Source organism: Falco rusticolus, chromosome W (genome assembly GCF_015220075.1).
Source record: "Falco rusticolus isolate bFalRus1 chromosome W, bFalRus1.pri, whole genome shotgun sequence".
Taxonomy (NCBI): Eukaryota; Metazoa; Chordata; class Aves; order Falconiformes; family Falconidae; genus Falco; species Falco rusticolus.
Window position 1 is genome coordinate 16,865,213 of NC_051209.1, and position 72,089 is coordinate 16,937,301.

The following is a 72,089-nucleotide window of genomic DNA, read 5'->3' on the forward strand; positions in this document are numbered from 1 at the left end:
TTAGATATTATTTAATGATGTAGGATCGAGACTTTCAAAAGTATTTTAAGTGATGTTTGTCAAAAAAGAATTTTAATTTAAGACTGGAGTCAAATAACTATGAGCTTCTGTCTAGCTGGCTCAGATAACTGTGAATACACTGTAGTATAGTCTAGCACAGAGTAACAACTACAGCACAAGATGGTCAGAGATCCCAAATTATTCCCAGGTTGGTGGATATTCACCTCTATTTGTTCACTTCTATTATTTCACTCTAACTCTCTGTTCGAGTAAAGCCACAATGAGGATAAGTCAAATATGTGCCCCCCCACCCCCCGTCTTCCTTCAATCACTTTTTCAATATTATATTAAAATGTAACCTATACAATTAAGAGTCACTTATTCCATCAACACTCAAACAGCTCCAAAATTCAAATACTGAGACTCAGTGAAAGGAGTTTAATCTTTTGATCCCCAGGGAAGTTCCCATTTGAAGAGTCATCTCAAGTCTTTCCTGTCAAGAATAATATCGCATTCATATTTTCCATATTCTTAGAGTACTTATTTCAGTCCAAATTTCCAGTCCAAATTTCAGAAGACAAGACTGCCCCAAACTACAGCTGAAATCCATAAGTGTGTAATATCCGAGGATGCATTATTTTCTACAGTTTTCCTGCCCATACAATGCTGAAGGAAAGATATGCCATTTAAAGACATGTACTTGGAAACTAGTCAATAATAATAATAACTAAACAGGCTACTGCCATTTCAGAAGTGACCATAACAATTCAATTTCAGCTTTTACTTTCTGCATTCTTATTCTTTGGTCTCATTGGTTCCATTTTCCTTCTTTCAGCTGTGAAGACTTGAAAGGTTCAAACCAACAATTATGGAAGCCACAAATACATTTAAAAGGATTAAATAATATCCTGATAAAAACACATGCACATGCAGACAGAGGAAAGGTTTAACATAAATAATAGTAAACTTAGTTGTTGTAACTACAAATAAGCACTTTATTCCAAGTAGAATAATAACAGTTGAGTGCCCTTTAATACCTTAAGTGAATGGAAATAATTTTTCATATCTGAATTGTGCATTTCAATAATTTTTTACATATTCTAGGCTTTTACTTTTCAAAATGAAACATTCCGTTATAAGAAGATAATTAAGTGCAAAGCTTGCTTGTGGAAGTACATAACAGAAGGAGTATGATGGAATTATTGTGTTTCTTTTTAAATAGATACTTGAGAAGTTTCTCCAAATTTAGAGGCAACTATTTTTCCATAGATGGAATGAAATGTGGAACAAAAAATTGTAAGGATGCTCAAAAAAATCTGTAGAAATTATTCATGTATGTTAAATCCTATCGGAGTAACCCATAAGGGTTCAATAAGTCAAGATCATTATTTAGAGCCTGAATTTTATATGCAAATGGGGTAATTGTGCATGTATCTGACAGTATCATCTCTTTGAGCAACAAGTAATTTAGATGGACTAAGGGTATAATACTCAGATTAATGTTCCTGGTAAAGATATAAATAGAGATATGCCTTTAGAAGACTGACTGTCCCCAGGGATGAGAGAAGGGCTACAGAACACATCAGGTTTCCACATCTAGGTCACAGATAAGCCCATTTAGATATCATGTCAAAGCTATTAGCATTCAAGCACTGTTCAATCATTTATTTGTTTATAACTCATCTGTGACTTTAGATTTATGCTGAAAATGTAATTCATAAAATTAATAGAGATTAGAACCAGAAGTCCAATGTCCAAGCTTCCCAAAGGAAGGCTCACATCTGCACAGATTCATCTTTGTGACTCCTCAATCCTCACATAGCCTTGCAGCTATTTTTTTAAGTGCTCTGTGACTTACTTGCCCATCTGTAAGTTAGCTCTCATAGTACTGAGGGGTAGGATGAGTTTCCTTTTTTTGTGAAGAGAAATGAAAGTGCAAGGCTACATGAAAGAAAAGTTTCTCTTTAAAAGCAGCAAAAAAGCATAGATGCAGAAAGAAGGAGCATGCAAAGGTCTTCATTGTGCTGCTTTGTAATCTGAGCTTTAGTATGTACTTTGGTTTCTCAAAACATAAATTTTGCTGACTTTCCTCCTTCTGCGAAGCCAACATGCATGCATGTCACTACCAAGCCTTCCCCCTTCTCTGAATTTCTGGGCAACTTTGGACAACTCTCATAATCTTTCTCTGCCTCAGTATTCATATACACACAAAGGAATAATGGTACCACTTTATAAAACTCTTTATTAAAGAGCTTGAGCTCTCTGTATAAATGGTCCTTTAGTACAGAAGCATTAAGTATTATTAATGAACAGAGATTGTTTTCAATCATTTAAAAAAGAAAACAAAACCAAAACCAACAGCAACGAAAAAAATTATCCACTTTCTATTGGAAGACCTTACTGCACTGTGACAACTTTTCTTGATGTTGTTGTTGAAATTGGAGGGCTAATTCAATCATATTGCCATCTTCCATAAACCACAGGCTCTACATCTCCCTGTGGACACAGACTTAAAGAAATAGAACAAAGCAGCAAAGTTTAAAAAGAATTTAGTATAGATTTTTTTCTTGTCTAAACATAAAAGGTTCTCTGTAACCAGCTCCTTAAAAAAGAAAATAAAAAAGGAAAAGCTGTTGCTATTATTTTTGGCAGTCTGTTAGCACACTAGCACACAGCACCATGCTGGCAGCACTGTCTTTCAGTCACACGCGCTTCTCTCCCCTTTCCAAACTCTGCCTGGGGAACTTATTTTTATTTGGGAGCAAGATCCTGTTTTGCCTGGATTACCTGCTGAAAGCTAAATAACAAATGTCTGGGGCAACAGAGGTATTATTTATTTCATATGAAAAAGACAGATATACCTAACAAATACTTCTCATAACTATTCTGAAATTCATTATGAAGACAATGAAAAGAAATAGTGCACTTTCTGTTCAGCTAAAAATTAGCTTAGAATAGGAGCTAGTACTTACCAAAAAGACTACAAATGAGGTTGACCACTTAAAATTAAGTTAATAAAGATTAAGGATAAATATCTAAAATAAGCATTATTTTATACTACTTGGGACACATAAAAATTGTTATCTAATTTTTCTCTTAGTACTTCTTGACTGGATATTATACCAGTATCCATGACAAAAAAATCTCATTCATAATTCTGGATATTTGTAACAGATGCCTTACCTCTCACTGCTGAAATCAAACCTTTATCCTTTTTTTACAGGTGACGTTAAACTGAAATCAATTTTCGGGGAATTTACCTTTCATAATCATAGCAATGGGGATGATTTTCCTTAATTTTCACTGTCTGAATGCTGAATTCTGGTCAGGGATCATTGTCTACCTTGTCTCTGTAGTTAGTGGAGAGAGGTGGAAATGGGTCACCTCTCTGAGGTACCGTATCAGGATGAATCACCCTCTGGAGGTATCTAACTCCCTTCATTGATTGCAGAAAGCCTTGACATGTAGTTTAGACAGGAGACTAAAATTTTAGGCCACCAGTGTTATGGGAGATGATTCCAACATTAAGCTCTAAGTGAAATATTAAGAATCAGGTTTTAGTGCCTAGATTTTTAAAGCTATTTCAGCCTAAGCATCATAAGACCCAATTAATTTAAATAGCTAAGATCCATTTTCAGAAGTAGCTTAAACACTTATATAGCTATTAACATGCATAAAGAGGCAAATAGACATCAAATGAGTATTCCAACTGTTCACATATGCCTAATTCCCATCAAAATCAATGCATAGATGGTTTTGAAAATCTCACTGGGCACATATCTATCTAAATACCTGAATACTCTGAAGAATCTAATCCTTGGTCTTTCACCAAGGAGAGAGAAACTAAAGTGAGGCTTACTAACACCTTTTCATGTGGGTAAAAATTTGTATCTTACTTGCACAGCTCAAACCCTTTTATCTTTACAGTGCAACAGAAAGGTAATTTGCTGCATCTTTGTCCCTGAAATAATCTATCTGTGTATGCAAACAGAAGTGAATCTGTTGTTTTTCTGTCTGCTCTCAGTATTGCATCCCATTGCAAACTGGCATCCATTCTGCTAAACAATGTTACTTCTATTATTTTATTTTCCTTTTACAGCACTAATTTCCAAGTGTTTCTCTCTTTCTCCTCCAGTACATACCTATTCTCCAGATGCTTTTCAATCTACACTACAGCTTTGACTTGTGGATTGTTCTTTTAACATCATGCCTCATACATGCCTCATATATCCTTTCACATTACTCTTCTCACTTCACTGGCTTTGCAACACCTCCCAATTTAGTTGTATCCATTAATTTAATAACTGTGCTATTGACTCTCATTTACAGATCATTAGTGAAGATAAAGCTGGACCCAGTACTAGTCCTTAAGGCACGTCATTAGACTCTTTCCCACAACTCAATACACCACTATTTATCATCACCTTTAATTTAAAGTCCTGTAGCGACTTCTTTGTGTGAATCCATAGGCATCTGAATTCAAATGAATCACAATGCTCAGATTTTGTGAAACATATCCATTGTGCAAAGTCCAGCTGCAGGATACCACAAAACCAACAGAATTGGTTGTGATTGACAAGCACTACACTGCTGGTAAGCATCCTCCAGCCTATGGGTGTGCAGACTTACAGCCAGAAGCAATGAGGTTTGATCCATGCTAATATATATGATTTGATAGGTAGGAACCTGCCAAGTCTATGAAGATCAAGTTTTACATATAACATGACACGTCAGTTAATGCTTTACACACAATTCCTCTGTTGATAGACTGGCTACTCCCTCCCACTTTTTATTCATAAAGGCTTCATTTTCCTGGTTCTTATTCCCCTTCTCTGATAAAAGAACAGAAGGAAATACTGAGATGCTGATCAGAAATGTCAAATTCCAATCATTTTTCTACCCAGAACTGCAATATTTTTAATGTTACCACATTATCACCAGTGTAGCCTTTCAGTGCTGCTTCCTCTATAGGTTTCAGAGTGCAAACAAAATGCTCTATGCTCTTTTTATTGCTCATCACCCCAGGAAAGTCCTTTCTCCTTTGTACAAAATTTCCTTACAAGAAAAACGACGGGGGACTAAAATGTTACCCCACTCAACACACCTAATAATAATGAAAAAAGTAAATGCGGATTGAAAGCTCACCCCTCTTTGTCATACGTAAACCTGGGAAAGACCCATCTGTTTTATGGATTCAGCTGAGAATGTGAAAGCATACCATAAGACTGATGAAAATAGGGTTTTTTTCCCTTTATACTCACTTGTCTTGCTTATTTTATTGTGCTGGTTTTGGATGGATAGAGTTAATTTTCTCCATAATAGCTGTATGGGACTATGTTTTGGATTAGTGCTGAAAACAGCGTTGATAATACAGGGGTGTTATAGTCATTGCTGGGCAGTGCACCCCACCAGCGAGCAGGCAGGGGGAACACAGTAAGCTGGGAGGGGACACAGCTGGGACAGCTTACCCCAAATGACCCCAGGGATATCCCTTACCACCGAATGTCACGCTCTGCATATAAAGCTAGGGGAAGAAGGAGGAAGGGGGGAACATTCAGAGTGACAGCATTTGTCTTCCCAAATAACCATTACGTGTGAGGGAGCCTGGCTTTCCTGGAGGTGGCTGAGCACCTGCCTGCCCATGGGGAGCGGTGAATGATTCCTTGTTTTGCTTTGCTTGTGTGCGCAGTTTTTTGCTTTACCTATTAAACTGGTTTTATCTCAGCCCATGAGCTTTTTCACTTTTACTTTTCTCTCTCCCCCACCCCAAAGCAGAAGGGAGTGAGTGAGCAGCTGTGTGGGGCTAAGTTGACAGCTAAGACACAAGACATCCTTTTGTCTGACTTACATTACCAGAGAATCTGAACTTATTAAAAAACAACAACAACAACAACAAAAAAAAACAAACAAAAAAACCCCAACAAAACCCCCAAACAAAAACAATGAAAAAAAAACCCCAACAAAAAAGAGAAAACCAGAATACTTACACTATAATTATACTCTCAGCAGGGTTTTTTTGAGATATAATTAAGATTACTCCCATTTTACAGTTGGAATATTGAAGAACTAAGAGATTACATAACTTGGAAAATGTTGAAGAAGTTAATGGTATCAGTTAAACAAAGAAACTGGATTTTTTGAGTTTCAGCATAGTTTCTCAAGAGCTGGGTCAGTTGTCCTGTTATAGTTGATGGATGATTACTAAAGCTGTTGAATGTGGCTTTGAAGCTTAATTCCCTCAAGATTCTGGTGAGAACTGAGTTTTCATATCTCAGTAGATAACTTGGTAATCCTTCCCCCTGCATTCTTGGGTGGAACTTGAGACTTGTTTCAGTATCACCTGTAGCATAGTACCAGATAAATTATTTTTTTCATTTTATACTGTAGTCAGGTGATTCAGTTTTCTTTTGATACTGTGAAAATGATAATGGTCACATTTATCCTTCTTCCTTTCTGATATAAGAGGGGGGAAATTGTAGTAAAATTCATCCACCACTCAGTGGATGAGAAAATGTTATAGTATTCTACTGAATGATTTCCTTACTAGATTCTTGCTACCCAAAGGCATTAGTACAAGATATCCTGACTGAATTAGCATTAATTTCCTATACTTCCCACAGAGTATTACAATGCCAAGCAGAGGGGAAGAAGTAAGAATAAATTAGGCAGGCATGTCCTGAGTGTTTTCAAACTGAAAAGCAAGACAGTCCACTCAAAGGAAGCCAGCTGGTCCATCAGTGCCATTCTTTACCCACAGAAGAAATTAAACTGTGAAATTCTATCAGTTTATGTGTTTAGATCTTTAGCAAAACTTACAGTGTTTTATTTTGTTTTGGTTTTTTTCCACGTGGAAGACCATAGTACTGACAAATCTAACAGTGTCTCTGTTCTTACCAGCAACAAGGATTCTTCTTTAAAAAACAGACCCTTTTTTTCCTTTGCATGATATTCTTTATGAGTAGTAATTAAATTATTGTATAAATAAGCAGAAAAATAATGTAAAAACAATTGGTCTGTAGTTAAAAATCTGTACCAGTATTTTGATTTGCCCAACTTACCCCCTAGTTTTTAAATAATCATTTAAAAAATACAGCTTACATTGAAATGGCAACACAAACCTCAGAGATTTTGGCTGGTGACTTATATTGCCATTCCTCATCACAGCTGTGGTTCTGTGAATGGTTTGCAGCTCCCACAATGTAAAAAAGTAACATATCCATTTAATTAACAAAGTGAGGAGAAACAAAATGCTGTTACTTGAGTTCCATTTGTGATGAAAAGGGAAGATGAACCTCCAGGATCATTCCCAGGCTACCCTGATGACAAATTCTAAGAAGAGCTCCTACGGCTTCCTTTCACTCCTGAAATCCAGCTCACAACAGTTTGCCCCTCTTCCTGCTGAAGAACTACTTTGTCCTGACAGATGCCAACCACATGGGAGGTTTCAATTAAAATTCAGGTATCAGTGTCAATGAATGACAAATGAGAGAATCCAACCCATGTTTGAATTCTTTTAATGGTACAGTTTCACTCCACCTCCCATTTTCTTTAACATAATCACTGATACAGTCTTTTCAGCTTTTACTCATTTTAATTGTGCATGATTTATTTCCTTGTTACATCAGTTCCATCTATCAGAGAAAAATGAGAGCTATGAAAAGGAATCTGAAGGCTGCCAAATACTGACTTATTTATTAATTTTTTCTGTGTATATGATTAATTTCTTCCTAGAACACTGGAGTGACAGCTACATGCACTCTGACTTATATTATAAATATTGAAATGATGGCAGTATTTAAAACAATATATACATTTATTATAAACCTCCCTTTCTTCATAAAGTTTATATACTGAGCAGTGAAATGGTTAGACCTATAGACCCATTTTACTTGACAAACCTTAATCATTATGTTCTTTTACAAAGATACTGGTATTTAAATAATATTATTTTAGAATAAAGGTTTCACTTTTCCTAAGCATTAAGACTTTTTTTTTTTTTAAAGTCAAAGAAAAGAAGAAAAACATTTAACTTTGACATTTCGTTTATAGCCATTTTAATTATCTGGATGGTTTCCTTTAAATGCTAGATGTAGGCAGTGAAGATTTGTACTTACAGAAGGAGAAATTGCTTCCAGGAGTTCCTAATTTTCATGTATTGTGAATTTTAATACCTGATGTGGGTCAAGTTTTCACAGGCTTAGAAAAGGGAATGCATTGACCTTAAACTATTGTACAGTTGTAACAGTATATTTAGTCTCTATTGGTTATTTGCAGGCAGGAGATCTACTTTGTTTATGCTTCTTTTTCCCTCTGCTTTCTTTCCACAGCAGCAGAAAGAAAAATAAAAACCAAACCAGAGAACAAACTATTCCTTTTCTTTTTCTTTCCCCCACCTCCTAACTTTTAAAAAAGACAAATACAAAGAACTATGAATCCACCAGTCCACGGGGTCAGGAAGTTTTCACCCACTCCTGTCAGTTTGGACTGCTATTTTTGAGATAATGAATCCCTGAACTCCCCTCTTGCAGTATCTCCCATTAATGAACCTGATTTTTTATAGAGCCTTCTTTTCTCCCATCTCACATCCCCGCCCCCCCCCCCCCCCCCCCCCCCCCCCCCCCCCCGCCAATGTCTTTCTGCTTCTTACATTGTAAGGGATGTAGGCTCCTACTGACCTGTGGGGAGGATTTGGAAATAATTTGATTTACTCTTAATCTGGTGTTATTTTTATTTCTTTCTCACCCTTGCACACCATTTCCTACCTTTCTGTTTGGTTGACAAGTATAAACAGCAGGAGCAACTCTAGGAAATATAACCAGAACACTGCAATATCTGAAATCTCATCACTCCAAAACACGGAAACACGATTCTTCTGTAAGTTATAACGATGTCCTTCCTTGAGGCTCAGACAGAAAAAAAAAACAATGTTCTGAGTGTGATCCTGGTTTGAATTACAACACTGACAATATGGTACTTTTCCCTTGAAGAAGGAGCTATAGCCACTCTGGCAAACTGTTGTACCTAAAGTTAATTATCACACGTAACTACAGACAAGTAAGGGTTTATTCTTATCTTTTTATACCACTAAGTCAAAGGGAATGGGACCTAATGCATTTATTTTTGGAAAAGGCTGGGTAGAAAAGGTTGGTTTTGTAACGGAAGCATAAGAGCTGGGGGCTGGTGGGTAGCTGCTCTGTCTGAAATGCAAGTTTCCATTTCAGAACTCTGAAATGGAGACTCCACATGGGAGTCTGCTGAGACAGAGAAATTTGTCCTTCCTATGATTTGCCTAACTGAATTTTTATATTTTCAGCCCTTCAGAGCAGTAAGCCCTGTAACAAATCTGGCATGGTGGGACATTGATCTCATCTGCTGCTCAGAAACTCATGAAATATAAATAATAATACATTTCAGTCTGTCTGGTGAAGATCCACAAGTACAAGTTAGCTTTCCAGGCCACAAGTTGCCAGAAATTTATGACGTTTTTGGTGCTTGTGATCCTAGTTCAACAAATTAAGTTTAGCATTTTTTTGGACAGCTTATGATTTTCCTTTCAATTTTAAGTTTTCTGCAGCATACTCTGCTTCACTTTTGGCGTATGACTAATCCTTTTGACTGCAGTGACTATACTCACATTTTTAATGTTATAAACAAGAGCTGAAGTTCTTTTACAAATCAGAAACACGCATCCCCGAACTGAACAAGCATCGGTCCTTCACACACCAGCCAATTTGCAGTTTTAAAGATTTAGTAAAATATGGTTTCGAGATTGATGAAAAAACCCACAAAGATTAAATTTGGAAACAAATTTGTTCTGCCATATTATTTTTTCCAAGTACATTAAAGGTTGATGACTGGTTTTTTGCTTGTTATTTCTTTATTGTTCTCATCATGTAAATTCTATACAATACAGATTAAAAAAAATTGGGGATGGGGGCAAGTTTTACAGTTAAAAGACTTTGAGCTTCACTGCTTTATACTAACTCTGAATCACATATGGTGCATGGAGCAAATAATAGGTGAGAGTTGAACACAAAGATGAGCAATGAACTAAATGGAGCTAAGTACTTAATGAGTTTGTGAGTTAGCAATCTAATGAGCTGAGTTTCTCTGCTGCAAGCAGGTAACGTGGTTTCCAGGTTGTGACTTACCTTTCACTACATATTTCTAACTGTAGCTATACTTTTCCCAAAATGTGCTACTTCAGAATAACTTCTTGTCACCCATGTGAAAACTAGTATGAGAATCCTTCCCATATCCATCCACCGTAACAGAGACCATGGGGAAATATTTGGGTAGAGAAGAGGTTAGCCAAGAAGTGAAGTAAAATTTGTTTAACCTGGACTATTTTTCTTATCCTGCAATTCTCATGACATGGTAGGAATACAATAAGTAGAGCTAGAACTTAAACAGCACCCTTACAAAACTGCAATGAGGCATAAGAAAACATCAGTAGACCCACCTGTGAAGTAAATTATTTCCCATGCTGTGCAGTTTCATAACAGTCTTTTACTTTCCTCATCCCCATAAAACCTCATACTATGAAACAGAATATAACCATGCCATTTAAAATTTTTTTAAAGCAAAATGTCCATTTGGTTATTTTCATGACACTGTTTAACATGTCTGCAATTAGGTCTGACAAAAAAAAAAAAGTTAAAAAGAAAAAATTAATGGACAAATAGCTTCCTAATTTTTTTAATTATCCACAGTCTTTTCCAGTGTCAGGTCATATGCATTTCACATGTTCTTTATCCTCATATTCATGAAGCTGTCCTTTCAGGTAAGCTAGGTTCCTTCATATTTTATTTTATGTTGGTTTGTTTTATTTATTTTGTTATTTATTTCTATATGCTTTGAGAGAGGTTTTCAACATTACAAGAATGAGTGAAAAATACTACATGAACAAGTTTGTTCCTGTTTTTTCCCCAGCTGACCTGATGTCCCTTCCCTTAATATCTCCTTAGCTATTTCTGATCAGGTGTGCCAAAGGGCTAGGAGATCCAAGGGGCTCATGTGGAAAGTATGTATATAAAAAAACCAAAACCAACATATTAAAGATAACCACTGTGTGAGCTCAATTTTTATCACAAGGGTGATGAATTCCTTAGCAGAGGGGAACAAAATCTGTGGATTTCTCATCTTATAAGAAATAAAAAAAATTAGATGTGACATGCAGAGCTGTAAGAAAAAATACATTATTCATTTCCTCTGCTAATAGAAGAATTGATCTTGATAGTCCAGTAAAAGTTGGGCCTCTGGTCAGAGCTTGTCCCCACTGTAGTCAACAGAGAAAGTCTATTATCTCAAAAGGCATCTCAAAACTTCTGAAGATAAATCTCTAAACCTGGTGAGATTATTAGCACTCTGGAGCTATCCATCTTTTCCATTTGAAGGATGTCTAGGCTCCTAGAAAGAGCCAAAGTGATGTTTAAAAAGTGAAGGCTTAACTTTCAGACAGCTGAAGCTGGATGAAATGTTAAAGCACAACACGGCTCCAGCTCAGGAAGCTGAGCAGCCTGCCTGACACGGGAGGTGCATCTGGGGTGCAAGTGTCTCTGTGTCATGTAATAGTCCACAAAGGGACCTGAGCATGAAAGGAGCAGTGGAGATCAGCAGAGCTCTAGAAAACATGACTTATGAGGAAAAAGTAAAAGAACGGGAGATATTTGTGCTCAAGCAGGGAGGGGTCTGTGGGACACTGCCTCATGCAGGATAATCAACTCATTTCTGTGTTCAGAGTGGAAACTGCAAGTTGTGAAGGACTTGAGATAATAGGAAAAACCTTTGAAGAGTTGGGATTTAAAGAACTAAAGAGATGGTCAGAGGATGCCACAAAGTTGAATGAGACCAGAGGATCCTGGAGATGTAATTGATCCCATTTTGCAGCAGGGAAATTTGCTAGATAATTTCTCAGGATAATTTATTGCCTTGCTTTCCATGATTCTGGTAGGACAGCATCAGCACACATACTTCAAGTGTGAACACTGGCAAACTGCAATTGATTTCAAAGGCAGAATCAGACCCTTGGTTTCCTAGCTTCTTAAACATGATACAATGGAACCCAAATACTTTTTAAACTGCCATGTTTTTTATCATAATTTTAAGTGGAACAACACAGGTCTTGTTAGCAAAAAAAAAAAGCAAAAAGAAAAAAGAGAAAAAAATATGATATGTTATCCAGGATATGAGAGATTCACTGAGATGTCCCTGTCCTTAATGAGAAATCACAAGGAAGATTACTGCCACTGCTTGCCTATACGCTCTGACATATCAGTTGGTCTGGGAGTTTAGGCTCCTGCGATACTGAATGAAGATTATAAGCCAGATGGGCTACAAATTCTGTCAAGCCTTCTTGGCAGCTGCTCTCATTACAAAAGCCAGCCAGCCTTTTCCAAAAATAAGAATGTGAAGCAAATTTGGCTTATAGACCCTTATAATGCAATTGCACGCAGAGATGAGGACTTGAGCGGGCAGGCAGAAATATTATTGATGGCTGCTGAAAACAGGGAATAAGATGTTATTAAGCCAAGTCAGAGAGAGATATCGATAGCTAATATAAAGCCTTTATTGGTTTACAGGCTCCAGGAAAGAGAGTTCAGAGCTTCGACCCTTTGCTTTGCTTTTAATTTCACTGGAGATAAAGGGTTTATGAATAAAACATATCTTCACGCATGACTGATATGAGTCACTACTTTCTGTGTTCCTCATTCTCTCAGAGCAAGCAACATGCACTAACTACACAAACTTTGAAAGCTCTATTTTACAGAGGTGGGGATGGATACAAACTGACAGAGAGTGGTTTGGAAGGAAAGAAAGAAAAGGAAAATAAGACAAAAAGCAAGAAAGTGAATGATGCATCAGAAAAAAAGAGAAATAGCATGGAAAAGAGAGGAATACAAAGGAACTTATGGGAGACATAACAAGATGAAAAGGGATCAAAGAAAATGGCTGGAAGAGTTCACATTGCCTTCCTCCTCTGACAAGGTGCAATGGCAGTTTTTCTGCTCCTGATTTCCATCTTGTACTCTCCGTCTGGATTTAGAGAAAACAAAAGATTCCCTGTGAGAAATATGCAGGATTCCTAAAGCCATGTAGTATATACCTTGGCTCTACATCTATTTACCTCAGTGTATCCATAAGCATACATACAATTATGAACAATGATGGTTAAAGGGGTTTTTATCCTTTCATAGACTTCTCAGACATTGTCCTGAAAAATCTACAAAATGTCCCTGGAGCAAAGAATATTTCAGAATGCTAGCAAGGACTGGGAGAGAAGATATGTGCAAGAGAACTAATAAAAATAATTTATGATAACTTTTTCAATTCATTAACAGCCCAGGTCAGCGGGTATGTCTCAACTGGCCTGGGGTGTGCAGCAGAACAAGATCCTGTACTCTAAAGTAGACTAGCATAAGATTTGGTTGTAAATACTGTCAGTGTTGTTAGATTTGTTCATACAGGGTTTGGGGTTTGGTTTTTTTTATTTATTTTTTTATTTGGAAACAAATACACAAGGTAAGGGCCTAGTTTCTCCTGATAAAGCTTTAGACCATGACTGGATTTATACCTTGGACTCAAAAATTCAAAATGCTCCAAGATCCCCCAATTTAGATACAATGTAGCTTCAGTTCCTGTGTCTCATTTAGTCTCATCCAGGACAGGCCTACTTAGATGTATGAAAAAAAAAATTAAGCTCTTTTTCTCACAATTTAAACTGTCCAGACACCTGTGTGGTTTCCATAGAGTCATACTAACATAGCAATATATTTGAGCTAGTGAATCCTCCTCTAAATGTGATGGGTGAAGAAGGGTAAGGCATTGACCTATTGTTCAGAACAAACAGAAGCCCCCCCCCCCAAAAAAAAAATAATTGTTGAGATTAGATTTGTATAAAATACTGACAGTGGATATAAATAAAGAGCTTATCAGAAGAGAAGCAGAACTTCTGAAATACAGATTTTTTGGCCATAGAAAATCTCTATGAAATAATTATTTAATTAATTAATGCTAATCTGCATACTCTCCAGCGCAGTGTCAGCCATGAATTTCACCCCTGTGAAGCTAATGATGTTCTTTTGGGTGTGGGAAAATATTTCAGAGAGAGCGCAGCTCGAATTGAAGGACTCCACCAGGAACTTGAGAGGAGTAGAGATGATGGAAATGTCTAACTGTTTGACAAATGGCACAGAGAATAACTACATGCTTGTATTAATGATCTTAAGAGATATTCCAATGATCTAGCAATGGAAGAAATAGCTTGGAACACTTATAGGAGAGAATTTATGTAGGGGTTTGGCCCTTTTTTGAGTGGATGGGTGCAAAATAAGACCTCCATAATTCCCTTCAAACCTGAAGTATTGAATATTTTTTTGACTCTGATCTTCTAGCACTGTTGTGACAGTTATGTCCCACGTTGCAGAGAAGTAAGAAAGAACCACTTCAGACTTTAGGTTGCTCATTTGCAAAGTGCACAGGGTAAAAGCAACTATGTCATTAAGCCTCTGCTTCACAAATGAAAATAATAGCTGCAGTGTATGCCAAATTGACTAAACTAATCAACCACCCTTTTGATGGGGCTATTATGCAATCACTAGACTTTCTTCCAGAACATTTATGAAATCATAGACGATGCCATCCAGTTTTGTAAGTATTAGTTCAGAAAATAGACTTTAATTCCACCATCCCTCTCCCTCCCTTTCTAGTGTGTTTTAATTAATAATAAGCCTCAATGCTGTTTTGCTTTTCACAGCTTTAAAGTCAGAACTGACTCTGCTCTTCCGTCTTCAGTTCACTTCATCAATTTTATGGAAAGACAACTCAGGTATTAAGATAATCACCTGGATTTCAGGTCTACTTCCTTGTTCTTTAGCATTTCCATTTATGTGAAATAGGGATGATAACACCTTACCTTTTTCATTTTTGAGGCATTTTATTGTATGCATCCTTCAGAGCAAGCTATGACTAGTTATCCAAATAGAATAACTGATCCTGTGAGTTGCATCTATTTTTGTTCTACTATGAAACAACAGGTGGTGAGACAATGGGACAGGCTGCCCAGAGAAGTTGTGAATGCCCCATCATTGGAATTGTTCAAGTTAAGGTTGGAAGTGTCTGAGCGATCCAATCTAGTGAAAGATGTCCCTGCCCATGGCAGGGGAGTTGGACTACACAATCCTTAAAGCTCCCTTCCAATCATTCTACGAATGTATGGTTCTATAACAGTAACATTGCAATGCAAACAATAGTAATAATGAACATCACAGAAGGTCCCAGTGAATGTTAGACAGCTTTAGTCGAAACGAGAGAGAATTTACCTGTTTTAACCTTACGCTGTGTATAACGCACCCTCTCTGTTCTGGCTGTTATGAAATAATTGTTAAAATACGTTAAAAGGCTACTTGCATGTATTTCTATGGAAAATGCTGTCTTTTTTTTATAGTCTATAATAGAGATTTTGTACACATTATCATTTACCTGTGGCCATTCATCACACATTTCCAAGTGTATTATTAGAAACAGCCTACATGGAAAAGTACTGGTTTGACCACTACAATATATAGAGCAGAATTTGCTTGAAAAATGAAAATTAGTCATATGAGTGAACCATACCGCTCCAAGATCTAACACTAACTCTGAACATAAGGTGATCCAGATATGAGGCTTTACAGCACTATTGCAAAGTAACCCAGTAGCACAACTGGTAAGACAAGAATTTAGACTAAGAACAAATTGTGGCATCTGCCCTTTAGTATAAACAAGCAACAAAGGCAGCTAGCAAGACTTGGCCAATAGCATGACTTGGGTTGTGTTCTGTGCTTGTATTCAATTATTTTAAATGAAATGCAAATGCATTAGGGGGGGAAAAATATTAAGAAATGAGTACCTTCCAGTCCCACAGAAACCCATCTGCTGCAAAGCTTCCCAGCATGTGGCACTGTATGCCCTCAATGCCGATAGCTCTTCTTTTTCCAGCAGCAGTGACTAAATGTTTCACTACCACAGCTGTTTTTTGGCTCAGCTGCTGCTCGCTGGTTGTACTTCAATTTCTCTTTTCATTTTAGATTTCAGTGGCCCCTTTTCCCATTATACTGAGTAATATATGAGTCTGAATGATGTGTGTAATGGGAAACTGATGTTATGTATGTACTTTATTGACACAACTGACAAGAAAAGCCTTAGCCTACACCTCTAAGTAGTGAAATTTATTGTTCACTATCCCCTACTCACCCACATATAATAGTAAATGAGAGAAAAAGAAGTATTGTAATATTACTCTTTCCCCAAATACTTACAAACAAACAAAAAAATAATTAAACCTGAAAGAAGTGTTTCCTGTCTCTTACACTGCATGACTAGAGAATAATGCCTAAAATTTTTCCCATATTCAGAGAGGTGAATGAAGCCTCACTTTTTTCATTACTTGACCTAAGTCTTGAAATGATTATCTGTTCTGAGATGAATGTCAGCTGTTTCACTGGAGTTTTTCTCTCCTCCACAGATACCATACTTACCCATAGAATATAGTTTTAAAACTGAATGAAATTCCATTAAATCCAATAAATGGAATTAAATGCAGTGGCAAAGTCACTGACAGTATTGTCAGATGATCATTAACATGGTTTTAACAAGTCAGTCAAGCTGTAATAATCAACAATACGGTTCATCCTAGTTCTTTATATCTCCCTAAGATACCTTTCTATACAAGATCATTAATGATAAATTTATTATATTTTAAAAAAATATCTTCTATAGGAGAATATTGATGACATGAAAAAAACCTAGTGACACAGCCTGGACTCCCTGCATTCTAGACACCCCCACAATGAGTAACTATAATGGTCCAAGTAAGCCATTTTACTTTTCATTTGTAGCAGGCTAGAAACATGTATAGGTTCCATTAGTGCAGCTCAGCTGATGAGTAGTGACTTTTGAGTTATGGTAAATTATTTGTACATTATTTTTTCTTCCCTTATAACCCACTGGGATGAGAAAACTTGCTTTAACAAACATAAGGCAACATCAGGCTGTGGATTTGTATCTTGTGAGTTGTATTCTGTGTCCTGCAATGGTTCATTAACCACTTCCCAAGTGCAGTGTCCAGGATGGCAGCAGTCATTGTTGGCATGTGGTTACAGTACGTCTTCAACGATTTTGCATAGTGAAACAAGTTTTCGGTAGGGTTAAATCAGATCATCAGTTGCTGTGGCAGGTAAGATATAAACTACATTAATGCAGCGACTTCTTACAAAAATAATCTACACAGCTCTGAGGTTGCAAATTAAGATCATCTCCAAGGTGTGATATGTGTGTATGCATATACATAAGAAAATCAGAATACATTTTGCATTTTTCCTTTCCAAGCCATTTTTATTATTTCATATTTCCTTTGGGAATTCAGAAAACTGCTGGATTACGTCTCTTCTGCTTTACCTTCCTTCTCACCTATGTGCTTTTCCACCTTTATATATGATTATTAGATTCATTGGGTTTACAACCACAGAGGACCTTGTGGATAAGTAATCTGACCTGCATGAGTCACAGCATAGGCTTTCACCGTTCCTATACCTAATCCTAAAACCTGTCATTGAACTAGAACACATATTGGTGAAAGGCACTTATTTTTGATAAAGATTTCAAGATTTCAGCAGTGAAGAATCCATTCATTATAAGGGGTGAGTAGAGACACTATGCAAAGATGTCTGGGGATTTGCATTTTAAATAGGAGTAAAATCTCTTTTTTACAGCTGAAAGATTGAATTTGATCTCCTGCTTTGGCATAATAACATTCAAACTGAATTTTCTATGTTCTTTGATTAGTAAAAGAGTCCGTAGCTTCTGCATAGAAAAAAGAAAGAATGTTTCCTTTGTGAAATTATTCTGCTTTCCTCAGGTTTCTTTGGGCTTCTTTTAAAATACAGCTAGTTAGAAGACCGGAATATTTCCCATGTTTCCCCATTTCAAGATGCTCTTTTCAAGTTATTCTACTTTTCCAGAATGAAACTAGGAAAAGGTGGTGCTTTTCCTTCCTCCTCAGTTCCTTCACACTTACAAACTTTCTCACATGTCTGGAAAGCCATTAGAAAAGATAAGAACAAATGTTAAGTATTGAAACTGTTGCTTTATGAAGTTTTTTATCCTCCAAATGCTTTAAGACTGAGTACTAAAAAGCATAAAACCACTTAAAAATAAAATTTTAATGAGAAAATAAGTTGCCAATTTTGGATTAAAAAAACTTACAGAAATATAATACCCGTATTATTTACAATATATGTTGCTCAAAATTCAACTGGACAATCCTTCCAACAGAAAGTAAGTTTGGGGAACTGAAATACTGGAGTTCTTTCCTTAATTTATATAAATCAATAGGGAATGTCAACAGAGAAATGTAAATATCCACAGTGATGCAGTCTCTCCTTGACCAGTCTTTACTGGCCTGTTTTCCCAGGACTTCACAGTATTAGTAACCACTCTTGTGACATGAAAAGATCATTGCCATAACACAGGAAACAGGCCCTAATAAATCTCATGGATTCAAAATCCCACCATTTAATAATTTCAAGCCAAAAAAAGACAGAAACTTTCCTTATCATAGAGGGCTTACATTGTCCTGAAGAACCACAGGCATTTGCTCCATCCTGGCGATGAAAAAAGGCATCTTAAAGCCCCTCAGGCATGTCATGCTCAAATCCATTCAAAGGAAAACACAACTCTGCCATTCTGATCTCTAAGATAGATACCTTTATTTAAAAATCACATACCCTAACTCATTCGTTGAGCTTAACAATAAGTGTTCTGAGTTTAGCAAAACAATTGTACAAACTGTTACGTGCCTTCCACTGGCATTTGTGTGTTCCCGCAGCATGGCACAGAACATCTATCAGGAGGAACAATCAGAAGGGAAGGGAGGATCTGGGGCAGGGATTTGGAAAGGACAGTTGGGAAATGTTTTGCTGTAGCTTGGCCCCACAGCTACAGATGGAAAGGACGATGCACCGTACGTGATGCAGGCAGGTTAACGTCAGGGTTTAGGAAAAGAACAGGAAAGAACTGGAACTACAACTGCTGAGACACTGTGGTGACTCACACAACTTTAGTTAGGGTGAAAATGAAATAGTTTGTGACCATGTATTTCCATATGCAGACATAAAGCACGTATAATCATGTTGCTTACATAACCTTGATTCTGACATTTCTAATTTTTGAGCTAATTTTTGAGCAAATTTTCCATTTCACAATTATTTTTTTTTTTCGTACAGATAGAGATGCATAAACATGCAACTTTGGGATAAAGAATCATTCATAGCATATAAGGACTTAAAGATACATAGAAAGATATTGAGCATACAGTGGTTTCCATATAAATAGTTTTAAGGGAATATATGATTATAATGAAGCTAAAGTAGATATAGGTGAAATAAAACACACCACAAGGACACTCTAGTGATCACAAATCAGTTCCGCTAGAAACTAAATAAGGTAAAAAGAAGGTTTTTTTCTTATAATTTTCATTTTATTCTTGACACTCGTAGTTTTCCAATTTCAGCTTCTCTCACTATAAGTTTTTCACTCTGCCTACTTATAAGAATTCTTTTAGATATTGTTATTCTTACTATTAAAGGAGAAGCACTTCTTAGTATTGAATTATTTGATGTTATTTCATTTTATTTCTCTCAGGTGCCACAAAGAATAAAATATATAGGTATGAAATGAGGTTGAAAACACTGGGTATGGTATAGGGAAGAATTTAACCTTGTGACAATGTAACATGACCCATTTCACTTACATGTAAATGTTTCCTAAAAATCTTGCTGCACTTTCTTAATTTAGAAATTACAAATTACTGAACATAAAGCTTTCATATGTATTTTAATTAATATGTCCTTGCAAATTGAGAAAGCATCTCTGCCTGAAAACTCCATGGTCCACTGCAGTCTGACCCAAGTAAACCAACATTTTCTAGACTGAAAACTAGTGGTTTGTTTGGTTTTAAACCCCTTAGCAAGGGAATATCTTAAATTGCATCATCTAAATAATTTTCTATGAAATTTGAACCAAAATAACTACAAAGCAAACTAACACATACACATAAAATTTGTGATTTCCATAAAATAAAATATTGAACGTTTGGGATCAACTGAAATGTTTTACCAAAATCAAAATATATCGTTCTGACTTCATTTTTCTATTATTTTTATGCCATTTTTATATGAAATCATTCTGATATGGAAATTTAAATTCTGAAACTTTTAACAATTAAAAAAACCCTGGAAATATTTTATTTACCTTCTTTTGTTTTCTCTTCTAATAATTTTTCTGGAAAAAAATAGACTTTTTGTTTCACTTTTTTTTACTATTTCACAAAACTGTTCTGCCAGGTTTTGCACTCCAGAAGGTATCAGAGCAGCTCAAAGTCATGATAAATCTGGATGTCTCGTGAGAAGCAGAACAGGGAGTATATGTGGGACTAAGAGCTATAGCTCCTGCAGGGTGCAATGCTAGATCAAGAAACAGGAAAAATCAAGTTGGCCCACACCAAGAAACATGCCTGCTCATGTCCTGAATGGGTGTACTCTTCACTGGGTAAAAGCTGGCTGGCTGGTCGAGCCCAAAGAGTGGTGGGGAATGGAGTTACATCCAGCTGGTGGCTGGTCACAAGTGGTGTTCCCCAGGGCTCGGTGCTGGGGCCAGTCCTGTTTAATGTCTTTGTTGACAATCTGGAGAAGGGGGTCGAGGGCACCCTCAGTCAGTTTGCTGGCAACCCCAAGCTGATGGGGAGTGTTGGCCTCCTTGAGGGCAGGAGGCTCTGCAGAGGGATCTGGGCATCCTGGACCGATGGGCTGAGGACAGTTGTATGATGTTCAACCAGGCTCAGTGCCGGGTCCTGCCTGTGGGTCACACCAGCCCCCCACAATGCTATGGGCTGGAGGCAGAGCAGCTGGGAACTGCCTGGGAGGAAAGGATGTCCAAGTGTTGGTCGACAGCTGACTGAAGATGAGCCAGCAGTGTGCCCAAGTGGACAACAAGGCCAACAGCATCATGGCTTATATCAGAAATAGCATGGCCAGCAGGACAGGGGAAGTGATCATCCCCTTGTACTCAGCACTGGTGAGTCTGTGCCTTGAATCTTGTGTTCAGGTTTGGGCCCCTCACTTCAGGAGGGACATAGAGGTGCTGTAGCGTGTCTAGAGAACGACAACAAAGCTGCTGAAAGGGCTGGAGCACAAGTCTTATGAGAAGTGGCTGAGGGAACAGGGGTTCTTTAGTCTGAAGAGGAGGAGGCTCAGGGAGGACCTTACTGCTCTGACAACTTCCTGGAAAGAGGCTGTAGGCAGATGGGGGTCAGTCTCTTCTGCCAAGTAGCAAGTGACAGCTCAAGAGGAAACAGCTTCAAGTTGTGCCAGGGAAGGTTTAGATTGGATGTTAGGAAAATTTTCTTCACTGGAAGGGTTGTCAAGCATTGGAACAGGCTGCCCAGGGAGGTGGTTGAGTAGCTGTCCTTGGAGATACATAAAAGACATGCAGATGTGGCACTTATGGACATGGTTTAGTGGTGGACTTGGCAATGTGAGTTTAATGGTTGGACTTGATCTTAAAGGTCTTTTCCAACCTAAATGATTCTGTGATACTATATATTTCTTCAAAAGATAAAGTGTTTCACTTCTGACCAGTTAATGCAGAAACACATGGGAACTATTCTTTGTTTTCCTTCTCTTTTCATCACAACTTTGGTTTCTTTGTCAGGGTAATGGGGACAGATATTTCACAAGTCTCAGTCTCTTACCCACATCATTTAATGATGTGACTATCTTGTTTCTTTTCAGATGTCTTTTAAAAAATTATACTGGGCTTCATCTTGAGCCTTTAGCTGCTATAATCTTATGTATATATATCCTTTACTAAACAGAGAGCTTAGAGTTTAACACATTGCATTCCTCTTAATCTTTGCAATCAAGTCTCAGATGATGTCTTGCTGTTATGTGTCTGTCTTCAGGAGGATCACTCTGTGTTTGTTTGCTTATTTTTGGTTGGTGGTTTTGTTTTGGATTTTTTGACATTGATCTTTTTTGTCATCACAAGCCTTTCAATTCAACGCTTTGTCACTCAGGACAATCTTATGCCCTTGCAAGCAGTCCACATCATTCACAGTGCAATAATGGCCATCATCTTTCAAAACACTCATAGGATCAGCCTACAAGGGGGTGTGGGATTTCTTGTGGCTCATTTTTCTCAGGTGAAGTGAACCTAGTAGCTGTCTCTTTGTGGTAAGTGGTGTAGCTATTTTCCTTATTTTCACGTAGATGTTGAACCTATAACACACCCATGAATTTCTTTGAATTCAGAGCTAGGTCTGCTACTTCCATACTATTTTGTGTCCTGGTGAACCAACTGAAGACTTTGTCCTGCTGCTCATTCTCTTCAAAGGACTTCTTGTCACAATGACTTTTAAATGGGAGCCTCACGCAGGAGGAGGAGGAGGTGAAAAGATGTGACATGAACTTGTGTGTGCTGTTCTGTGTTTTTGCCCAAGGAAAAAAAAATATTTCAGAGATGACTAAGCCCTTTTCTGACATTACAATTGTGCAGTGAGACCTCTGTGGCAAGATTCTGTGACACTAGTGACTACATCTATTCTCATAATGAAAAGCACCTGGGATCCTTCTCGGGCAGAGAAAGTAGCGGAAAGACCCTGACCTGTATTGGCTTAACTTGCTTATCCTCTGAAACAATGTAATTGCATGTGAACTACTCATTAGAAATCATCTCTGGATTAAGCTAACACCTTGTCCATGTCTGTGAATTGATTCAAAGAGTTCTAGATGGCTTAGGTCAAAACTGTCACAGTCAGGTCTAAGTATATAACACTGTAGCTGATCAGGTTCCTTGCCCGGATATATTCCCTGGCACTAAACAAGTTCAAATTATTTGTACCAATATTGCTACAGGATCCTTGATAAAATATAGATTTACTATTACAGTGTGATATACAAATGCTTCATGCTGCCATATGTCTTTCACCCTAGGTACTTCTGAAGTCATTTACCAAGCAAGAATAAAACACTGTTCCTGAGGTATAATTCCCTTTAAGTCCTGGAAAATTCTGTAGATACATTAGGAGGAGAATTTAATCTATTGGAGCCGAGGATAAAGACATTTCTCCGATGCAGTCATATCTGAGGTAAGACATGGGCAGCTCCTGAAAGAAAAAAAGGAATGTGCAGCCAGTATTCTGGCCAAACTCTTTTTCCATGGCCTGATTCTGTTTCTGTCTCATTGTATTAATGTCATCTCAGCTCCAGATAGTGTCAGTGTCCATTACATACCCTTCAGTGAGTCACAGAAAGCACCTACAGCATTTTGTGCACTCAACCTGGAGGCGATCTGCTAACACTCAAGCGCTCATTGAATGGAAAACGATGCAACAGTTGGCTAGCTGGAAACATTATACTATGCAATAAACAACATGCTTTCCTGTTGTCTCCTCTCTGACCTATCACAGGCAGCCATCCCTCCATGGAGCTCATTTGTGGGAGACTAGAGGGTTAAAAGTCAGGTAAGGTAACAGAGAATAAAAACTGCTGAGGATGAACATAACCAGCTGAATAGGTCTTCCTCAAGTTTGAAAGCACCTGATGTCCCAGAGATTGTGACTCTGCTCAGAGAGAGAACATAACTGACTATTTTAAACTCTTCTTTTTCAAATTACCAACATATTTGGAACGTTTCTTTTAACATTTTGAGGTTTTATTCATAGATTGAGAAGTATATTGCTTTGTTTTTTCTTAAAAAGGAAAATAAAGACAAAAATAAATTTTCCTAAATTTTCTCCAGATTATTCTTTTATTCTTTTACAAGCCTTCTCCCCTATAAAAATCTTTCCTATCCCATTTTGGAGTGCTCCAATTACAAAAACAGAACTAAAACAAAGCCAACCAACCAACCAACCATTTTTTAATGCAAATATGGTATTTTACATAAACTTTTTTTTAAAAATAGAATACAGTCTTTCAATATCAAGAGAAGATTCCTGTTACTCAGTGATAATCATGTCAGTCATTGTCTTACTATTTCCTTATGATTCCATGTTTGGTGTGAAAAAGATTGAGCTTTGCCACTGTCCCGGTTTCAGCAGGGATAGAGTTAATTTTCTTCCTAGCAGCTGGTGCAGAGCTGTGTTTTGGATTTAGTATGAGAATAATGTTGATAACACGCAGATGTTTTTAGTTGCTGCTAAATAGTGTTTATACTGTCAAGGACTTTTCAGCTTCTCATGTCCTGCCAGCAAGAAGGCTGAAGGAGCACGGGAAGTTGGGAGGGGACAGCTGACCGAAAGTAGCCAAAGAGATATTCCATACCATATGACATCATGCTGAGTATATAAACTGGGGAGAGTCAGGGTGGGAATTGCTGCTTAGGGACAGGCTGGGCATCAGTCTGTGTGTGGTGAGCAATTGTATTGTGCATCTCTTGGTTCTTTGTTTTGCTTTTTTCTTTTCCTTGAGTTTTATTTCTCTCTCTTTTTGTTATTGCCCTTTAAATTTTGATGATGATGATTATGATTATTAGTGGTATATTTTACTTTCTTTCAAATATTAAACTGTTCTTACTTTCCTCCATGTCTTTCACCTTTTTTCCAATTCTCCTCCCCATCCCGCTGCAGGAAGCAGGGGTAGGGAGTGAGCAAGTGGCTGTGTGGTACTTAGTTGCCAGCTGGGGTTAAACCATTACAATCACTTTTTGTAAGAAAATTAAGCCAACAATGCTGTCTTCTGGTATGCTCTACTTTTGCAGATATTAATAATTGTCTTGATGTAGCAAGTTCAGCTTTCAAGTACAGTTATGAGTCCTACCATTATTACAAAAAAAAAGGTCACAGCTATTGCAGCAAGTGGCTGAAAAATGAGAGAGCACATAAGGGCTAGCCAGGAGACCTAAGAAAATAAAAAGTAATTTTTGCTTGTATAGTCCAGTAACTCCTTATTTCCTCATCTAGACATATTCCCTTCAGAGGTGCAGCTATGAGTTGCCCTTGCTCAGGTGTCATGGAACAGTGAAACCCTATGTTCTGAGCTTTGGCACATTCCTCTCTCTGTTTCCTCTCTCTTTTGCATTCAACAGAAATATGGTTCAAGGCTGAATGCAGGTGTTGTCTCACAAAAGTGAAGTCAGTTCAGGGTTGCTCTCTGTCTGGAATATTCTGGAGACAGATCTTGAAACAGATGCCTGGCTGAATATTTGAACAGTGGCCTTGCAACCCCACAGAGTGGAGTGAAGTTTTGACCTTGGAAAGTAAACTACAAGTTTGCATGCACAAAATTTTGTGACTTCAATATGGAATCATCTATGTTATATGCACAGTGGAAGTGTGGGATTCCTACAACCAGGAGTTCACAAGATGAGTGGTATTGGCAAAAAGCCATTTTCCACAAAGCAAAAATGCTGATAAAGTCCTATGTCTCTATTAAAGAGCTGACAAACTGCTGGCTAATAAGGCATTCGGGGGGGCACAGGGTTGAAGCTTCAGCCTTTAAGCCTCTCAGAATCACGGAGGGTGGCACTGTGACAGCTGCAACTACCCAGTCCAGGCTCTCACCTCATGTCATTTTAATGCACCTAGATAACCAAACAGAAAGACTAAACTGGAAGTCCTTTCCAGCTGAAATCTATTCCGTCCCTTCCCTTCCCATCCCTTCCCTTCCCATGCTAATTTTTCCGAAAACTGAGAGAATTGGTGGGGTCTGAAGGGTTTTCAAACCCTGGATGAACTGTATCTTTCCTTGGAGGTGGCTTTAAAGACAAAGGGTGCTATACTCCCAGCTTGAGTGCATGGGCTGTGTACCAAAAAGTCAGGTGGAATTTATCCAGGCCTTCATACAAGGTTAATATACAAGTTTCCCTTCTATATTAAGTCCTATACAGGTTGTTGATGTAATCTTTAATTACTAGCCCAGTACTTCTCCATGTTATTTAAGCATAGGCTCTATGCAATGAATGTGAAGTTCTTGGCTGCTCTGTAGTTTAGTATGAGATGTATTGAAACCATCCACAGTTGGCATGTGCTGACCAAGACCACTTAAAGTCATGAGACTAAAGACCCTGCAAAACTATGGATGAACAATCAATGAATAATTAACAGTACTGCAGATCATGAGACAGACAAGACAGATCCATATATTTCATCATAACAAAAACCAGCAGGCACACACACTGCCATACAATGGGCATGGGCCTTAAAATAATGCTGCATTTGCTACAATATATTGCTGCAGAACTCTGCCAACAGTAAGATTTGTACTACCACAGCAACATATTTTAACTAGTAGACAAGTTCAATAAACAATATTCTGTGTGTGACAGAGTTTTGAGACTAAAAACCTAGATGGTGCTAAAATGTTGGATCATTATAATTTTTCATACATTTAATTGGATTGAGGTTCTGCTCAACTGAAATTCCCACATTTTTAGTTGAGTAAGTGCTGGCACAAGGCTGTGTACCTCAAATGGTATGTAGATGACTAAAACAGATAGGGGAAACCTTCCTGGGATTTACTTGTTACTTGGGTGCTGTATAGCAGTTGAAAAGAAGCTAAGTTTTGTCATATGTAATTTCTTATTGGAAAGAAAATAGAATGTGTAAAACCTGTAGTATAAACCCTTTTCACCCTTAAAAATGGAAAACTAATTTGCATTTTATGAATATTCATCATGAACTAAAATGCTACCCAGTTGTAAGTAGTGGAAAACAGTGACTAAACTAGCAGAGCTATTTTAAAGGGAAACAAAGTAAGTGAACAAACTAGCTGCTCAGGTACACCTGCCTGATTAATAAAGAAACTGTAAGTGATATTTTCTTTCCACATTCATGGCTCACAGTAGTAAACCCAGTCCTGCTTTTTTTTTTAGGCATTGATGAGAAAATTGACCCTAGCTACCTTCCATTTTTATTATATTCTAACAGTTCTCTATCCAAACCACAGGCAGTTCACCTTTGGGACAGTTCAGTTTCTGTACCCTAAGGGGTGCCCAAATGAAGTGATGGCAGTAGCGATCTATACTTTGCTCCCATGCCTATAGAGCTATGCTTGGTAAAATAAGTCTGTGTAAATCAGGTTCTCAGAGGTGCTCCACACCCTGTCCTCATTGTCTTCCTCCTGCTGGTGTCTCTTCCAGTCTTCAGCTCAAAGCAACATTTGCCACATTTCAGCTTTTTATGGAAGAGCTCAGTAGCAGACAAGATCCCAGCTGCATGCTCACCATAATCAGATTGCTAGGCAAAGATTATTTAATTTGATCCTTGCTTTGCCCAGATCTTTTGACCTCACTGCTGAAGGCAAAGCTGACCTCTTACTAAAAAAGCATTGAAATCTCTTGTCCCAGCTACTGCACTGCAGAAATACAAATGCTTTTGAGTCTGTTTAGTTATATCCTTTTTTCCTTTTTTTTCCCTTGAAAACCTCATTTCATCTGAAATTTGTCAGCAGAATCTATTAGTACCTGCGATACAACTATACCTGTGTTTTTTCTGTGCTCCTAACCAAGCTGGAAATAAGAGTCAAGTGACTAGTTCCATATAACACAGCTATAAAATCTACAAAGGTCCAGGGGAAAAAAAAATAAAAATAAAACCACAGTGAGTAGAAGTTGAAAACAGCTTGACATCTCTTAGCATTTTCATTTTTGTTCAACAAAACAACTTATCCATTCATAGTGTTTCACCAGCACCTTTCTCTAGATCTAGAATTATGTATGTGTGTGTGTATATATATGTATATCTGTGTGTGTATATAAAATTATAACATGTTGAATTACATTTAATAGATTCAGGATAGAATCAATGATCTGGAAGAACACAGCAGAGTAATGTTTCCCAGAAGTTGATTACATCGTAAAAAGATGGCTTTGATGCAATTGGATATTGGTCCAGAAGTTGTTTCCTTTCTTTTTAGTAATTTGAAAATGTAAGACCAGATGATCTCCATAAATGCTCCAATCTGTCTCCCTGATTTAATTAGCACCATTTTCTCCATAAATAATGGGTGCATTTTGATGACTTAGGAGAAGTTGTTCTTAAACACTGACATTATTCCCTGAACTTTACACAACACAAAATGAACAATACCAGAACGACCAGACTGGATCAGAAAAAACTTCCTGTTCAGTCCAGAACTCTACATAAAAAAAACCAGTACTGGTGATTTCAGAGAGGAAAAATATGCAGTAAGCAGTTCTAAAAAGTTTAATAGGTAGATCCTGGCTTCTGCTCAGAAGAAATGGGGTTTATACTGGGACTGGTTGGACAATCAGATTTCTAGCAAGGACAGCAGAGAAAAAATGTGTAAACTGGAGATAAAACGTACTTCTTGGTATTGAATGCATTTTAGCAGGCCCCCATGAGGTATGTAAATGCATTTATCTCTGTTTTACAGATAGAAGCTAAGGAACAAAGAGAAGTGACTTAGTCAAGGTCACATAAGATCCTTACAGAAATGGTGAATTCAGTCTTTGGTGCCAGATTCCCCTGAAGAAGGGCTACCATTTGACTGAATTTCCCAGACATATTTCCAAGGAGGGAAAAAGAAACAAACAAACAAGCAAACAAACAAACAAAAAAATGAAGACTTTGTTCTGACAGAATAATTGTTTGCAACAGGCTATTGGGTACCTGGAGTGCTGGCCAAAACATCACTGTGGACACCCTAATCAATTTTATGGCACTTGCACAATACAGATGTGCCTTGAAGGCACCTATCTTCAGTACACAAACACTATAAGGTTGTGTGTACATGTGCTGTAAGTTCAAAGGCTTTCCAGATGTGCCACGCTTTCTGTCAATCCATTTATCAGCCATGCTGCACATACACAGGAAATGTGATGTATCCTGGAAGCTCTTGATTCTTCGTACACTCCTTGCACTGTCAGCTTCTGCATGTGCCTTACAGCCAACATATCCCAATTGCTTATAGAAGTACAGTCCCATGGCATACATACAGTAGGCTGGACCCCTCAAACTTCTTACACAATCGCTGGCTGATGCATAAACCTCAGATGAAAATATGGGACCCATTCCCATTATCACAGGGATATTCCCCTCCTTGATGCAAAATATTCCTAGAGAAAACAATGGAAAACAAAAGCAGTACTGAAATCTAAATGATTCCCACATAACAGAGACATTATTTCTTTCTTTCAAGTGTATGATTATGATGAAGTCCCCAAACACAAATTGTGCGATCCCTGTTTACAGGCATACCCCTTGCCTGTGAACCTACATAATAGGTGCTGTAAAAGCCCAGGAATTTCTACGGAGTTTATAAAAAGTTCTCATAATTTAGCCCCTGGTCTCCCCACCTCTAAATATTAAATACTATTTTACATTAATTATCTCAGAACTGCTTATAATAATCTTTTGTTGTTCATAAATCTCACAGAGTCATTGTGTTTCTGGTTCCTCATTTCTGAGTTTGGTTTCATCAATTAACCTTGTGGAAATGATGCCTGTATGACCAATAAGAATAAGATGGAAGTAGAAGCTATGAAGCACAATTACTGCTCTGTGAACAATTTTTTAGCTGTGGCCTAAAATATATGCTGATCTGAGTACAAACACAGAGGCTACTTGATTAGAGCAAAAAGCTAATTCATATTTTGAAGGCGAATAAGTAAATAAATCAGCATAACCATCGGTGTATATCAGAGAGATCTGAGGAGATACTTCTTCAAAGCTCTTCAGGATCATTCAGCTTCCAGACCTGTAACATTCAGTCTGTCACGAACAAAGAAAACCATAGATAAATTCATAAAAATTGGTAAAGAGATGGGGCATTGTGCCAGTATGAAATAGTTCTGAGACTGGAGGTACACAGTGCTAAATGAGTTTCAAGACCTATTGCCAATGAGGAGAAATCTGCCTGCAGGACTACCATACTCTGTGAGCAACGTCTCCCTGGGGTGTCACTTTTCTCTTTGTCCTTTCATCTGCAAGACACCTCCTTCATTCAGTTTACTGTAAAATGTTGCACCTACAGAAATCCTTCAAAGTAATAATTATTATTGTAATGTGATTTCCATGCTAAGGGTTTCCTAAGGACTGTAAGTCTGTACAACCCCACTAGAGATGGATTAGGTGCTATCTCAGAGATAAACACCAGAGAATAAGCATGAGAGCAGCAGCTCCTGGACCCCAATGTGAAATACCTCACTGGCACAGGGTGTAGTCGCTGCTTGCTGTGGGAAACCAGAAACTAACTCCAATTAGAATGTATTTGCCCCTACTCTGTAACACTAGTCAAGTACAGATTTTAAAAATACAACTAAACAAAAAAAGTCTACTGAACAGAAAATCACTACCTGAAACTTCTGGTTATTCTTGGAAGAATTTCAGCTCAGGACTAATCTTAGCATTGCTCAGTAATTGTGATTAGGAATCTTTTGGTACAACAGTTCGGGGTTTGAGGCTTTCTGCTTCCATTTCCTTACTCATACACAATATGCTTACTTTTCAAAATCAAAACTTTTCTTTATCAAATGTATAGACTCTCCTATATATATTCTCCTATATATATAATTTTAAAAATCAACATTTTTTTTAAGTAGACATAAAAAGTAGAAGTACTTTGCTTCTTTTGAGCAAATAATTTTGTACAGAAAACAAAGTAAAAGGAATTTGAGTTAAAAATATTGATACTGCTAGGAAAGGCTTTAGAATAGCTGACTGACACAAAATGATTAATTTTACTAGTTTTATTGTAGCTGTAGTAAAGGCAGTACATTTTCAGGGGCATTTTTGAGATTTTGACTTTTTAAATTTTGTCAGTTACTTTGAACAGAAAAAAATTATGAAACCTTGACAATCCCTGTGGGAAGAAAAACCTGATTTCCTGCAAGCCTATTATTGAATTGGATGCACTGTTGTTGTGGTTTAACCCCAGCCAGCAACCAAGCCCCAGCAGCTGCTCGCTCACTCCCCCCCAGCAGGATGTGGCAGAAGAATGGAAGAGTGAGAGTGAGAAAACTCATGGGCTGAGACAAAGACAGTTTAATAGGCAAAGCAAAACCCACACATAAGCAAAGCAAAACAAGGAATTCATTTATCACTTCCCGTCAGCAGGCAGGTGTTCAGCCATCCCCAGGAGAGCTGGGCTCCATCACATGTAATGGTTACTTGGGAAGATGAACTCCATAATGCCAAATGTCCCCCCCTCTTTCTTCTTCCCTCAGCTTATACAGTCAGCATGACATTCTGTGGTATGGCATGTCCCTGTGGCTAGTTTGGGTCACCTGCCCTGGTTCTGTCCCCTCCCAGTTCCCTGTGCCCCTCCAGCCCTCTTGATGGCAGGGTCCAAGAAACTGAAAATTCCTTGACTTAGTGTAAACATCACCCAGTAACAAGTAGAAAACATCAGTGTGCTATCAACATTGTTCTCACACCAAATCCAAAACCACTACTAAGAAGAAAATTAACTCTATCTTAGCTGAAACCAGGACAATCATGCAAAAGAATCTTTCAGTAAGAGGTATGTAGATGATACAAGCTAGGCAAAATTTCCTTATTTTTATTATTATGACTAAAAGATTGTGATATTTTTTCATTGCACATGTGATGTACAGTTTGTAAATTCTTTGTCAGTTTTAGGGCACTATTCCCTTGACCCACTGAGGTGAATTATGGCTCAGTGGCAACCTAAGCTGCATACTTATGACCTGAGTGTACTAAAGATGCAAAGACGTTCTGCTGTGAGGAATATATTAATACTTCACCATTTAATTCAAAACCACAATTCATTTCCTCTTATAAGTTGTATGAATATTTCTTAATTGCATTACCTTTTTTAAAACATTCACCAGCAGTGACAATAGAAAGGTCTGCTAGTCATCCAAACTTTCTGCAGCATTGCTCTGAACCATCTGAAGACCATTAATGTGCTCATCACAAAAGGAAGGAGAAAATTTGCAGAACTTTATAAGCAGTTAATGCAAAGTTAGAACCCAGGCTGTCACTTTTAAATAGGAACAAAAAATGCCTAATATGCATAACTTCTCGTATCATACAGGGAAAATAGCATGACTGACCAGACTGGCCACCAGCCAGGAGCACAAAAGTATCACTCTTGGCAGGTGGATCCACTCATGCTGCATATGTGACACATCTTACTGATTGATTGTAGAAAACTACTGATACGATGTCGGAGGTGACTTGTTTCATCTCTGCTAAGGTCAAGGTTGGTTCAAGCTCCATATGGCTCAGGATCTGGACCAAAGCCCAGCAAAGTTAATGTGACCATTTCCATTGACTTTGATAGGTTTTGAATCAGACAGTGTAGATAGGAGTAGTTGCTGGAATTCAATCAGGGGAGAAAATGGGAGTGGAAAAATGAAGTAGTGTGTGAAAATCTCTCACAGGTTTCAGCTGTGGTCAAGTTTGCCGCTTTATTGAATGTAATTCCTTCATGGTAAATGTCTCAGTTTTGGATTAGCAGTAAATGGTTAAAACATTCTGTAAATGGAGATTGTTATCAACAATCTATTTTTACCAGAATTTGGGTTTTTTTGTCCTTTCTATGATTTCACAAAAGAAAATGACTATCATATTGTGAGAAATAAAACCAAATGCTGACAAGACATGATGACACATCCTCCATCAAGCCCAGAAATGCCCATGTGTTCTCAGGCTTACTCAACGTTGAACTCCCTTTAATTGTTCATTTCAAAGCAGCAGGAAAAAGAAAGCTCATTCACAGTAGGTATTTAGAGAAGAGTGAGAGGCTGAATGTGGACTACTCTATTAAAATTTCCTGGAGTTTAAGCGCCATTGCTTCACAGACAAAGGTGCCATACTTGTGCATGGATACCTGAATATTCTGTCAATAATGAGAAAGGCTGAGAAATAAAGAACACATCCTTAGGCAGCTGAGTGAGCCAAGGAATCAAATAGACAATTATTTGGCTTCATTCTCTCACAAGGTATTTAAGTGGTTGATAAATGGGGAATTTAAACAGGGAAAAGAGGTACTCCACTAGAAGGGAAGAAAATAGAATTGAAAGGCAATGACTTTCATGTTATATCATGTTATTGGCATTATCTGGAAAAGTTTGCCAAAACCAAACAAAAACCCAAGCAAAACTCTATTATGTGTCTAAGAACAAAGAGATATAGAGGTAAAAGTGAATGGATCCCTCACAGTAGTGATACGTGTCCTGAGAGGATGTGGGATGCATCAGTGGCATTATTATGAACAGAGAAGCACATCTCTGGAGTAGGCTTACTCTGTTTTATTTCACCCAAACAAATGCATGCACATGAGTAAGGAATGTTACAGAAGTATTCATATGGATGTGACCTGGAAAATCATACCAGATATCTAGAGGTACTTTACAGAGGTACATCACTTTAGGTATGCGTGGAAAGAACCACTTAGATGATTGCATTCTCTTCCTGGTTAGAATTTGGTAGAGAAATCAGAAAACACAGTAAATAAACCTGAAAGTTCCCTCCCTTCCCCTAATACCTTCTCAGGTCATGTATTAAAATAAATAATACAATCACTCCTGGAAGGACTTGTACAGTATGCTTTTAAAAATCTTCAGAGAGAGAAATTCCCACAGTATTTCCAGAAAAATCCAGCTCAAAACCCACCTGAGACTTTCTCAACACTGAGTATGTCTGAAGATTTTTGTGTGTCCCCTTGAAAATATTCCTGTTTCTACATTATTTTGTCCCTTCAGCATGAACTGCTGCCTGAATAGTCATTCCCATGCCTGTGGCTATACGGCTGGTTGATTGCCAAGCATGAAACTGCACTGGAAAATTCTCTGTTTTCATTTAGGTTTTTAATGGAAACATGAAGTAGTTTTTGATCTAGGTTGTTTCATAGTGTCATATTAAATATCCAAAGCCTTACTTAAATCAAGAATCTTAGCTTTATCATTCCAGAATAGTTTAGGCAATGAAAGACTGGGAAACACCTCTGAACTTTCTTCTGGTGCTTTGCATAAGAATGCACTCATCCAGAGCAGGTGCTGTGGTAGAGGAGGAATATTGTAATTATATTTTCCTAGAGGTGCAGGAAACTTGACAGGTCTTGTGATATATTCTTTCTCTTCCACAAAACCAACCAACCAACCAACCAACCTAAACCAAACCCAAACCAAAAACATCAACAAACAAGCTAAAAAGCAAAGACTCATAAATATGTCCCAGAGACAACAGGCTTTTCCTTAGAGTTGTGGTGGTTCTTAATTTTTCTGTATTTGCTCAAAATTAGTTATAGGTTAGCTTATAAATGAGTGTTTTAATTTTTTACTACCTGTGAATGGCCATTCATTTTCAGCTCTGTGGTTGCCACTATGGGGAAGGGGGGGGGGGGGGAGGGGGGCGGGGGAAGAATGGAAAAAAAAAAAAAAGAAAGAAAAAGAAACACCTCCTATTCTTTTAAATGATGACAAAATGTTTTTGAGAAAGTTAAGATTGCCTAGGTTCTGATAGGTGAGCTTTCCAAAACTGAAGCACTCCCTGTAGGTGCAATAACTACCCTGCTTCCTTCCTGCTTGGAGGAATAGGGAAGTAATTTAATTCACATCAATAGCAGAAGCAAGTAATAACTCTTCTTGTTCAATATGTAGAGCAGGTGGAGAGAAAAAAAATATCTTCCCAGATTCAGTCCAACTGGTAACATGCCTGTGCCAAAATCTAAATTCAAGGAGCTCATAAGAGACCACAGTGTGCCCCTATAGTGCAGATAATACTGCCCAAATTAGTCTGGCCCTTCTTAGTTAAGGCACCCTCTGCTATTGAAAAGAGGTACTATTTGAGCGTGTCAGAAACATAATAACCAAAGGAAGTTTTAATGTAATACTAAGTATTTTTATGCTATTCAAGTCTAGTGCTAGTCAAGTGGGAAAAGTAAACTGTGGTGCACTGAATGATTAAGGAAACTTTTCTGGAGAAGATTATGCACTCCTGAGAGCCCCAATGTGATAAGTATATCAAGATTTAGTGTCCATTTATTAGTTTCTCAGCACAGGAGAACCCTGTGGCTGCCAGACCTGAATCATTAGCCTCATTTTTCATGATATAATCAGTATGAAAATGGTGACTACCTGGATGTTTTCCTGGACATGAGGTGTTCTAACTAAGTACAGTTAGATCACCATTATTGCATCATTGACTGATTATCATTCTGATTAATGTCTCTTCTTTATTTTCATTCCCTGTGCTGAAACAATGCATATGTCACTAAGTAATTATGTCTAGTGCCTGGTTCTGAATTATGCCCTTGACAAGCATGCACCATTGTCAGTGTTACTCTATTTTACCCCGTTCTTTGAACCCTTTCTGTCAAAACCAAATAAATTAACATCTGATGATGTTTAACAGAGCTCAAAAATAGAGAATATGCCACTTATTCTCTGCTACATGCAAGTTCCTTGCTATTAGTATTTTCTTTGACCGTTACATCCTTCCTCCAAAGAACCTGTCCAAGAGGCATGCTTATTGAGTCGTATTTGGATGTATTCAAAACATGTTTCTTTCAAATTGAATGATGGAAGTGTTGATGTGAAAGTTTTCCACATACTAACTAACCACTGACTAAACAGGCAATTTAGATGATCTGCCTCTGCTCATGGATGTACCAGCATTTTGAATGTCTGAAGTCACCTTTTTCCCACAGCAGCATTCCCATTTGCTATATCTAAATGAATACATATACAAGGCACAAAGGAATTGATTTTCATTTGAATCTGAAACTAAACCATTCCTGCAAATTTTAATATTAAAGAGCATCCAAAACCATTATTAAGAATGCACATCTGCAGTTTAATGAAGCAACCATTTTAACAGCACAGCGTTAACCCCCTGTAACACCTTCCCTCCATTGGTGTCATTAGCCAATATCTCCCCTGATTATGCCTGCATATATCTGCTGTCAACCTGACCAACCATGCGGCGAATGAAGAGATGGGACGCAGCTTGATGCAAGCAAGTTGTCCGTTTATTAGTGATTTTCTTACAATTATATACGTTTCTATCTTCTACATATTACACACTGATTGGTTAAATCTTAAGCATAAAAAACACTGATTGGTTGACATTTAAGGCACACCATTAAAACAATGGAACTGATGAGTTTACCTTGTCATAGCAACAATTTCTATTCTAAGATTAGGGTGTTTCTTCCTACGTGACTTTCTTAATTAATAAAGTTCCTTATCGGCACTATCCGTTCCCTTATCTGGCTACTTGTTCCTCTTTGTCCATCTGGTTGCCATCTCAACTGCAACAGCTCAGGGGTCTGCAGTTAGCTTGCTCCTTTGTTCCCAGGGCTTGTGCCCTACAAGTTCTAACAAGTCTCTATTCATCAGGCTAACAGTACTTGGACTCTTGTCCTTGAGGCCTTGTCCTGCATCTCCCCCTTCCTGTTGCACAAAAAGAACCCTTGAAATTGAACGAGTTGTTAATTTTCGTAAGCATTGTAAAAGACAAGGTATAAGTAATAGAACAAACAAAAAAGCAACTAAAGCATATATAATCATCTTCACTAAAGTTCTTAACCATCCTGAAATACCCCAACATCTAAACAGTTTATCTAACCAATCCCAAGTATCACTTTGTTGAAGATGAGAAACTCCATCCTTCAGTCTTTGGATGCTAGCATGAATTGATTCCGAATGATCTGAAAGGTTCATGCAACACATCCCTTCAAACTCTTCACAACCATGACCTTGTGCCAAAAGCAAAAAATCTATTGCAGCTCTATTTTGTAATGTCGCGTGGCGAACACTATCAACATCTAATAAAAGACCAGACAAGGCACTGCTTGTGGCATTAGTTTGTTTGGCAAGCCAACAGCAAAGCTTATCTAACGTTGCCAGAGCATTTCCTGCAGCAGCTCCAGGCAACAAAAGAGATGCAGTAAAGCGTTGGCCAAAGGACCAAAATTGCATGCTATCATCACAATCGGGGGCAAATGCATGAGTGCCACGCTTTGTCCTTCGAGAGTAGCGATGTTGTAAAATCATAGATGTGTTAGGAGTCAGGACGGAAAGTCGCCCTAAACTACACGGAGCTCCTTTTATATGAGAAGGAATGACAGGCCATGCTCGATCCCCACAAATAAAAAATACTCCAGCAGGTAGTGAGAGCGGAGTATTGCTAGATTTAGACAAGTTGTTAGCAGTGTAATTACACCAGATAGTTGCATTTCTAAAAACAGGATGAATAGGGGAAACGTCCCATGCCCTAGATTGATTCTTTCCCGTGTAGTTAAATTTTATGCAAAAATCCATTTTTACAGAACCAAGGAGTTCAATTTCCTGTGGTTCCAAAGTGGCCAATGGGAGATGGGGTGTCCATACATCCCAATTGTCTGTCACATTTTTTGATACGTTTTTGGGTGGAAAAAGACTTTGAAGGTTTCTAGGTATAGGCCATTCATCTAATGGTAAGCCCACAAGACATGTGGAAAAAAGCTGATCCGGAGTGGCCATAGCAAGACACAGAGTATCCTGTCCAGTCAAGTTCGCCAACGTGACCCAAACATTTACCTTTGGTAGAAAAGGGGGATAAGAGCTACCTTCAATAGGCCAAGGTCCAGATGTGAACATCATTATCCATATTAATGACAACACTTGTTTCTCCTTTTCTTTTTCCATCGTTGTTTTACAACCAACCATTCTTCTGGTTGTACTGTCCACGACCGAGGCACTGCAATTGATTGTCCACACTCTAATCCTATAATAATGTTCTTGTTAATAATATAAATTCTGCTTGCTAATATAATATATTGAAACAACAACCATGCAATAGCCCGTACTTCTAGGCTTTCAATCAATGATAAAAAATTTACAAAAACTAAGTTTGGCAAAATCTCAGAACCTAATCCTGTAACTCCCTCTATTTCCAAAAGAGGTTTTCCCATAAAACGTTCAGCCCACTGTATCTGATTAAACCTTAATATTTGATTGTTACACCCAGAACACATCCAATGACCCCATCTGTCCCTTAGTCTTACAACTCACCAGCGATCCTGATCACAGAGTTCACAATGAATCTTGATCCACGGTCGACAGAATGGTCCATGTTCATAGCAACATAACTGTAGAAATCAAGGCGCTGTCCAATCTGGTTCGTGACAGTGTCGTTGAAAGTCGATGTAAGGGAAGATAATATCTGTTAGCGGTGCCGTCAGTGCATTGGGGATCTGGTCTGGTCCAAACTTATTGTTACCGAAATCTCGGAATGAAGAACTTATCGACACCAATGTGATGTAGATAAGCAGACACTTCTTTATTGACGGCTGGGTGCGTGAGCGAGTCCTCTCACGATCAACGCACACCAGGTCCCAAAATCAGATTCCATATATAGAACTTATTCATACATATTCATCAATTATTCATGCATAATCATAACATTTCCCATAAATCATTTTCATACTCTCCTCCTATATCCGATTATGCGCAGTAAAGCTTAGAAAGATCTAGAAATGGGTCTAGGGTACGATTTGGGTAGGTGGTATATGAGTCGGTGGTCGCGATCTCCCCCTGCCGGAATTACCTTTTACTAAAGTTCACGGTTTCTTGGCAGGCACCTACAAGCTGTTCCAGTCGACTCTCCCCAGTTCCCATTAATCTCATATTCTGACATTTCAATACACCTCTGCATACAGAAGACTGGTTAAATACAATGGAACCTTTCAACCCTAGAGTTATTACAATAGTTCCAGGCCCTTCTTCTAGCCTTGGTACAAGACGTACAAAAGATTCCATAACAACTCTTACTGCGTAGCTGCAAGTTTCCTATAATTTTTTTTTTTCCCTTATCCTTCTATTTTTTAATTCTGTTAAATGATGTTATAAAATCAATTAATTAATCAAATAAAATCAATCAATTTTAACTTATTAACAAATCGGTAACAGTATTACCTTTGTTAAGTTGTTTGATCCAGGGTGATAGTGTTCGTTCTAGGCGCTGTAAAAAGCAAAATCTATATTCTATGTCCTGATTTTGGGTATCTGACATTAATGCAAAACAGAGATCCTCACGCAGTTTTTATTTCATTCTGTAGGGTCGGTGTCGGTATCAGTTGTCTGCGGTAAAGGTTCACGGAAAGGTCTTACATTCTTCGCTGGGATCCATCTGGGTCCTTTTTCTGTGGAGACACAAGCATAACCTTTTCCCCATGTAACAAGAGGATATGGTCCCATAATTTTACCTGTTTCTGGATCTCGGACCAATACTGGGGCTTTAACCCGTGCCTCAAAGGAGGTATTTGCAGTAAAATGTCGAACTATCGGTGGGTTGTTATCTATTAAAGAACAATTTAAAAAATTAAAAACATACAATGCTTTCTGTAACCGTTCCTCCGGAATAGCCATTCCCATTCCCCCTTTTTGTTGTTGTAATAGACGTTTTAGAGACTGATGAGACCGTTCAATGAGAGCTTGACCGGTGGGGGAATGAGGAATGCCAGTAATATGAGTTATACCCCATAGGGCAAAAAAGGTTTTTATAGTTGTTGAAACATAAGCTGGACCATTATCTGTCTTTATCTTTGAGGGAATACCCAATGTAGCAAAAGCACGCATTAAATGTCTACGAACATCTCGTGCCTTTTCTCCTGTGTGACAAGAGGCAAACAAGGCACCTGAAAATGTATCAATGGAAGAGTGGATATATTTAAGGTCACCAAATTCAGAATAATGTGTAACATCTGTTTGCCATAATTGTAGGCTTTGTAATCCTCTAGGGTTAACTCCTGCAGCAATTGATGGGAAAGAATGTTTTTGACAATCAGGACAGACAGCAATAATATTTGACGCTTGTTGAGAAGTAAGGTCAAATTGTTGTTTAAGAGCTCCAGCATTTTGATGAAAAAAAGAGTGACTTAGTTTAGCTTGTGCAATATGGTCTGGCAGTACTTGAACTGGTAACGTCAATAGATCAGCTCGTCGATTGCCTTCTGCAAGAAAACCAGGTAGTGAGGTGTGAGACCTAATATGCATAACAAAATAAGGCGCAGATCGAGAGTCCAAAAGGAAAATAAGTTCCTGTAACAGGGTAAAAAGTTGTGATTGTGAAACATTCCGCAGCACAGAAGCTTCGGCTCGTGTAACAATACCTGCAACATAAGCGGAATCAGTAACAAGGTTGAGTGGTACATTCCATTGTCGGAAAACGCGAACAACTGCATTCAGTTCTACTATTTGAGGTGAACCAGAGACTGCCTCTATGTCTGAGTCCCATCGTCTCCGTTGATCATCCCACCATAGAAGAACAGATTTATGTGATTTGCCTGATCCATCTGTAAACACAGTAAGTGCCTGTAAGGGTTGTTCGCTTCTTTTGGGTTTTAACATCAGATGAAAGTCAATGTTAAACAGTTTGTGTGAAGGTGGATGGGAAGTTATTTGACCCGTATAGTCGGCAAGTGCCACAACAAAGGTGTCTGCTGATAAAGCCATTGTAAGTATACTGTTGTTATTGGTAGACAAATACAGACAAAATCCTTCCCTGATAAGGTTAACAGGCGTGATCTAGTTTTAACAATCAGAGAGGCAAACATTTCATGTTGTGTCAAAATAGTTTTTGTAGACTGGTTAGGTAAAAAGATCCATTCAATGATTAATAAGGGGTCTGAGTTCTGAAGGTCCCATTGAAATATCAGGGCATGAGGCTGTCGTGCAGGGTTTAAAATAATCAAGTAAAAAGGTAGTTCAGGGGCCCATCGGTGGGCCTGTCGAGAAGCGATAGCTGAGGCAACCTTTTGTAAAGATGTATCTGCTTCAGAGTCAAGATTACGTGGAGAACAAAGATTAGTGTCCCCTTTTAATAGTTCAAACAGAGGACCCAAGTCTGTATTAGAAATTCCCAGTAATGGTCGAGCCCAATTTATTGTTCCCAGTAATTTTTGTGCATCATGCAGGTTTCTTACATTGGTATTGATCTGCAATGGTTGAGGAACAATAGTTTGTGCTCTTATTCGCCAGCCCAGATATTTCCAAGGGGGAAACTTTTGGACCTTTTCGGGTGCTATACAGAGACCTGCCGAATTCACAGCATCTGTGACAAGGGCTACAGCTTTCTCCATGACTTCGTGATGTTGTGCTGCCACTAAAAGGTCATCCATATAATGATACAATAACACAGTAGGCATAGCATTTCGGACAGGACTGAGTATTTTTGCAACATACCATTGACACATTGTAGGACCATTTTTCATACCTTGTGGCAGTACAACCCACTGATATCTCTGCAACGGAGCTTGCATGTTGATGCTTGGAATTGAAAAGGCAAATTTCGGGGCATCATCTGGATGCAACGGGATACTGAAAAAACAATCTTTAAGATCTATGACAGTTAGATGCCAATGTCGAGGGATCATAGTGGGGGATGGGAGCCTGGGTTGGAGGGCTCCCATATCTTCCATAGCATCATTAATTTTTCTGAGATCATGGAGTAAGTGCCACTTGCCAGTTTGTTTTTTAATAACAAAAACTGGTGAATTCCATGGGCTAGTAGAAGGTACAATGTGTCCCTTGGACAGTTGTTCTGAGACTAAGTTTTGAAGTGCGCGAAGTTTTTCCCAAGGAAGGGGCCATTGATCCACCCAAATAGGAACATCAGTTTTCCAGGTTATTTTTAGGGTGTCGCACACTTGAATGGCCCCATCTAAAAATGTGTACGGATAGACATTCCCTGTCGCGACGGAGGGAAGACACAGTCACTCAATATGAGTGATCAGCAGACTTCGTTTATTGTGCCTTACAGTCACCTTTTATGCCTTGTTATTATTAGCTCATACATATTACAAAAGTTAAGCTCATTATTGGTTAGTTGCCTAAATACCAAGCCCACCCCTATTTTCTCTTCTGTAGTTATCTGTTCCCACCTGTAACATTCTTTTCCCACCGCAATCTTCCTGTTATTGTGTAACAAGAACAGCCAAGGATAGTGTATTTTTGCTTTACTTCAGATAAGCTGAGAGCGATGTGCATTTTTGTCCAGCCAGCTGGACTATGTCTATGTGACCTTTTTCAGCTAGCCAGTTATCCACAATAACAATGTCTCTATTCATCAGGCTAACAGTACTTGGACTCTTGTCCTTGAGGCCTTGTCCTGCACAACTATTCTGTAATTAATCAGCAGAGTAGAGGAAATTAGCAAAATCTTTTGCTAGCAAGTGTGAAATACATAAATACTGCTCCCATTATAGAATACCTTGCTGAGAAACATCCAAGTTGACAGAATGACTCAGGAAATTGTGAAGTTCTCAAATGTCATTCCACCCTAATTGTGACAAATTCCTTTTGATGCAAAATCATACCATTTCTAATCATTATATTGAAAAGATGACATTTTACTGTTCAGTTAAGTAACTCCAACAGAATTTCATCTCCAGTTCAAATATTTGGGCTTCAGAAATGCTGGTCATAAATGTGACCTTCCTGGCAAAGTAACAAAAAGCTATGATGAGTCTTATCTGTAAGACGCTATATTTCATCTACCATTTACATTCAAAGATATCTTTCCCTTGGGTTACATTTTAAAAGGCGAATAATGTTGCAGTAAGCAATTTATGGACACTAGTCAGTAGTTGGAAGTTAGTCTCCAAAATTTGGAGGGTTACAGGCACAGGAAGGAAATAGCAAGTCTCCTTACTTAGCATATGTAAAACAACAACAGAGTTGCTTCCTCCACTTCAGTCCCCAAATTCATCCATCTCTAATGAACATTTTGTTTCAGCCTTCAGTACCAGCTATTGCTTTATTCGCACTCTTAACAAGCTGTGCATTCCTTCACCTAACATCCTTTTTCCTTTCACAAGGAAGGTGTAGTCACCCAAAAGTACTTTCCTATGTATCACTGTACACCTGTTTTAATATATGGATTAAAAAGAGGAGACTGACAATATCAAGCATGTTGCCTGGTAGAGTCAAGTTAAAATCTTTACTTAAATGAATGCCACCTGAAGTTACCTCATAGGGAAATTACAAGTATACAGGCTTGGCATATATTCTCCTGATGGCAAGGTAGTGGGAGATCATTTAGTGAGGTGTTAACCAAGCACACCTACCCCTGTTTGTATTTTGCAAACTCTTTTCTATGAAGGGAAAAATACAGAGTTTCAAAAGAAGAAAAAGAAAGAAAAAGATATTGTCAGAGATAGTCAATGTAAGTAGTAACCTGAGATTTTTGTCATATATATATATATATATATATATAAAATCCTAAAATTGTGAGTATATTTAAACTAGGAAAAGACCTTAAAAGAGATCAAATTCCTTACTGCAGTTTACATGAAATGATTGTGCCTTGCTAAACCAGAAACCCAGTGTTTCTGGCATTAATATACTTTCTTGGATGTTACAAGAAAGAAGATAACAGACGTTTTGTCTGGGTTTTAGGGATGGAAAGATTCCTAAACCCCTCATCTTGTTTTCTTTATATATGGGTAGTGATAGTGGCTCCTAGCCGCCATTTTGCTGATAAATACATGATTTATGCCTGTATTGCATTTGCATGGCGAGGTTTTGGTAGTGGGGTGCTGCAGGGGTGGTTTCTGTGAGAAGCTGCCCGAAGCTTCCCCGTGTCCGATGGAGCCAAGGCCAGCGGCTCCGAGAGGGACCCACCGCTGGCCAAGGCCGAGCCCGTCAGCGACGGTGGTGGCGCCTCTGGGGTGACGCGTTTCATCGGGGGGAAAGTTGCTGCCCAGCAGCGCCTGCAGCGGGAGAGAGGAGCGGGGCTGTGTGAGAGCAGCAGCGCCGCAGCCCCCGGGCCAGGGCAGGGGGAGGCCGGGAGGCTCCAGGCGCCGCAGCAGCGGCTCCCCCAGCCCGCGGGGCGGCCCCCGGCGGGGCGGGGCGGGCCGTGCCCCCAGCCCGCGGAGCTCCCGGGGGAGCAGCTCCTCCCCCGCAGCCCGGGCAGGGCCCCCCCCGGGGCAGGGGGTGCCTGCAGTGGGCTGTGACCCGCGGGCAGCGGCGCTGGAGCAGCTCCGGGCAGGGCCTGTGGCCCCGCGGGGAGAGGAGCCCGGGCCGGGGCAAGGCTGGTGCCCCCGCGGGGGGCCGGGGCGGGCAGGGCCCGAGGGGCTGCGCCCCGCGGGGGCCGGGCTGGGCCGGGCAGGGGGTGAGGAGCCCCGGCCCTGAGGGGCAGCAGCGGCGGGGACAGGGGACAGCGTGTGCGGGGCTGAGCCCGGCCCAGCCCGGTGCTGCTGGGGGGAGGGGGCGGGGAGGGGGGGCAGGGGAGGGTGTGTTAAGATTTGCACTTAGTCCTCATTACCCTTCTCAGACTTTATTGGTAATAAACTGATTTCCCCAAGTCGAGTCTGTTTTGCCTGTGACTAGTCACTCAGAGATCTCCCTGTCCTTATGTTGACCCATGAACTTTGGCTACATCCCCTCCCCCGGCCCAGCTGAGGAGGGCAGGGGCAGAGCGGCTGGGTGGGCACCTGGCATCCAGCCGGGGTCAGTCCACCACTCTTCTCCAAAATTAAAATAGATTGTGAGAAAGACATGGCTTATTGTTCTTGTTATTATTACTACTATTTAAGAAAATGGCCTCTAGCCAGTTTAACAAACAGTCTTATAGCTTGCATTACTTATAACATTTTGCACTGTAAATTTCTTTTTGTTTCTAAAATATGTACGTTTTGAGGGCTTATAATTAACCATAGTCCATCATTTATATTTTGATTCAATCATGTGCAACTGAAATAAAAACCCCATATTGATGCAACTAATTAAATAAAAGTAAAATTGTATAAAGTTTCATTATAACTGTAATTGATTTGTCAACTGAGTCATTTCCCCAAGATAATTTTGTTTTGCCCATGATGGTGATTGGTGAGTGATCTTCTCCCACCCTCATGTCCACCCAGGATCCCCTCATCACATCCCCTCCCCCGGGCCCAGCTGAGGAGGGCAGCGGCAGAGTGGTTGGGTGGGCACCTGGCATCCAGCCAGTCAACCCCACACCCCCCCTCTGTCCGTGGCTCATTTAGACCAGCCTGAAATGATTTCACGGGTTTGCATAGAGTTAGAAACCTCTTCCACAGCTTGGTGCCTCAGCCTGAGGTATCTGGGTAGAGTTCAAAAACCAGCATGACAGGTAAGCACAGGTCAAGGAGCAGGCTCCACCATGGCCATGAGCTTTGCTCTCCATCAGGACAGTGCTTTGGCTCCCACAAAAGAAAACATGCATTGCAAATACATGCCGTAAGAAATAGTGAAACTAATAGTGAATGCACTTCTGGAAACTTGGATATTTTCATCACATGCCATCTAAGCTAATATACTGCGCTGTTTACAGTCCTCCACTACAATATATTTTGAAACTATTACCTTGCTTTGAGTCATTTGTGTCATAATGCTCTCCATAGGTGCCCATAAAATGAAAATGTAAGCCTCTTTTATTGGTGGCATTGCATCTTAATTGAAAAAATTAAAGGCTTTTGCTCTCCTACAGGGTTTTTCTTCCCGTCTTTTTTTTTTTTCCTCCCTTCTCCTTCTCTGTTTAATTGGCTAATCATATGATTTTTTAAATGGAATAATCATGAAAGAAAATATAAAGCTAATTTAAATTCAAACTGGATTTGGCGATATTTAAGTGATTATCCCAAAGTAACAGAGGGTGTACGAGGCAATAAATATCTGCTACGTTCATGACCATTAGCCTCACTGTTTATGGGCTTTGGAGGTATTTATTTCCAAGAGACATGCTTCTCTTTGGGTTACAGTGTATTTTTCCCCCCTTGTTTTAGAGTTATATTCCCCCTTGTAAAATTTTAAAGCAGGTTTTTTTTATCCTTTCCTCCCCTCTGGCCCCATCTCCTTTCACATCAACAGCAGAGTAAAACTCAGGCAAATAAAAAACATTTTCCAAGAAATCTTTCAGCCAGTAGGGATGGGTGGCTTACCTGTTTCTCCACTTATGAACTGTGTAGACTACTCCAGGTTTATGGGCTGAAAAAGTTAATAGGAGTTCTGTATTGTAGATAGTTCATTGTCCAGCTGCCATTCAATTGTATTTGTTGTATGTAATTGCCAAATTAGGCTGTAACCTTTTCCTTTTCTCTCTCCCTCATGTGCAATAAGGTCTAAAGAATGAAGTTGGAGAGCAAGCTGTAATTGAAAGTTACAGGCAGCTTTCTGTTTTTCTCCTTTTAGTGAAGGAAATAGAAGAGCAAAATAAAGCAGGCTGCATTTTGAGATGTTTGAAGAATTTGGCTAAGGAGACAAGAAGACAGCTGAGGCTTGAAATGACCTTCAGCAGCTGAGGCAAAGCAGTGTTTGTAAGCAGAGGTAATATCTATTATTTGAGCAACTTGTGTAGTACATGTTATTTTGGACATACAAATACTTCTTCAGATCTGAAACAGAATAAGACAATTTCAAAGTCAATATCCATAGAAATGTAAAAGTTTGCTTTAGTCTTGGATAGTCTTCGTTTGAATGAAGTCTATATTACTTTTATAATCTATTTTCTATAATGGCATTCAGATGCCATTGTGGCAGCAAGCTGCTAGTTAGTATATGGTGACAGAGAGTGTGTTTTAGGGAAGTTCATCCCTAGGGTTGCAACAATTTCCTTGAATCACCTATTGAGAGTAAATATCTACAGTTCTATAATTATAAATGTAAAGCATCTGGATAAACAATGGATTTAGTCTTCTAGTTTCTGCATATAAAGACCACAGAGGATGCTGTGGCTCCTTTCTGCCAAACTCCCTATCAGCCAGCTATTATTTAGTTACCTTTGCATATAGTCTAAGTCAAGAATCAATAATGTTTCCATGATTTTTCTCTTTTTACATTTGTATGAAATTTATAGTCAGGGTGCATGCTGTATTAAATATACACAATCCAGATTTCTTAAGTTTTCATCCCTGGGAAGGTATTTCAGCCACCTATACTGCAGAGTAAATTTGTCAAGCAAAGAACCTTAAAGTGCCAGGAAAGAAGTCAATTTTATTTGTTCTGGAGGCAAGAAAATGAAATTAGGCAGTTCTGTTTTGCCTTATGGTAAATTTAACTAAGTATGGATCCTATAGAAAATATTATGAAGTTCCAGCACTTGGAACAAACTTGCTGAGCATTTCTGGGTCAAGGTCCAGAGCTGATAGAAGAGTTATTACTGAGATCACACAGCTGAAATCTTGGGCCACTGTAGAGAGCTTTTTAAACTAAGACATCTGCATGAATCAAAAAATTCTGAAGCAATGATATGTGTGAGAGTCAAGTTTCCAGTTTCAGATAACTGGGGAAAAATGTAATCATACTTATTATTTTAAAATCTTTGTAGTTAACGTTGTATTTTTGCTTTTTTTTTCCCCCTTTATAAATGAGCATAAGCATAGGGAACAAGCAATAATTCTTTACCTTTTCAAACACTGAAATTCAAATAAGTGAATTTATTCATTTACTTAGGATTGGTTAAACTGAAAAATATTCTTAACGTGACATTGCAATACTCTATGACAATTTTTCTGCTTCTATACTCAAATTACATGAAGTCTGAAAAACTGAAAAGCTGCTTAGTGCTATAAATGGGAAAATCTAGAAGTGAGAGTTTCATTTATTGACAGTTACTGTAGATGGACTGAGTAACAAGGAGAGGGATAGGTCACAACTTGCTTGGTATTTTGTGTGGCAATTGTATGGTCTAATTCCCACTTCTAAAAAACATTAAAATACATATAATTACTCCACGTGAAGGAAGTGTTATTTTTTGTAATTTACAGACTGGGAAAGGAAAGGGAGAGATCACATCCTTTAAAGCGAGAGGAGGTACTGGGGGATCCTGACTTAAGTAACCTGAAAACAGTAAAAAGTGATTTGAACTGTTCACTCCAGATTTTACTGCAAGAATGAGCTCTTTAATTTTTCCTCTCCAAAAGTGATTTTGGAGTATGTAATTAATGTAATTTAATTTTACAAAGAGTGACAAATTCAAATTATGAAATCCACCTCCAAATTAGTTTTGGAATGTGAATTTTCTAGCGCATGAGGAAATTAGGAAGCCAAAGTGCTAATATTCCTTCCCCTCTTTTCCAGACTTTCTGCTGCTTTCTGTCTCTTTAGTGTGACACTTATCCAACAGATTGTCACTACTAATAAAATGTCATTATATAATATCACCATAGATTTGATAAACACCCACACGTCACAGAACACTGAGCCACAGGTTAACATTATGAGGTGGATTTTGTTGGAAACTTGTTTATTTTGGTTTTTCTTCAGTTGTTTATTTTTTTATTTGTCTGTTAATATTTTTAGGAGGACAAAACTTCTCAGGGCAGAATATCTTTGCATATAAACTGAAGAACAATTCCTTTGCCCCAGAAATTTCCAACAGACTGAAATGGAAGGTACATGCACAAAAGGGAATGAAAAAAAGAAAAAGACACATTTTACCTCCACTTACATGTAGCTCATGCAAACCTGAACTGCAGCTCCAGTGCACAACTCAAGATTCGATATTAAAGTATTTCATTTGCAAGCAATTATGTTCAGGATTAGATTCCACTGCTGCCTCACTTAACAGTACAGTACCTTGATTTCAAACAACCTGATATAGGTTGCTTGGTTGTTTTTCTCCCCCCTCTCCTGTCTTTTTCTCCCCTTTTCCTGCCCCTTAGAACCATCTCCACCTTCATCAAAACAATTTCATTTGTACTTATGAAAGCATTACAGCCGGTAAGCGGAGAGTACAGAATAAGCTTAACCACTGTAGCCTTTTTCCCATCTGAATATCACAAATCTTGTATCTCACCATGGTGTAAGGTCTCTGATTACATCAACCTCTCCAAATTATGCTGAAATGGAGGCCATTCAATTTGCTACAATCAGTAACTTTCGAAAGAGCCCTGCATAATTGATTTCACAGTAATATAGGCATAGGTGAATGAGTTCCTCAGCCTCGTTTATACAATGTTTTCTTTCATTCCAAAGTGCACTATTCAATAGAAATCTTTTTTTTTTTTTTTTTTCCAACAGTTGGCAGGTAAGGCTTTTGACATATACAAAGTTGTGAGAGAGCAAGAGAGAACGGGGGTGGGGGGAATACTGTAGAAACATGAAAATTGAAATTAATGCCCTGGGTGAAATACTAAATGCAGACAAGCCTTGGGTGAAATGACTATTCTTTTCTATGTGTCAGATCAGGATGGGGAACAAAGGATTCTTATAAGATACAAAAACCCATTGAAAGTCAAATGCAGTCCCTGAGTGCAATTTGTCAAGGAGGAGGTGTGGATTTCAAAGCTGACCATTCATCATGAATAATTAAAATGGGCAACTGCCTTAACATTAGCACATTACACCATCTCTGCCAGTTTCTCCCCTTGAAGAGAGCCAGTCACATTGCTATGGACCAACTTCTTTAGCTCCAAAGATCCTATTACTACTTTATAAACCTATGGTTGAAACCTCATGAATGATGCATCACAGTGCATGTCAGATTGCATGAGTGTTTCCTGCTGGGAAAGAAATAAGGGCAACACTGAAAAATAAACAAATAAATAAAAGGATAGATAAATAAATAGATAAACCCAGGTAGCAGATATGTGAAGCATTAAAGTATTGGGGCATGGCCAACAGTTTAAGCTATCAAGGGGAGGGAGAGGGGGGGGAAAGGTTCTGGTGGATATTTGCAGTACAAAGAAAAATAGGAAAATTAGAGAGGAGTTTGGAAATGGAGGGGGGGAAAAAAAAAAAAAAAGGGTCCTTTAAGTTGACAGAAAAAGAAAGATGACATCTCCATAAAGCAAACAATCCCATCTACTACAGAGCTCATTTTAGATGGGCCAAATTACTGTTTTGAGCTGTCTGTCTCTCTGCACTGATACCAGAAGAAACCTAGCTAATCTTGTCAGACCAAGCCCTGAGTGTTATATATCTAAATTTAAGCAAGAGGGATCCTGTTCATGAGGTTGATGTGCACTATGCAGAAAGAAATATATCCTTATGGGAGCAATAATATCAAAGGCAAACCAGTGGCTTAGATCACCTCTCACCTTACAGTTGCATCTGTTATATTCTCCTTGTTCTCCCAGAGTTCAGAGATCAACTGCAGGTTCAATATTTCTCATGAGAAATGTCTGTGTAGCTGTATATAGCTTTGTGTGTTTGTATGTGTACAAATTCCCTGCAAAAACAAAAAGTTACCTGTGAGCGGTCCCTGTTTAGGAAGAACACGGCTGTCTCTGTATATTAGTACTCCCTCGTCTGAAGAATGGGTAGGTTTACGTGCTTTTTGCCACGGTTTGATTATAAACCACTAAGGAAACATGTTCACTCCATTCAAATCTAAGAACTAAAGTTTATGCTGCTTAAATCACTTCTGAATCTGAACTATTTGGTTCTCTGAATTTTATGATAATATTAACAGAACTTCTGGTGAATCCCATTAATTTTTTTTGTTTTGTTTAATTTTACATGAGTAAATATAATTACTCCTTTTGTCAGAAGTTCTAATACCAATTTATAATTCATGGAGTTAATTATGTTAACGAGGAGGCAATCATTTCTCAGCTCTCTCCCCTGTAATTTTAAAGGATTTTGATTTTTCCTTCCCTTTTTCTCTCTCTCTCTCATTCTCACCTCTCCTTTTACAATTTCTCTTCCAGCCATGAAGTGGGAGCATACACAATTCATCTGTGATATAATTATTTACCATGGCAACAGTTTGTGAATGGGATTGTGAAATTGCAAATAACTAAAAAGAAGCTTAAGTAGAATAGTCTGAAAAAAAATATCCTTTTCAAGACAAGTGAAGAGTTCTTTGAGGTCAGGAAAGCTTTTGTCTCCCCAGTACGTCAAAACGGGAAGATGTGAAAAGAATGATGTTTTGTGCTTGTTTTTCCTCCTTTGCTAAAATCTGATCAGCAGATGAAGATAAGTACTTTGTATGTGTTTGTGTATGTGCAAATTGGTTTTCATGTGTGTGTATGTAAAAATGACTGACAAAGATCGTTTAAACAGACTTGAAATGACAAGGTCTGAATCTGACAGTGCCCAGCAAGAATGAGGAAGCTTGAGAAGATCAAGTATTGAAAAACTATTGAAAAGAGAGTCATACTTGCCGTGGTTGATTTTTCTTATTATATTCCTAAGATAAACAGATGGCTCAAATTCACACTTGTATACAAGACCCCCAAAGTTTAGAGTCTTAGAGGCAGATAGAGGAAATCTATTGAAATCTACTGCTATAATCTTTGTATTTTGCTTGAGGCTGCTATTGACAAACCTTTCCATACAACCCATCTTATTCAATCACCTACTGAGTATTTTAGCACTGCTGGTCCAGAAACAAAGAAATCTATTGATGTTCTTCAAAGACTAACTGAGATGTATATGAAAAGAACAACAAAAACAACAAAACCTCTTCCAGATATGCCATGGTTTACAGTTTACCCAACTGGGAGTAAAGTCAGGTGCCATATTTACCCTGACTCACAGCCATAATGATTTCAGAATGATTTTTTTTCAGAGGAATAGATTAAAAGCCATCAGTGCAATTCATTGAACGCTAATTAATCCAAGAACACTTTGGAAAGATCTCCTGCCCACTTGGTGGCATGAAGGGGGATTTTTTTAAGATGTCTGTCCAACTTCTTTTAAAGGTCAGAGATGCCTCTACCCTTGAGAAAGATCCCCCTTTCCTTGACAGATAAGTTGAGTCCCACATAATAAAGGTCTTTTCAATGACACCAGTAGAATTAGGATCATAGCCAATGAACAAATATGGAAAGCAGGTTTATAGAAAAACATTCATGGCACATATTTGCTCTGGCAGTCATAAAAGGTGACTTGTTTGCCAAGTAAGTATGTTTTCTTAAATGATACTACTCAAAAGGACACTTACAGAACTATCTTGGGGTACATCACAGGAGCAGAGGACAAAGCACATTGATTCTAACTGCTCTGTTGGCTGTGAAAACATCTGATGACAATCCTGAACAACCTCAAACAGATGAAAAGTGTATCAACCCCTGATGATGAAGTATATGATGTTTGTTTTCCTATAGCTTTGTGACATGCTGTTGGACTTTCTAACAAGAGGTGAGCTCCCGCTGAAGATTTTCCTGAATGCAGGATGTTCATAAAATTTGGACCTCAACATTGATTTTCTCATGTCTCATAAGAGGTGAGTTTGCATGGCTGCTTCTCCCTCAAAGGGTTAAATAATGCGTTCTCACTGTTGTTATCGAACTATTTTATAAAAGCGAAGAATTGAATATTTTGTCATCACTACATCAGGCAGTTCAAAAATGGTTATGAAGAGGTAGATGAACAGACAGATTTGCATTTATAGAAAAGATCATCACTCATCACTTAACCTAGAAGAAAATATCTTGCTGCAATTGTCTTTATTTCTTCTATTTTTCCTATGTCACCACCCCACCACCCCCCCCCCCCCCGCAGAATTCCTCATTTTCTCTTAAAATGTCGCTCAAGTCTGACATACAAGCTGGGATCTTTTTAATCTGTATCAGTAACAGATTTAGGAAACTGTGTTTCCCTCCACTTCATGAATTGGAATAGAAATAATTATTCAATAGAAAAGGCAGTTTTCCAGCTTCCTGGAAGAAGTAGGGCTTAACGGTCAGTTTTAAACCTGCATTTAGGTTCCAAAGGTGCAGGAAGGCACCTAATAGGAATTACAGATGCAACTACTTTTGGAAAGCAAATGGAATTAGGATCCTAAGTCTTCTAACTGCATTTCTAGATCAACTTCAGGTGTTTATTTTCATGTTTGAATACAGTTTAAAAGGCCACCTTCTGTTCCCATCAGTGGAATATTCTGGGAGCTCAAGCAATAATTCTGAGCATGATGGACTACTTTGGTTTTGTGTAGGAAGAGCCTTTTGCACGAAACCAGAAGGGATGTGTGTACTGTTGGGCGTATAAGTTTACAAGCATGTCCTGATATTCACATATACTCATAGAAGAAACAGTAAAGAAGAAATCGGTTACTTCTTAGAAGTTTTCATGTAAAAATGCCCCTGGTGAGGTAGAAGAAAATTTCCTGCTAACTTATTGCTTTGTGCTTCAGATTATGTTGATTTTGGTAACTCACTGTTCTGTGAGTGGGAAAACTAGCTTCATTATAAAAGAAGGATGTGCATGTGTGTCTGTTTCTTGCAGGCTGGGTCAAAAAATATTAGAAAGTTTACAGGGCTTTCCACAGTTTGCTGCAAAACTATCCACAGGAGGAACTGCCAGCACAGTTCCAGCTGAGGAAAAGTGATACAGCATTTCAAATGTCAGCGTCAATACTAATTTAACTGCTGTATGTATATGAAAAAAATAATAAGCTTCTACTGACAGAACAATGACAATTTTCCTTGGAAAGACCACCTCAGTGGAATTTTTAAAAAAAAAATAGGAAAAAGTTTTCCCAATTACTTAGGATCCCTTTGCAGAGACTGGTATATCAGACATACTTTTCAGACACCTGAAAAGTGGTGGGTTTTGGTTTTTTTCATTTCTGTTTCTAAACATATCAGATTTATCTTGCAAAAAAATGCAGATTTCAAGATGGGAAGAAAAGGGGAGGTCGATTCTTTATTCTGAAGTTAAAAAAAATAATAAGAAAACACATTACTGCAAGGACACAACATACAGGGGAAGATCTTCAGAACTACTTACATGACATGTGTTGTTGTCTTCATGTATAAAAAGACAACTGAAGTTCTGAGCTTCATCTTTTGTTCATGGACCACAGGAAGAGGAAAGGAGGGAGTTTTGGTGCTCATGGTCTTCAAGAGCCATTTAGAGACTTCATGGTTCACACAAATTTGAGCTGCCTTATTTTTTCGTTCCTTTGATTCTTAAAAACGTTGAGGCAGAGAAAAAAGCTGAATGACAGTCTTTTGATATCATCTTCCTTCTTCCTTATTTATTTGGAACTTACATATACTGAGGCTAAGGCTGTTACAAGCCTTTTCAGGATGTTTTCTACTAAAATTGGAGTTCTTTACGTGGTGGCTTTTTTAATGAGCCATTTCTTCTTCCTTTATTTCTCCTTTAATTCACTTGAATGGTATAAAGGGATCCAATTCACCTTTGTGGATGCCTCTAGGACTTCAGGCTGTTCTTTAAGCTCAGCATTTCCTGCTTTTTAACGTATATTGCCCATCATTGCAAGCTTTGGAACACACACCACTGGAGCATTGCCTTTACTAGTGTATTTGGAAAGCTGTAGTCAAGAAACAGCATTCATTATCTACCACTTAAACAAATGTGGATTTCATGTTCACAGGCGCTAAGTTTAAGGTCTACTACTAGGTCAAATATGGGCTGACAAGTAACACCAAGGCTTATCAGTTTCTGTCATCCTTTTAATGTAGTTTTAATATCATTCTGCATCACTTAGTCCCTCTGTGTCACTAACATTTTAAGATTTAGATCCTCAGATCCGTAACCATTTGAACAAACTTGTATCGTGGTGAAAAAAACCTGATGGAAAGCTCCTTATCTGTCCCAATAATTAATACAAGTGGCTTGGACCAAAGATCTTGCTTTTTCAAATGATACAAATTCACAGCTGCAAAGATGTGGCACCTAAGGAGTTAATCAGACCTGTCTTCCTTTTGACAGGTTTTCCTTTATACTGTTTAAATATGGTATGTATATATATATATATATATATATATAACCAACCACCAAATGGCAATAACCTAAAATTCAATAACACACCAGGGCTTAATGTAAAGTTTGAATTCATTTCTTTGCCTTGGCTGTTTGCTTAGGTGAATTTGACCTTCCCTCCCTCCTGTCCAAAATCTTCCTTTTACTTATGTTGTTATACAGTGTGGCATCTGTATAGCCTTTTCTTCTTCCTTATATTGGGGGAACAAGCAAGTTAACAAGTGATAGGTAAGCAAGAAATGCCTTTTCTTCAGTTGCAGCATATTCTTGAAGTGTGTTGAAATGAAATATCTCCCTGCCCACCTTTTCTTAAAAAAAACCAAAACCCAAAAAACAAACCCACAGTTTTTATTAACCATGAAAGAAGAAGAAGAAAAAAGTTTTACCTTCCTTTAATCTGCAACCAGTGATGAGCTAGAAATCCAACTAGTCCTTCTCTTCCCTGGGAAAAAGAAATCCAAATAAAGTAGCATCCAAAAAAATATCAGGATTCTGGCTGTGCTGGCAGGGTGCAGCATATAAGTTTCAATTTTAAGTAGAGATTACAGAACAGTAACCTGAATGTCAAACAGTCATGTCACCTTCTCTTGTCAGGGAGCATGTCAGGGCTCACACAGGCTGGGTGACTTTTTGCCAGAGCTAATGTATCTTGTATTCAGAAGAGCTAGAGAAAAAACGTCAGATGTTCTCTGGCCCACTCCTCCCCTTCCTTTTTCAAGTCAAAACAGGCAGAGCCACTTCCCAGTATGATATCCCCTGTTGAAATCCTTCTCCAGGGCACCAAATTCACACATAGCACTGTGACAAGTGGGGTCCACTCCACCTTGTAGCAGGACATGATGCATTAAACATACTAGGGGACATTTTATGGTACTTGAATCTCACGGATCGAATTCCCTTGTCCTTGAGTAACACAATGCAAAAGCAGTTAAGTGCTGACTTTACTGTCAGAATGGGTTGGGCTCCTATCCCCAGCTGCTTTGGACTTGCAGTTGGTACATGTGTGTGTCTGTGTGCTGCTGCTTGTGCACATCACTGTCTGTGGCTCACTTGTGTAGGAGATGCCTGCCTCCCCCCCAGGCAGCAGGGTTCTTGTGCGAAGCAGGAGGGCTGCATTTGGACTGTGGATGCACCCGAGTAAACACAACACGCCTTCTCATAAATAAAGCTTTTCGCAGTTCAGACCTGTGCTGCTTGGACCAAAATGGGGCCTGCAGACCAAGAAAGAAGCCAGGCAAGACAGATAAAGATTTTTTCTGAATATTAAAAGCCTAGTTCCCATGATTTTTATATTTATACTCTTCAAAGTTTTGGAAATCCAACAGTGAGCTTTTCTTATCATACAGAAAAACTTTTATATTTACAAAAATAAATAAGAAACAACTAAAAAAATCCCAATAAGAGACCTGATCATAACATGGCCTATTTACTCATTATTATCTCATAATTTGGGGTGCGGTATAGTTCACAGAGGTGGTATTTACCTATTATTTTTTATGTTCACTCATTTAGCAGCGGTTCTGGTTCAATCTCTTACAAGAAACTGTCAGTGTGATATTCCCCAGCACCAAGCTGTGGGCTCCTGCATCCCAGTGCAAGGTTTGTTGCATGGCAGTGAGGGAAAAGCCTAGGTTTCTGCTGCTTGTGGTTGAACTGCTGCTCTACATGAAAGGAGGGATTTCACTCTTTAGGGCTGTCCATCAGCTACCATCCTCTTGTGTAAGGCCAGACAGAAGAGAAAGAGGAGAGGAGAGGAGAGGGAGAGGGAGAGAAGAAAAGAAAAGAAAAGAAAAGAAAAGTAAAGAAAAGAAAAGAAAAGAGAAAAGTAAAGAAAAGAAAAGAAAAAAGATACAATAAAAAAAGAAAAGAAAATAAAAAAGGAAAGAAAAGAAAATAAAAAAGAAAAGAAAAATAGAAAAAGTGAGGGTTTCTACGGAATCTATGTTCATCCTTAATTGTCATCATGAATTGAAGTAGCTAATTGTTTTACATCTTATGATATTGCTCTTCCCAGAGCTAGTTCACCGTATGCAACTGTTTAAAGCATTTGAATATGCTTTCTGTGTGCATGATTTTCTGCTTCAGTGTCCTCCCTTGGCTGCTTTTTCCTAGCCTCATTCTTTAATGCAAAGGACATTTGCAATGAAAATGGGATCTTTTCTTCTTAACAGTTCATCTACTCCTGCTGCTCATTTCCCCACCTGAAGTCACAATCCTCCACTTGTGACCTCACTGCAGGTTGCCGTGGTGAGAGGATTATGATGTTGCAAATAGAAGTTTAAAACTTCAGGAAGAGAATGAGCAGCCCGAGCAGATGGACTCCTCTGAAATGAAGATCCTGTCCTCATGCAAATGCTGTGAACGATAAAAGGACAAGAGGGAAAAATGGCAGAAATTACACAAGCAGGATTGTTTCTAAATACTGAGCACAATTATTAGTTGTCCCATTCCATGTCTGGAGCAGGGTTAATAGGACAAGCCCTGCAAGTTCTGGGGTACATTTGCACAAATGTTAAAGTAACCTTCAGACAGCTCTGATATGTCCCTTAGTACTGCTGGTGCCTGCCTGCTATTTTGGGTGATACTAGATTTAAAACAGGATGGTCTATTGAAAGGAAAATAGTGCAAGTCTTTATAGCTTGAAATAAGAACCAATTACCACAATCAGGAACTGTAACTAACTCACTTTGTGGTTCAGGCTCACAGAGGGATGCTTAGCAGTGAGTGATGCTGGCAGTGAGGACCATTCCAGGAGAGCCGTAGGGCAAGTTTCTCATAACTGGGTAGACTTTCTGGTAAAACAGTATTCTAAGACATGTTTCTATTGTGCTATGGGGAGTGTGATGTAAAGACATGCAGCCTTACTCAGCTTGGTGCAGGTGCCTGGTGCAGTGCAACTCATACCTATTTTGGTGGTGTCCTAGAAGTTGCATTAGCAAAACACTGAACCTGAGTTATAAATTTCTGCTTTTCAGTAGCTGAGGCAGAAAGGATTGCTTTAAGTTACAGTCAGCTTTGACAGCTGAATTTGAGCCCTCCGTGCCATTTTCCTAGTGTGAATCTGCCTACAGGCACACCTTTTACCCAGTGTTCTGCCGCAATATGCATTTGAGGATAAATGGCCTTAATCTGTATAACAAACCAGCAGACCCAGGACATCCCTTAGCCTTGTAGGTAACAGTGATCATCAAACTCAGGGACTGCTTGTTACTACAGTCCTGCAACTGTTAATCCTCCCAAACATTTTAAGGCACATAAAAACACTCTTATTGAGACATTCTAGGAACAAAAATCTCAGCTTTACTTCCTAGCATGTGACATCTAGCAGGTTATCAGTGAAGAAGTGTAAGACTGTTTTGCGGTCAGGGACCAGGCAAAACAGATTTCTTTTTTTGTTTGGACACAGATCCACAAGCTTTCCCTGTGACCCATGGCTTCACAGAAGCCACAGCTCAGTGGCAGGTTGCCTGGTTGTGTTGACACATGGGAGCATGGAGCTTGCACTGCGAACCTGTGAAGTACTGTCCCCATTGCTGTGGCATGTGAGACAGGAGCTGGACACTTGAGTCTTCCTTGTTACATGTCTGCCTGAGCATCTCTTGGTTTTCAGCTGGTTTAACCCCACAAGAGTGAGGTGCTAGTAAGTCTTGAAGCTGTAGAAATATAGAACTATCTGCTCCACAGCTACATAAGAAATCAATTGAGGATCAGTCAGAACAGAACTCCAGTTTAGATGATCACTGCTTTACTGTCCCTTTTCCTCTTGGCTATTGCTTTTAGATCTGATTATCTGTAGAAAGTTGATCCAAAAAATATGAAACACTCATTGATAAAACAAAAACAATAGTAAGATAGGATTCCTTGTTTACAGAAACTCCCAATACAATGCTAATTTGACAAAGAGAGAACTGTCATGTATACATCAGACATATGTAATCATTTTATATGTGTGTTCAAATCCCATTCTTATGAGAATTTCATTTTTTTTGAGAAAGATATTACTTGATTTCACCTCTTAGCCTGAGGCATTTAAGCAACTTATATTACCTGGGAAATTTTGCAGGTCCTGAAATGGATCAGGGGAAAAATGCTTCTTTGATTTCTAGAGAAGCTCTAAACCAAGCACATTGTTTATAAAAGGCACTGACTGTTCAACATCTTTAAATTTAGTCTCTAAACATCTGTCTTTCCTCACCTTATGAGTCAGTTGCTTGGACAGGGATAGACTTCTGGGAGGGAGCCAAGCCATGACTGAGCTATGAGTGAGCCACAAGAGCACCTTTCCCATCTGTCCATAGCATGTAAACACGACATCAAACTCAAAAAAAACCCCCCAACAACAACAACAAAAAAGAAAAGACAAAAAATACCCAACCACCCTACAAATGCCTACTAAATGCAGCCCTGATGGGAAAAATTGAAAGCAAAAAATGTGAAAACACCACTGGGAGGGAGAATGTCAAAAAGCTTTGGACAAAACTATAAGACAGACATAGCTTCCACTGCTGAAGTGGTACGATGTGTCAGTATGCATGACACTATCATTGGCTACATCAAAGAGTGCGTTAGAAACATGCTTGCAACAAAGGGAAACACTGGTTGTGCATCCCTTAAAAGCAATGGCATTGACACAAAAGGTCTTGTCAAAGATAGTAAAGGGAAATTCCAACAACAGATTTGTGAATATAATGATTCCATCAGTACATTGGAGAGACAAGCAATAAAAATGATCAGGGTAGTGCTGGTCACATCACTTCATGTAGATAACATTGGCTATGAATTTAGCCTCTTTTATTCCTTAAAATGCCTTTGCAAAGTGGTATGGATTGTTATGAAGCAGTCATTATCCATTGAGATGATGGCTGGGAAGGTCCATTAGGTCAACCAATCTGACCTCAAAAGAGTAATGGATTACTATAACAGTATCTAGTGGCCTTATCCAAGTTCAGAGGCTTGTTGGATACTCTATATATGGATAAATAGTAGTTGGGTCAACGAATTTATAATCAAACTGGATAAAAAGATGGGAGATTAAATAGAATCATGGTGTCAGAGTAGATCATTAACAGTCTAGCCAAGAAGTTAGGTTTTCTCTCTTGAAGGTTAGTATGTAAGACTGTGAAATCTATTACCTCTTGTCTTCAATATTTGCAGACACCCATCAGTGGGTACTGACATAGCCAATCCCCTGCTTATTGAAGAGATATTAAACAGATGTTTGCTTTTGGTTTGGAGGTTTTTTGTTGCCTTTTTTATTGTGGGGTTGTTTTGGGGTTTTTTGGTAGTTTTGGTTTTTTGTTTGTTTGTTTTGGTTGCTTTTTGTGGCCTTGGTTTTTTGTTTGGTTTGCTTAGTTTTTTGTTTGTTTGGGTTTTGGTTTGTTTGTTGTTTTTTTGTGGAGGTTTTTTTGGGGGGTGGGTTTTTTTCTGGATGACTGAAATAAGATTTTGAAAGGTGAGTTTGTTCTAGGAGTTGCTTGAGAACAAAGAAGTAGAACTCTTTCCAAAAATGTATCCCTGCTTCTTAAAATGGAGCTTTCAATTCTAAGCTTCATTGTCAAATGAGAAAAGAAAAAGAATAAAATATTGAATTTTTGCACTAAAGATGACTCAGTGAAAAGTAAGGATTGCTTCCCAGTACATTGCCTCAAACTATTCTTACTTCTCAGGATCTGTTTATAGATTAGATGACAATTTTAAAGAGTTTGAATTAAAACAAAATAGCTGTTGTGTAATTTAGACTATCTTAATACAGCTGTGTGCATACCTAATTAATAGTTAAGTGTCCTTTAGTAATAAAGATAAGTATTTCAAAAATATATTTCTGATCAGGATTTGTGTGTATCCAGTTTTACCAATATCACTGGAAGGAATGATTTTAAAGAAATATTTGCACTATTTCTCAAAAGCTACTGAATTTCACAAATAGTCTACACCTCTATTAAACCAATCACAAGTCATTTCAGTGGGATTTAAAAAAGAAAACTTAGCCCCATTATCAGAGATTGAGTGAACGTTTGCCAATATGAGCACTAACCAGATATTTTTAATATCTGAAGTTTCTAAACCAAAGGGAGGAGCCATAATTAGAACGATGAGCAGATGGTCTGACAACCAGTAAGTCATCATAACAAAGAAATGGAAAATTGTACTGGGATGTTGGGAGGAGCATCCTCATCAGCTGGGCTTATTAGGCTTGAAATATTCTCTCAGGGAAGTTGTGAAAATCCCCAGACCTGATATGCTTGGTGAGAATACAGTCTATGATTTAAAGCAATATTACATAATGTACTGTGACATCTATTAGAGTCATGGAAGCACTTTAAGAGAAAGGAAGTTGTGAGGTCTCATTTGAGACGTGATCTGCACAGAAGCCAAACATATACAGAAAATGGGAAAATGAAGCAAGAAAATGAATATAACCATGAAAAGTAAGAAGTGTTCTCAGTTGGTGAATAAAAAAAAATAAATTACAAATGTACCTGTATAACTAATTTTCAGATTCAAAAATATTTTATATCCATGTTCCTTTCCTTCTTCAACTTACATGGTGTAGATATTTTTTTCAAAGATCGAGAAGACTTTTCAGTTATCACACAGTGGTCCAGTAGCTTAAAACATGTTTACTCTTTTGTGTAGATAAATTGGGGTGACGTTTATGTGTATACAAATAACTACAAAACTCCTATGAAAAAAACAGTAAAACTTTTGTACACTGTTAAATCAGGATTTCCCTGCTTTAAAAGAACCCCAAAAGCTGAAAAGAACCCAATAAAAACTGGGAACTAATGATCTATTTTCTATGTAAGGCAGCATGTTTACATTTTCTGTACTGGGCCATTCCAATCAGGAACCTAGTTAAGCGAAACTGCCTATTAAATAACACAGAATTCAGGCTGTTAGTAACTCTCAACAATCTGCACCTAAACTTAAAAGATCTATACAAAGTAAATAACCTCCATTACTACTATAGTTATATATTTATTTATTTTGTCTTCATACTCAGTTGCAATTCCATTGGAAAAAACATAAAAGCTTTATCAACTATGTGCCATAACCAAAGCCTGTGGAAGAGGGCTAGGAAAGTCACACATATGCTCAAATCTGGACTGCTTTTTCATTCACTAAATTTTCCTCCACATGTGAACAGGATCAGAAAAATAACCTAAACCACACAAGGTGGGGGGAAGAAGTTGAGAATTAGGTTAGAGTCTTGGAAACAGCAGACTGTAATCTTTGGTTTTACAAGAATGACAGTGCTGTCCTCCCTTCAAGTTATTATGCCTCAGCCTTTACAAGTCTGAACATCAAAAGCAGAGATCTGTCTTTGTGACTGGTTGGTGAGCACAGGGGGAGGTCCAAAGAATAATTGAGAATATTACATGGATATATATTCCCTAATGGAGTGAGCTTTTTACTGGTGGAGAACAGGAAGAATGAGCAAGGTGTGATTTATTTTTGAGACGCAAAATAAGTTTTAGAAAAGAAAATACAGGTCAGTTTTGATTGAGAGAGGAGGAATAGGCTACGTGCACTTTCAAACATAACCTGGAGGCTGGTGTGAGGCCATCAGAAAGGCTATGAGAGAGCTGAGACTGTGTGGGAAGCACCATGAGGCTCTGAGCTGAGTTGGCCCTGGTTGGATTGAAGCTCTGAGGACAACCAACCTAGCTCAGGGCTGACTCTGGAGAGGGCCTCCTTACACAGAGCTTGAACTGCAGTCACTGCAGCTTGCAGACCCTCCTCAATAAAAAGCATTGCCAAACCGGAGGTGGATCTGGTCTTATCTGGAGCCCTGTGCATGTAACCATGGAGGGGAGATCATGGTGGTTAGAAGCTGCCCCACTATTTTCTTACAACGATGCACTGAGGATGATGGTTAATATTAAAAAGACACCACAGGGCTTGAATTCTTATCTAAAACAGTAATAAACTGCCAGCAAGCCTAAACTTTTTCCATCTCCCTCCAAGCATTGCCACAGTACCATTGGACAAAAAGTTTGATAAACAGTGAAATGTTACCCATCACAAGTAGCAGGATGACACATTTTAATATCAAAAGGTTCTACATTTGTGCTTGAAGCGACAATAAGTTTTGTTTCAGAAATTACCCCTGCCAAGAAGGTTATAGGAATAACAGACTAGATGATACTCCATTTTTATGTGGACTGAGAGGAAGCTGTCAGTCTGGGTGCTCGTCAAACATTTTATACATAGGAAATTATTATTTTTTATGTGGACATCTCTGTCAAACAGGGATTAGATTAAAACTATGTTTTTGTCTTAATGAAGTAGAAATTTGCCACTGATACCCATGGAGATTAGCTATTCATAGGTAAACAATTTAAATCCTGAAAATAAAATAGATAGCTCTTTTGGAGATAAAGTTACTTGTGATTTTTACACTATTTTGATTTAAAATTACTTCAAATGAATTTGATTTTAGTTAGTATAATACGGGGCTTTTATTTTCACATTTGGTAGGTACCTGAAAATGGTGCAGAAGAGAGACCGAGTCAAATGACTACATATACATGTAATCTAGACTCATTTAATTTTAAAACAGGCCTGCTGAGTTGTGCCTGGAATGATGCAGACATATGTGGAACAAAACCTAAAGAAACCATGTAGGAAAACAGAAAATATTTGGGGTATGTAGCAATCTCTGGTAGATGCTGGAATATTTTTCAAATACTTCATTTCTTTTGGCACCTGAGTGACTTGACTTTCATATTTGGTTGGGGGGGTTTTGTAGTTTTGTTTTGGTGGGTTTTGTTTTGGGTTTTGGGTTTTTTGTGTTTGTTTTTTTTGTTGGTTGTTTTTTTATTTTTAACAAAAATAATATATTGTATTACTTACCCACTCAGCCTCCTGAGACTTCCCAGGGTTTCTTTTCAAGACCAGATTCAACAGAGGAATCTAAGTACTGCACCTATATTCTGTCAAACTCAATGGCACTGAAACTTCTTAACAGACATTAGTTTCTTCAGTGAATCAAAATAGATAGCACTCAATTTCTGCTAACTTTTGGTATTTTTTCCCAAAGATTGAATTCCTTCCTCTTCTGTGCCCAGCTAGAACTGCTTGACCCATAGTTATCTCCTTCCTAGATATCCATTAAGCAAGGCCCTCTGTCCTGTAACCCACTGATGCCATGCTAGCAGCAAATTTGGCTCCTTTACTTTTTCATTTCTGTTTCTTAAGGGAAACATCAAGACACAGGCAATACGTTCACTCCATTGTAAAATGGGTTGTTCTTACTGAAGTAACTGGAGTTCAGTACTGAGATTTTCTATCTGTGCCCTTTAGCTCTAGGGAGAATTAGAGGATTATTTAAAAAGGGTCCCTTACATCGATGGCAAGAAAGCCAAGTTCATTGCCATGATGTTTGATTTCTTGACACTGGGAGCTATAGTTCCCCTGGAAAAAGTTTTAAAGTCCAGAAAATAGAACAGATTGTTGAAAACTAATGTTCGGATACCAGCTGTAATGACTAAAGTGAGCTTCAGATCGTACTGGCGCAGAGCCGGGCTCTGAGGGAAAGGTATGGTGTTTGAACTGAAGAGCTTAATTTCCCATCTGTAAAATATGGAATAAAGTCCCATTCTGATCTTCCTCTCATCCCCTAAATCTAAAAAACATTCCAATGTTGAAAAACATCGCCACAGAAGAAAAAAAATCCCACCTCATTTTCTGTTGGAGATGACACTTCAGACCATTTCTGCTCAACCTGGATTCAATTCTATTTTTAAATGCAGTAGAAAATGAAGCCAGATGGGAATGATAAAACTGTCTATACATTCATTCTATACTTCAGTCAAAGCTGCAAGCTGTACTGAAAAGAATGCATATTTCTTTGTGCTATGAGACATAATGTAGGTAGGAAAAAAAACACAAAACAATGTGTGGCAATGTAATATTGTCCGGGTACTGCACAAGAATAAGTAATCTGTGTGTGTACAAGTGTGTGTATGTGTGGGAGGGAGGGCATAAGGAAAGACAAATTAAGGACTTTCTTATTGCTGCTATGATGGGAGTTTTGTTTGGAAGAAATGTCATAAAATGTTGGGTGAAAAAAGATTCAGCTTAAGTTATTTTTTTCCCTCCTTGTTGACTATTTCCCTGGTTTCAGACTTAGCTGAACTTTACCTATCATTGACACATGATTTGAGGAGCTCATTTGTGCCTTCCTAGGGCTGCCCTCCCTCCTCCCTTCTGAGGGACACTGCACAAACTTGGTTCAAGGCACCTGCCTCCAGTCACCCTTCGAGAGATAAGACAGGGAAGGGACTACTTATTTAGCATTTTAAAAAAAACAGTGGCTATGCTTACCTCTTAAGCAAAAACTAATTCTTCACCAATAGTGAGTAAACATTGCTTAGCGACACCACACAGACCTTGAGGGATTTATGAGCAGCTACCAGCTCACCTCTTGACTTCAGTTGGAAGCTGGGCTGCTTGTCTGAGTAGCAGACTCTGACCAGTAATGTCCTGTGCAAATGAATTTAGAGATTTTCTCAGCTTGTATTCATATTCTACAAAAGGTAAATATCCTCCAATTGCACCTACTTGGAGCTGAATTATTGACTTCAGCTTTGGAGTGCAAATGAGCTGAATGAAAACATACTTAGACTGCAACATAGGAGCTATTCCTACTAGCCGATTTAACTGGTGCATTAACTGTCTAGTAAGGAAAGTCTTCTATTGCTAATGATTTGTAATCCCCTGATCCAATTATCCTGAAGATGAAGGCAAAATGCCATCCACTGTATGAGGCGATCAATAGTGGTCATTTCTTAAAATTCTTTACTTCCCCTTCTTTCCAGCAATCCAGGTTACAGGATCTTCCATAAATTGCTCTTTCATGGTTTATCAGCCCTGCTGTTTCTAAAAGCCAGACTTATGGACTACAGTTATGAAAATAAACTGCTATAAACAACCTTTCAGTAGGTTAAAACTGTCAGTATTTACGGTGAATGGAAACTCCTTTAGAAACTTCTAATCACCATCATCTGTCTATATAAAAGTAATCTCTGACTAAATAAATATGTCAGGAAGGAAAAAAAAAACAAAAACCAAAACAAAACCCAAGAACATTTATGTGTTTAAAATAACCCCCAAACTAACAAACAAAAAAACCCCACAAAACCCACCATGCCTAATTATTAAGACCCATATATTTTAATAATCTTTTATTAACTAAATAAATAAATATAAACATGATGTCACACCATATGAAAAATTCAAGCCTCGAGTCTCCTGTTACTTTTTGCTAAAGGGCATTATGTCTTCAGGTTATACCATTCCCAAATTGTCATCTGAAAGAGAAGAGGTGCCCTCTTATCTGCCAAAGCATCACATGCATTTGGTTGGTTTTCTATCTTCAGGCATTTATTTTCCTCTGTAGAAAACTTTCTTCTCACTCTCACCAGTTTTGTATCACAATATAATCTCTTTTGGATGCTTCTCAGAACTTCCAACATGAACACAGACCTAATTTTATTTGAAAAATACCATTCATCCTAAGAAAATACTGGATTTGGCATATTCAGTTTGTTGCATTTATGTGCGAGTGTTTCTACCTATTTATACCTGATAAAGCAAGATATTTCTCTCACTTTAGAGACAGCTAAAAAAAAATACAATTAGGGTTCATGCCATAGGTGTAGAGATGCTTGAAAGGTGAGTCCCTTCATCAGAGGAAGTACCCCTCAGCATTTATAACAAATGGAGATCTAGTTATCAGTCATTGCAGTCCAGGATGAGATCCCTCTCATCCTCAAGTGCATGTATAAAATATTCTAAATATATATGCTATGACCTCTTTAAATTACTAGTTTAAGAATAAAGACAATGAGGAATGGCTGCCTGCAATGGTGGTATCTAGCTTGTAACTGTCTGAAATAAGGTAAAAAATAGTCCTGGCCCTAGCATCAAAAGGAAGAGAGCAACAAACCAGAGTCACAGTGAGCACTAAGACATTATTCAGAATCAATACCATCATCATGACAGGACAATGAGCTTCCAGGAGGTCTCAGATGCTTGAAAGCATCAAATCTGTTTTCTAGAATGATTTGATATCATAAAATTGTCATAAAATTCATTAATTCAAACAAGTAACTTTATTGTGGTATCTGTAAAGAGAAATATTGTACCAAACTTTGGGCCACAACTTAGGTTTCCACAATTTTTTCCAGTAAGGTAAATGACCTGTGCTTGGTGGAATCTGCATAAATCAGCATCCAACATCATATTAAATTCTGTCTGTCTGTCTTAGTTTCATATGGGATTCTTTAAAGACATTGCAGACTATGAAGGAAGGAGGAGGATGCCCTGAGTGACTGAATAACTTTTTCCATCATTAGGTTTTTGCTGTTTTAGCGATCAAGGTACATGCATACTTCTCTCCACAATACAGAAGTTTCTCAAATTGATTCATAAATTTTATTCACAAAATTAATTTATGAACTAAGGAAGGATCTACTTTATAAATTAAAAACTATGGCTCAGAATAACTGCAGCTATTTATCCAAGGTCATCCAAGAGATCTGGATGTGTTTCTGGCATCACATTCTACTTTCCCGAGCCCCTTTTCAGACTCCTGCTCATTGAAACTGGTTTCACATTTAAAGTGTTGCCTGAGAATCACAGGGCTATGTGAAATTCAATTTTTTTATAAGTAATCCTTGCATTTTCTTGGGAAATATACCATTCTGTTTGGGCTCAGTCCAGAACAAATTATGTAGGTACAATGGAAAAATGGCTATCCCATTTCCAGGAGAATTTTTTTATCTGCGCTGCTCTATAAAGTTTTTGCCTAACTTCAAAGTTCAGATGTTACTTTGTAAAGGCAGAATTAATTTTCTTGATTGCTAATCCATCACCACTAAGTATGATGCATATGGTATCAAACATAGGTATTTCTGCTCTCATTAATTGTGGCACATTGTCACAACCAATAAGGAAATGCAATATGAAAACAAGAAAACAGTCGTTGGATTTGGCAGCTTACCCTTGTTTTTCTAGTCACCATGGCAGGTACCAACTGAAATCCTTAACTCAGGAGGGTGACTGTGGGAATAAACAAGGAAAAGAAACTCAGGACCTCAAGAGCATCAATCATTCATCTGTGTTGTCTCACACTCAGTTTGCAGTGCTGTTGTTCGGTGAAAGATAAAGAGGGATAGGTCTGAAGCAAGGAGGGGAAGTTCTGTAAAATATCCTAATGCTCGAGAGCAAAGGTGTAACTTTTGGCCCTGAGAATTTTGCTAGAGAAAAGGGGCGCCATGGCACAGAGCAAAAGAGAAGGAAATTAACATGTGCTTGATAAAAGAGAAATCAAATAAAGGACTGTGGTTTAAATGGCATGTATAGTACAGCTGAAATGATAAGTATCATATGAGAGGCAGGAAAGGAAATTAACCAAACATAAGTTAGCAGGGTAGAAAATACTGGGTCCAAGCCCAACAGCACATAGAAATACTCAGGTCAGGAGGAAGAGAATGAAGTGGTTTTTGAGAAAGAAAATCCTAATGTAAAGTTCTGAGGAGGGCTTTGGGGGAAAAAACCCCCAACTTTTCTGTTTCAGTTTGCTTTATGGTGAGAGAATAGAATCACTGAAATAGCTGAGAATTACAGATTAAATCATTTTATTATTAAATAAAAAAGTCAATGAAGATAGATCTTTTTGAGATTGTATAGATGTTCCCCAGAGTATCCCCATAATGTGGCAAGCTTATATAAGCAGAGAGATAAGCAGGTGAGTCCTGTATTTTAAAACTAGTAGAAGCTATTATGATTATCTTTGCTGACCTTCAGTGTAATGCAGACCTAGAACAGCACAATTGTTTCTGCATTAGATGAAGAGCTACTGTTTAAGAGTTACTGGACAGTGCTGCAGCCCATATTGCAGCATAGGGAGGGTCCCATTAATTCATCTGGGCATCTCAACATAATGTCAAAATCTTGTCCATCCCCTGGCTTGACCTAGTGGTTGGGAGAAAACTCTGCTCATTTGTTGCTAAACTGTGAGTTGAATGTTGCATCACTCAGTAGCACAACATAGATTTGTACCAGTATTGCCTTGCTTTACTATTCCCTTTATTATTAAAGGAAACTTAATCTGATGAGACAGACTCTGGTTTAGTTTACTTTCTCCTCTCTTCAGTTTACAAGTTGATAGGCCTCCAAAGGATACACAGGGATGTAGAACTAAGACAAGGGATTGGCCTGACTCTTCTAGCTTACTGTTCATTTAGGTCTTTTCCTCTATTTAGCTTTTATTAATTTATTTCTAAATGTGGACTTCTTATTAAATAAATTCCTGACTTTTCAGTAAAAATCAGAAATAGACTTCAGCAAAATACTTCTTCCCATTCCACACTGAACTCCGTTCTGCCATCCTGCTTTTCTCAGCTCTATATATCGAAGGGACAAATTGCAGGTTTCTGCACTGGTGACTTCCAGGGTGTATTTCCCACTCGCCTCATAGGACCTCTGTTTCTTATTTCTCTGTTGGTTAATGCTAAACTGTTTTGCTATCACAAATCATTCATGTTCATCCTTCTGTAACTTTATGAATCTTCAGCTGCTTCATATATCTTCATTTAAGTGACCTAAAAATAGCTCTTTTGCAACCAGGAAGTAAAATAGATGCTACAAAAATGCAATTATAATAATAATGATGATAATAAAAATAATAATTATTGTTGTTATCATTGTTATTATTATTATTACTATTAACAACCATGTAAACTACACAATAGATGTACTACATTGTATTATAAACATATGATACATTATATGATGTGTTACGTATCTTTCCTGACATATATTATTAATTCAAGAATTTTTTTATTGTACACATGTTTAAATGAATACATATGTCTGCATGTATGTGTACATGTATATATAAATATAAACACATACACGCACCTTAACTCATCTAGATCTACTCTACAGAAACAAACCCACACATTTAAATAGCACTAAACTTATCTGAGTCACCTTTGAAAATCCAGCCATATTTTCTGGATCTCTCACACATATTCAGAAGCAGATTAATATCTTTACATCCTTTAGTAAGACCATAACACACGTTCTGTTTCCTTGTGACGCCTTCTGATCCACAGAGTATATCACTGAAGGTAACAGTCCAATATGTGCTTCAACTGGTTTGAAACAGGAATGGTTCGCAAAGTCCAGTATCAACAACAATACTGAAGGTAACTCAGCAAATCCCAGACAAAGTGTGTTTTCTGTGACACAATGGTTTGCCTAAAGTTAGGGCAGAGAGATGACCACAAAGAAGGAGAAGGAGTCAGAAAACAGTTTCTGTGCTGCCTCGTGCAGCCAAATTGATGTTGCTGTACAGAGCATGATGTAAGGGTACTTCCACAGTCATGTAAATGGAGAGAGCAAAGGAGCTGCAGTGTCTTTAATCTGAATAAATTGTCAGGTGTGTGAAGGACTTGGCAAAGTGATAAACTCAGAACAAGACAGGGAAGCCACTTCTGGGGTGAAATCACCAACAGCAAATTGAGGGCCTAGTCCTTTTTGAAATATATGTGAGTCTTTTCATTGACTTCTGCAGGTTTGGATCAAGCTAACCGCAGGGAAACATAATTTAGTCAGCTGAACACACAGAAGAAATTCAGAGGGAAGGAATGCACTGAGCCTTACTGGCACATGGCCATGGGCTATGGAGGTGACCTGTCCCCCCATCCCCATTGCCCCCCCTCCCCGAGCTCTCACAAAAAGATGGATAGGAACGATCACAGGAGGCCAAGGCCACAATTTTTGAATGACCCTATAAAGCAACCCTTCTACCACCCTCATGTGTCATGTACACGCAGCAGCTGAAACAATGCAAATACACACCAAAACAATCTTTTGTGTAAATTCAATATTATTACAGTATACCAAAAAGGTAATATGGAGCAAAGTACCATTTTTAAAGCGTACTAATTAAAGTGGGAAATTACCAAACATGAATTCACTTACCACTTCATTTACCATTATAGATCTGGTAACCTTTATATTCAATAATAAAATCCGTGACTAATTCCTAAAATAAACTCTAAAAACAAAACAGTTCTTTGCTGAAATCTAGCATATGCCAGAGAAGCAATTTAATAGAAAGAGTTTCCAAATGATTTTGGAACATATTAAATCCTGTGGGCCTGATCCACTGCTGGTATAAATTGGCATATTTCCTGTGACTTCACATGAATTAATACAACTAGTTTCTTTTTTCTTTTTTTTTTTTCAGGCAGAACACGGCTTGAAACCAAACATATCTGTCTCTCAGAAAATCCATTGCATAGCTGAATATTAAGTTATCAAAACAGAGATTTTCTGGTCTTTTCTTATATGTTATATGCATGGAAGAGCAAGGGCCTGTACCAGTTTCTTAATTCCGTGAAAGACTATGCTAGATTATTGTCAAAGGTATGAGTGGAAGAAGAGGGATTTTATAATTCTACTTCATCTTCTGAGTGAACTGAATTTTTCCCCTCCCTGTTGTATGAGGATTAAACTTCTTTTAAGTATTAAATGCTTTCCCCTTACTGCAACTGAAGAGCAAGGGGGAATATTTTGATTCTACCCAACCTGTTGTCTCACTTCTCTCACCTCTGCTGTGCTCAGAAGTCTCTTCCTTTCCCTTTGGGGTACCCATCAAAACTGTCCCACTCCACCAGCAATACATTTATTGAATTTCAAATAAATTACAAGTGAGTTTGGCATAAGGGTAGAAGGCACAAAGGAAATGACAAAATAAGACAAATTGTAAACAAATGTGACAAGCTGAATAGAAAATGAGAAAAACACGTGCAAAGCTAGCATGGCCTTGCATGAATATTACTCACAGCAGAGCTGAGAAAATTTCTGATGCCCTCCTTTCCTGCCCCCTCATGTTTTTTCTTTCTTTTTCCTACTAGACCTGAAAGCTGTCTAGCTCACTTTTCAGCTAAGGTTGTGTCCAGCGTTTATATGCTGTATAGACTTTGTCCAGCAGAAAACTAGGTTTTTAGATCTCATACGTCAGCATGGCTGAGCAAAGGTTTACTGGAAAAAAAAGCTTTGTAGTGTTCTCTCAGCATAGCTTCTGAACTACCTGAAGTTTCCTTAGCCTCCAAAGACCAACTAGACCTATTTTCAGCCTGCTGAGGTACTCCTGAACAGCCCTAGGAGAAGGAGAGCACAGGAAACTTAAAAGTATGGCTGAATTGTCTCCTCCTTCATTTGGGAAAAATGTTCCTGGACTGTTCTAGGTTCTAACTCATCTCCTTTGTAGTTAAATTTGAGGATGTGCTAATGTTTTCCATTTTAGGGGGATTTTTTCCCCATTATGCCTGAATATTAAATGTACAGTTACTGCTGGTGGTAACATTTACATATATATTTAATTCTTCTACCTTCACTTCATACAATATTTTATGATCTTC